At 42.0% G+C, this 69,523-nt stretch overlaps 2 protein-coding genes and 2 long non-coding RNA genes across 4 annotated transcripts in view; all 4 read right to left on the bottom strand.

Moving 5' to 3' along the window:
- Positions 1-21,336: 21,336 nt before the first annotated feature.
- LOC101732794 (traf2 and NCK-interacting protein kinase-like) lies at positions 21,337-32,840 on the bottom strand. The gene is made up of 20 exons (XM_031902264.1): positions 32,817-32,840; positions 32,615-32,713; positions 32,043-32,078; positions 31,641-31,739; positions 31,068-31,103; positions 30,708-30,761; positions 30,468-30,557; positions 29,916-29,984; positions 29,727-29,762; positions 29,499-29,564; positions 29,022-29,078; positions 28,243-28,371; positions 27,908-28,012; positions 27,714-27,804; positions 27,482-27,600; positions 26,687-26,741; positions 25,704-25,785; positions 24,601-24,752; positions 22,793-22,954; positions 21,337-22,058 (listed from the first exon to the last, which is right to left on the bottom strand). Exons 1-19 carry the CDS (start codon positions 32,838-32,840, stop codon positions 22,941-22,943), a joined length of 1,413 nt encoding a protein of 470 aa, XP_031758124.1. The 3' UTR covers positions 21,337-22,058; positions 22,793-22,940.
- A 107-nt stretch (positions 32,841-32,947) lies between these two features.
- On the bottom strand, positions 32,948-33,961 carry LOC116410928. The gene is made up of 3 exons (XR_004222760.1): positions 33,924-33,961; positions 33,521-33,619; positions 32,948-32,984 (listed from the first exon to the last, which is right to left on the bottom strand). It is a non-coding gene; the product is annotated as an uncharacterized LOC116410928 (long non-coding RNA).
- Positions 33,962-39,682: 5,721 nt separating this feature from the next.
- LOC116410855 lies at positions 39,683-40,806 on the bottom strand. Its single transcript, XR_004222694.1, has 3 exons — positions 40,722-40,806; positions 40,150-40,185; positions 39,683-39,845 (listed from the first exon to the last, which is right to left on the bottom strand). It is a non-coding gene; the product is annotated as an uncharacterized LOC116410855 (long non-coding RNA).
- A 27,269-nt stretch (positions 40,807-68,075) lies between these two features.
- LOC116410878 (serine/threonine-protein kinase mig-15-like) overlaps positions 68,076-69,523 on the bottom strand; it is a 3,111-nt gene continuing 1,663 nt past the window's right edge. Inside the window, exon 6 of the mRNA XM_031902263.1 lies at positions 68,076-68,215. Within this exon, the coding sequence (XP_031758123.1) occupies positions 68,130-68,215 (86 nt within the window). The 3' untranslated portion in view covers positions 68,076-68,129. The remainder of the gene's footprint in view (positions 68,216-69,523) is intronic.

Below are 69,523 nucleotides of genomic sequence, written 5' to 3'. Positions count from 1 at the left end.
GTCAACCCTTATTATTTATATCAGCAAACACAAACACAAGCACAAATAAAGTAGGGCTAGCCAGGCCAAATGTTTATGCAGGGACAATTCTCACCCCAGAGCCATTCTGAGGTGGCCCTTCGATGCTGCCTCCCAGCGCTCAGCTTTAATGTGCCAGAAGGGAAGCGCAACTCTAGTGCAGAGAGGGCAATTGCACTCCCTGCCTTAGCATATCTGAATTTCAGGTTTAAAAAACTGAAATTTGGCTCTAAAAGTTACCAGGAGCACTATTTTGCCACCAATGGTAACTATGGGCCCTTATAGCAGCAGCACCCCTGTGTTCATGCATATTATAAAGCTATCTTTTTGGATAAAATGGTACTAACCAAACTACCAAAGCATCACTGCTGGTCTGGTTTTCTGTTCAATCAGATCTAAATTTCACCAAAACCCCAGTTGCTCTCACCCCACTTCATAATTTGGAGACCCAAACACAGGACTTATCTTTATCCTCCTGGACCCTAGTAGGCCTCTCAAAAGAAGGGGATATACTGTATATGAATTAAGAAGCAAACGGTCTAAAATTTTAACTGTGCCTACAAAACATATTTGGCCCCCCCCAATAACCAATTCTACAACTACTTACATACTTCCTACAAGCTAAACAAAAACAACACACCCTCCAACATAATTTGACCTTTAAATTATTTCACAAAGGATCCATGGTTCAACCAAATCCCAAAATAATGGATTCTGGGCATCCCTACTATAAAATGAAAACTATGGGAATATATTGTATGTCAAATGCCCAACTCCCTTAACCGCCTAGAAATGGGCATCAAACTAATCTACAGATCATAATGAACTCTGGGCAAAATACATGCAGTATACCTAAGCTCGTCAAACCTGGAGATGCTATGAAAGGTGGGATTGCTCTTTCATATTTGGTTGTCATGCCATACAGCACAAGCAGAAAATTCAAGCAGACTGCCCTGTATTTAATATATGCTAGTAAATATCTTCTTGTCAAAAACTGGAAGAAACCCACCTTAACAACCAAAGAAGACGTACATGGAGAAACCTCATGTATTACACTGTACGAACAAGTATATATTAATGTGCCTTAACAAGGGGGAAATACAAAGCTCCCCAGGCCTATTATGAACCTTACAGTCAATTAGAATCTTATATCTGCACAATATCGCCCTAGGTTGTTATATACAAATGTGATATCTTGACAGTACTTGAAAAAACATGCTTATTTTGCTCGATCTTTTCTCTCTTTTCTTATTTTATTTTGCATACACATGAAGAGACCCTTTTTAGCCAATCCAAGATGGCTTTTAATAGAAGTTGATGGAACAAATGCTGATTGATTTCTTGATTTACCACAGAGTAATATACAAAATAACATATACTGCAGATCTAGTTTATTAACTGCACAATTGGAAGGAGGGAACATAAGGCATCTCCTTTGTTTGGCACCATGTCATGCTGCACACACTGAGCACCACAAAAGCCACAGGATAGTGAGACAAACCAAAGTGGTTGATTCCCAGTAGGTTAAAAGGAAAGGCCTTGAAACCAGCCCAGTCTTGTTTATTTTTCTTTTTTGGCTTTACTCTGAAATATTATTTTCTGAATACCCAGAACTGAGCTTGCCTGTAGGTTTCTGGGAACCCTGCCTTGAGATGATCCTATGTGAGCTGTAAGGTGATATTACATTGTAAAAAAACATTATACTGCATTATTTGGGAACCGCATGCACTTGTACAACGGGATTGCCATTACAGAGAATATTCCAGAAACCACTTTTGGCAGCTAATACTGCAGTTCTACCAATCGCCAGGAATCTAGGCCAGTATTTAAGAACTTGATTGTCATGAAATGAACTGCAAACTAATAATCCCATACAACAAAATAACCCACCAATATCCAGTGCTTAATGTGGAGTGGGATAATGAGATTTACAGACATGATATTAGCTCTCTGGTTTTAATGTTGCTTTATTTTTATTGACACAGACGCCACATTACAACAGAAATAATACTGAAAAAGTTAGAAATAGCATAGTGGTGGAAGGATGGGGAGGGATGTAGGAATTTAAGGAAACACAGGGCCAGGACTGTGTTTTCTATGTAGGCACCCAAGACACACGCCTAGGGTAGCAGCCTGGCTTTTTGAAGTCTATATAGAAAATACATTTCCAGAGTTTCTTTTACCCCAAACCCCCATCCTTCTCTAAATCCAGCAGTGGAGTTAAGGGTGAAGTTTTCCTACCTGATCAGAACCTGCACACTAGGGGGCCCATTTATCAATGTACGATTGTGTCCAAATCCTAAAAAATCATATTTTTTCTAAGTTTTAGAACTGTGCATATTTTCTGTGATTTTTTTTGTTAATTTATGAGACTTTTTGGTACTTTGCAACAATTTGTGGGAGAAAATCGTATTTGTCGCAACGAGTACGAAAGTTTTGGAATTCATTCAAGCTTCAGTATCGTAACTTTCCTTTGGCCGGGTTGGAGCTGCAGAGTGCCATTGAGCCCTATGGGAGACTTTCCTTGGGCCGGGTTGGAGCTGCAGAGTGCCATTGAGCCCTATGGGAGACTTTCCTTGGGCCAGGTTGGAGCTGCAGAGTGCCATTGAGCCCTATGGGAGGCTTTCCTTGGGCCAGGTTGGAGCTGCAGAGTGCCATTGAGCCCTATGGGAGACTTTCCTTGGGCCGGGTTGGAGCTGCAGAGTGCCATTGAGCCCTATGGGAGACTTTCCTTGGGCCAGGTTGGAGCTGCAGAGTGCCATTGAGCCCTATGGGAGACTTTCCTTGGGCCGGGTTGGAGCTGCAGAGTGCCATTGAGTCCTATGGGAGACTTTCCTTGGGCCGGGTTGGAGCTGCAGAGTGCCATTGAGCCCTATGGGAGACTTTCCTTGGGCCGGGTTGGAGCTGCAGAGTGCCATTGAGCCCTATGGGAGACTTTCCTTGGGCCAGGTTGGAGCTGCAGAGTGCCATTGAGCCCTATGGGAGACTTTCCTTGGGCCGGGTTGGAGCTGCAGAGTGCCATTGAGCCCTATGGGAGACTTTCCTTGGGCCGGGTTGGAGCTGCAGAGTGCCATTGAGCCCTATGGGAGACTTTCCTTGGGCCGGGTTGGAGCTGCAGAGTGCCATTGAGCCCTATGGGAGGCTTTCCTTGGGCCAGGTTGGAGCTGCAGAGTGCCATTGAGCCCTATGGGAGACTTTCCTTGGGCCGGGTTGGAGCTGCAGAGTGCCATTGAGCCCTATGGGAGACTTTCCTTGGGCCGGGTTGGAGCTGCAGAGTGCCATTGAGCCCTATGGGAGACTTTCCTTGGGTCGGGTTGGAGCTGCAGAGTGCCATTGAGCCCTATGGGAGACTTTCCTTGGGCCGGGTTGGAGCTGCAGAGTGCCATTGAGCCCTATGGGAGACTTTCCTTGGGCCGGGTTGGAGCTGCAGAGTGCCATTGAGCCCTATGGGAGACTTTCCTTGGGCCAGGTTGGAGCTGCAGAGTGCCATTGAGCCCTATGGGAGGCTTTCCTTGGGCCGGGTTGGAGCTGCAGAGTGCCATTGAGCCCTATGGGAGACTTTCCTTGGGCCGGGTTGGAGCTGCAGAGTGCCATTGAGCCCTATGGGAGACTTTCCTTGGGCCAGGTTGGAGCTGCAGAGTACCATTGAGCCCTATGGGAGACTTTCCTTGGGCCGGGTTGGAGCTGCAGAGTGCCATTGAGCCCTATGGGAGACTTTCCTTGGGCCAGGTGGGAGCTGCAGAGTACCATTGAGCCCTATGGGAGACTTTCCTTGGGCCAGGTTGGAGCTGCAGAGTACCATTGAGCCCTATGGGAGACTTTCCTTGGGCCGGGTTGGAGCTGCAGAGTGCCATTGAGCCCTATGGGAGACTTTCCTTGGGCCAGGTTGGAGCTGCAGAGTGCCATTGAGCCCTATGGGAGACTTTCCTTGGGCCAGGTGGGAGCTGCAGAGTGCCATTGAGCCCTATGGGAGACTTTCCTTGGGCCGGGTTGGAGCTGCAGAGTGCCATTGAGCCCTATGGGAGACTTTCCTTGGGCCGGGTTGGAGCTGCAGAGTGCCATGGCCATATTTGGCGCAAAAACCTTTCGGACTTTGAACCTTCAGTGCATGATTTTGCAAGCCTCCCCTTTGGAAGCTTCCAAAATCATGCACTAAAGGTTTAAAGTCCGAAAGGTTTTCGTGCCGATTACGATAATTTGGATACGAAAATTTTGTAACTTTCGGATCATACCACAATATTTTTGAAAAGCACGACGCGACTAAGGGTGGTATTTATTAACGTTAGAGACAAACATCTTTGCTTTTTTTAACTTGTAGGTGACTATTTACATCTAATTGCTGATTGGTTGCGATGGGCAAAATCACCATTGATGTTTGCCTCCAATGTTAATAAATACTCCCAGGGGCGGGCCAAGCCCTAGGCAACCCGGTCGGCCTAGGCAACCCAGTCGGCCACCTCGCCCCTGCACCTTTTCCCCCCCTTGCGTTTCAGCGCGCATGTGCACTTACGGGGGGAGGGGGGGGACGGCGGCTACGTGATACTTCGTTGCCCCCACCGCGTAATGACAAGCGGCGGGGGCAATGAAAAAGGAGCTAGGGGTAGGCAGGAGAGGCTGCCTGGTGCCCCCCAATCGTTGCGCCCTAGGCAGCTGCCTCTTCTGCCTACCCCTAGTTCTGGCCCTGAATACTCCACTAACTATATTACATATTCCTTAATCAGGTAGGAAAGCAGAAGGCTGAGGGGATCAATGCCTAGGGCAGCTCTGGATATTAATCCAGCACATTATAGAGGCTGGACCAGTGACAAAACAGACACAAGCACTGCTTTGTTATTTTTGGGTTTTATACAGCCATGCATAAACACACACTAAAGCTGGGCTCATTTATCAAGGCCCAGATGCAAGAGGGGCAGAGATTCCTTAAACCCCTATACACAAAGCACTTGCACCCAGCCCGTGTACAGTGGGCTCTGCACTCTTCATCTGGATTTTCTGGCACACGGGAATCCAGGGAACCCTGGTGTTGCTTAATGATATCAATTGTTTATAGTTTATCAATCATTTTTGCCTCAGTAACTGCACTACAGGCTGAGAAATCCCGTTCCTAGGGATAAGTGATGCATGCTGTGGATAGTGCTGGTACTGGGTTTCCTTTTCCCAATGCATTCCTCCTTCAAGGAAATACCAGACGTACTTCATAACCTGATTCTATTTGGCATCTTCCGCTAGATAAAAGAAAGGAAGGAGTTTATATTCTCCTGGGGGCAGATAGTTTAGTTTACATAGCCAAATAATATAAACGCTGTATAAACTGTATGAGAAACATATGCTCTTTTAAACACTGAGCACTAAATTGAATGGGAATAGAGCACTGAATTCTGGCATATTTGTTTTATTAAACATTCTAATCACTAGCTTGTTTGAGGTTAAATAGCCATGGGTGTGTATACACCATTGATTGGGTGAAAGAAAGCTGTCAACCAATGGATAGTACTTTTACTGTCACATAATAATCAATCATGTGCCCTCTGTGTCAGCAGTTAACGCAGTAAACTAGGGATGTCCAACTTGAGGTCTATGGGGTGGATGTACCCATTCAAGAGATTTATAGGCCCCCAGGCCTGCCCAAGGGTCATTTTCATAGACCTTCAGATGTGACTATCTTATTTATCATTATCAGAGCATGTGCAGTTGAAAGCAGGTCCAAATCAGCTTCAATGGTGTATGATCCATGTAGGGGATTGCTAGGGTTGCCACCTTCTTTGCAGTCTAATACTGGGCTGTGGGATGGGATTCACAGGGTATTACAAATTCATAGAAATTAAATTTGTAATATTAGCCCTAGCTGGTAATTTATCGGCTAGGCCAGTCAGATACTGTCAGGGTGGTAACCCTAGTGATCTTAAAGAAGAGGACCTGAAGCGGTGTTATTCATGTGGCACTAGCTATATCAGTTTGATATTGAATGCTGGGGGAAGGCATGGGAGGCGAGCCTAGGGTTGCCACCTTTATTTTCTATATAATACAGGCCTTCGGGTGAGGGAGATAATGGCACTTGAGGATTGTGTTATGGGAGGGAAATGTGTGGGCAGGGTGGGGAAATGGGCAGAGCATAGGCGGTACGGTGCTCACAAGGGGTACTCAGACAGCAGAGGAGCTCAGGGAAGGTTTATAGGGTATTACAAATTTTACCAGCAAGTCCATTACATAGTAACATAGTAAGTTAGGTTGGAAAGAAGACGTACATCACGTTCAACCATAATGCCTATATATAACCTGCCTAACTGCTATCTGATCCAGAGGAAGGCAAAAAACTCATCTGAACCCTCTCTAATTTGCCTCTGAGGGGAAAAAATTCCTTCCTTACTCCAAGATGGCAACCAGACCAGTCCCTGGATCAACTTGTACTAAGAGCTATCCCCCCTACCCCTGTATTCCCTCACTTGTACTAAGAGCTATCTCCCATACCCCTGTATTCCCTCACTTGTACTGAGAGCTATCTCCCCTACCCCTGTATTCCCTCACTTGTACTGAGAGCTATCCCCCCTACCCCTGTATTCCCTCACTTGTACTGAGAGCTATCTCCCATAACCCTGTATTCCCTCACTTGTACTGAGAGCTATCTCCCCTACCCCTGTATTCCCTCACTTGTACTGAGAGCTATCTCCCCTACCCCTGTATTCCCTCACTTGTACTGAGAGCTATCCCCCCTACCCCTGTATTCCCTCACTTGTACTGAGAGCTATCCCCCCTACCCCTGTATTCCCTCACTTGTACTGAGAGCTATCCCCCCTACCCCTGTATTCCCTCACTTGTACTGAGAGCTATCTCCCATACCCCTGTATTCCCTCACTTGTACAGAGAGCTATCTCCCATACCCCTGTATTCCCTTACTTGTACTGAGAGCTATCTCCCCTACCCCTGTATTCCCTCACTTGTACTGAGAACTATCCCCCCTACCACTGTATTCCCTCACTTGTACTGAGAGCTATCTCCCATAACCCTGTATTCCCTCACTTGTACTGAGAGCTATCTCCCATACCCCTGTTTTCCCTCACTTGTACTGAGAGCTATCTCCCATAACCCTGTATTCCCTCACTTGTACTGAGAGCTATCTCCCATAACCCTGTATTCCCTCACTTGTACTGAGAGCTATCTCCCATACCCCTGTATTCCCTCACTTGTACTGAGAGCTATCCCCCATACCCCTGTATTCCCTCACTTGTACTGAGAGCTATCTCCCATAACCCTGTATTCCCTCACTTGTACTGAGAGCTATCTCCCATAACCCTGTATTCCCTCACTTGTACTGAGAGCTATCTCCCATACCCCTGTATTCCCTCACTTGTACTGAGAGCTATCCCCCATACCCCTGTATTCCCTCACTTGTACTGAGAGCTATCTCCCATACCCCTGTATTCCCTCACTTGTACTGAGAGCTATCCCCCATACCCCTGTATTCCCTCACTTGTACTGAGAGCTATCTCCCATACCCCTGTATTCCCTCACTTGTACTGAGAGCTATCTCCCCTACCCCTGTATTCCCTCACTTGTACCGAGATCTATCTCCCATACCCCTGTATTCCCTTACTTGTACTAAGAGATATCTCCCCTACCCCTGTATTCCCTCACTTGTACTGATAACTATCCCCCCTACCACTGTATTCCCTCACTTGTACTGAGAGCTATCTCCCCTACCCCTGTATTCCCTCACTTGTACTGAGAGCTATCTCCCATAACCCTGTATTCCCTCACTTGTACTGAGAGCTATCTCCCATAACCCTGTATTCCCTCACTTGTACTGAGAGCTATCTCCCATAACCCTGTATTCCCTCACTTGTACTGAGAGCTATCTCCCATACACCTGTATTCCCTCACTTGTACTGAGAGCTATCCCCCATACCCCTGTATTCCCTCACTTGTACTGAGAGCTATCTCCCATACCCCTGTATTCCCTCACTTGTACTGAGAGCTATCCCCCATACCCCTGTATTCCCTCACTTGTACTGAGAGCTTTCTCCCCTACCCCTGTATTCCCTCACTTGTACTGAGAGCTATCCCCCATACCCCTGTATTCCCTCACTTGTACTGAGAGCTATCTCCCATACCCCTGTATTCCCTCACTTGTACTGAGAGCTATCTCCCCTACCCCTGTATTCCCTCACTTGTACTGAGAGCTATCCCCCCTACCCCTGTATTCCCTCACTTGTACTGAGAGCTATCTCCCATACCCCTGTATTCCCTCACTTGTACCAAGAGCTATCTCCCCTACCCCTGTATTCCCTCACTTGTACTGAGAGCTATCTCCCCTATCCCTGTATTCCCTCACTTGTACTGAGAGCTATCTCCCCTACCCCTGTATTCCCTCACTTGTACTGAGAGCTATCTCCCATACCCCTGTATTCCCTCACTTGTACTGAGAGCTATCTCCCCTACCCCTGTATTCCCTCACTTGTACTGAGAGCTATCCCCCCTACCCCTGTATTCCCTCACTTGTACCGAGAGCTATCTCCCCTACCCCTGTATTCCCTCACTTGTACTGAGAGCTATCTCCCCTACCCCTGTATTCCCTCACTTGTACTGAGAGCTATCCCCCCTACCCCTGTATTCCCTCACTTGTACTGAGAGCTATCCCCCCTACCCCTGTATTCCCTCACTTGTACTGAGAGCTATCTCCCCTACCCCTGTATTCCCTCACTTGTACTGAGAGCTATCTCCCCATACCCCTGTATTCCCTCACTTGTACTGAGAGCTATCTCCCATAACCCTGTATTCCCTCACTTGTACTGAGAGCTATCTCCCCTACCCCTGTATTCCCTCACTTGTAGTGAGAGCTATCTCCCCTACCCCTGTATTCCCTCACTTGTACTGAGAGCTATCTCCCCTACCCCTGTATTCCCTCACTTGTACTGAGAGCTATCCCCCCTACCCCTGTATTCCCTCACTTGTACTGAGAGCTATCTCCCATACGCCTGTATTCCCTCACTTGTACTGAGAGCTATCTCCCCTACCCCTGTATTCCCTCACTTGTACTGAGAGCTATCTCCCCTACCCCTGTATTCCCTCACTTGTACCGAGAGCTATCTCCCATACCCCTGTATTCCCTTACTTGTACTGAGAGCTATCTCCCCTACCCCTGTATTCCCTCACTTGTACTGAGAGCTATCTCCCCTACCCCTGTATTCCCTCACTTGTACTGAGAACTATCCCCCCTACCCCTGTATTCCCTCACTTGTACTGAGAGCTATCTCCCATACCCCTGTATTCCCTCACTTGTACTGAGAGCTATCCCCCATACCCCTGTATTCCCTCACTTGTACTGAGAACTATCCCCCCTACCCCTGTATTCCCTCACTTGTACTGAGAGCTATCTCCCCTACCCCTGTATTCCCTCACTTGTACTGAGAGCTATCTCCCATACCCCTGTATTCCCTCACTTGTACTGAGAGCTATCTCCCATAACCCTGTATTCCCTCACTTGTACTGAGAGCTATCTCCCATAACCCTGTATTCCCTCACTTGTACTGAGAGCTATCTCCCATACCCCTGTATTCCCTCACTTGTACTGAGAGCTATCTCCCATACCCCTGTATTCCCTCACTTGTACTGAGAGCTATCCCCCATACCCCTGTATTCCCTCACTTGTACTGAGAGCTATCTCCCATAACCCTGTATTCCCTCACTTGTACTGAGAGCTATCTCCCATAACCCTGTATTCCCTCACTTGTACTGAGAGCTATCTCCCATACCCCTGTATTCCCTCACTTGTACTGAGAGCTATCTCCCATAACCCTGTATTCCCTCACTTGTACTGAGAGCTATCTCCCATAACCCTGTATTCCCTCACTTGTACTGAGAGCTATCTCCCATACCCCTGTATTCCCTCACTTGTACTGAGAGCTATCCCCCATACCCCTGTATTCCCTCACTTGTACTGAGAGCTATCTCCCATACCCCTGTATTCCCTCACTTGTACTGAGAGCTATCCCCTCTACCCCTGTATTCCCTCACTTGTACTGAGAGCTATCCCCCCTACCCCTGTATTCCCTCACTTGTACTGAGAGCTATCCCCCCTACCCCTGTATTCCCTCACTTGTACTGAGAGCTATCCCCCCTACCCCTGTATTCCCTCACTTGTACTGAGAGCTATCTCCCCTACCCCTGTATTCCCTCACTTGTACTGAGAGCTATCTCCCCTACCCCTGTATTCCCTCACTTGTACTGAGAGCTATCCCCCCTACCCCTGTATTCCCTCACTTGTACTGAGAGCTATCCCCCCTACCCCTGTATTCCCTCACTTGTACTGAGAGCTATCTCCCCTACCCCTGTATTCCCTCACTTGTACTGAGAGCTATCTCCCCATACCCCTGTATTCCCTCACTTGTACTGAGAGCTATCTCCCATAACCCTGTATTCCCTCACTTGTACTGAGAGCTATCTCCCCTACCCCTGTATTCCCTCACTTGTACTGAGAGCTATCTCCCCTACCCCTGTATTCCCTCACTTGTACTGAGAGCTATCTCCCCTACCCCTGTATTCCCTCTCTTGTACTGAGAGCTATCTCCCCTACCCCTGTATTCCCTCACTTGTACTGAGAGCTATCTCCCCTACCCCTGTATTCCCTCACTTGTACTGAGAGCTATCTCCCCTACCCCTGTATTCCCTCTCTTGTACTGAGAGCTATCTCCCCATACCCCTGTATTCCCTCACTTGTACTAAGAGCTATCTCCCATAACCCTGTATTCCCTCACTTGTACTGAGAGCTATCTCCCATACCCCTGTATTCCCTCACTTGTACTGAGAGCTATCCCCCCTACCCCTGTATTCCCTCACTTGTACTGAGAGCTATCTCCCCTACCCCTGTATTCCCTCACTTGTACTGAGAGCTATCTCCCCTACCCCTGTATTCCCTCACTTGTACTGAGAGCTATCCCCCCTACCCCTGTATTCCCTCACTTGTACTGAGAGCTATCTCCCCTACCCCTGTATTCCCTCACTTGTACTGAGAGCTATCTCCCATAACCCTGTATTCCCTCACTTGTACTGAGAGCTATCCCCCATACCCCTGTATTCCCTCACTTGTACTGAGAGCTATCTCCCATACCCCTGTATTCCCTCACTTGTACTGAGAGCTATCTCCCCTAACCCTGTATTCCCTCACTTGTACTGAGAGCTATCTCCCCTACCCCTGTATTCCCTCACTTGTACTGAGAGCTATCTCCCCTAACCCTGTATTCCCATTATTATTTGGCCAGCCAGCAAATCACCAGCTAGGGATGGGGCCGGTATTACAAATTTACCGATAAGTCTGTAACACTAGTCGGGTCCTAACTAGTGATCTAACGGCTAGGCCAGTCAAATAACAAACGGCTCACAACAATCTGCCCGTCTATGGAAAATAAGGTGACATTATAAGTAGTATTTATTATACTAATATCACAAAAATCAGAACATTGCAAAGACAGCGGGAAAAATGTACCAAAAAAACTCAATTCAGAGAGTAAGGGAGGGAGGTAGAATTCTTTTATACGTTCTGTATCTGAATGGCGCTGACACTGGCACAATGCATAAAGGGCACAGCTGTGGCAGAACATGCACAAAGGGTGTCTCGTCCTGTCTCGCCCCACACAATACCAGCTGTTCAAATATTAGCCTGAAAAACTCCCAGAACATTTTTAGCAGGGAGCTAAAACCCAAATGCTACAGAATAAAAAAGTGAATGTGTGTGTAATGAATCAGTTATTGACATTTTTTTCCTCAAAAACCTTTGAAGTATTCTTCCGCCCCCCCATCCCCGATTCCTGGTGCTTTGCTATAAATGGAAGCGAGGAGTTGCTAGGCAACCCACCACCAACATTAGCTTCTCAAGACCAAGTAGCATCACCCAAGGTATAAAGAGGCAGACAGCTCTATCTGTGACTTAATATCTCTCTCACTTTCACTGTTATTACTAAGAGATGATACGAACAAAAACATCTGGATATACTGTATACTGTATATACATGCAGTTCTGGGGTTTTACTACTAAATCAAGTTTATTTACTTTCTCATCTTATCTGAATAGCGTTTCCAAGTCTCAAAACAGATGCGCCTGAAGATTCTGCCCCCCCAAACTGGGACCAACTGATATTAGCACAGGAAGTTAGCTGGCATTGTTGCTATCACTTCTACTTCCTGTCTGTCTGCAATGCCCTGAGCACTTTCCTTACTGTAGTAGGGAACATACATTTTAAAGTCATTTAAGAGATAAGCTTTAAATATGTTTTGCATGTAACTATAAAAACTTTAACCCCACCATGCAAAAGGATGTGAATATATCAATCTATGTAACAGTTGTGTTACTTTTAATCTATGTGAATAACCTTATAGTAACAACAGGTGGAACAGTGTAGTAAAATAATAGGTGCAGTTTGCTCCAGGAACCGAATGAAAATAGATGATAGCACTTTACTGGTCTGCTGCTTAAAATGGTTGCTATGGGTTACAAGACCTGGTGCAAACTTTGCTCCTGTTATTACACCACCCAACATAATGTTCTGTGTTACTAGCTTCTGTGTACTGAGCTAATAGACTACAATACTCTTAGAAAGTCATAAAATTAAGTTATACGTTCTCATCTGATGTGCAAATTAGGGTAAGGGTAGGGGGTAGGAGTTCTGGCATTATGGGAGAAAGGTGAATTATGGGTAAAAACATGGTAATTGAGTCCAGAATTACACTTTTTAACACTGCAGATCCACGAGTCAATGAGTAAATAAGTAAATGTTTCAAAGTACAATCTTATGGGAGATTTAACATTGGGAAAGCAAATTTCACATAAAACACTGGCCACACACAAAGGACTTCATTGAATCTGATTCATTAAAAATTTAATTATGCCTATTTACCGGGACTACCTACAGTATGTACGATACAAAAAGGCTTGCTACATTAAAACATTGGGCAAATGAAGATTTTTTTTTTTAACAAATTTGAACATTAAGATTAGGACTCATTTTGATTTGACATTTGGCTGAATCTTTAGAGTAGAGTAGTGATGTACAATTTAGCATTGGGTCCAATCCAAAAAGCACATGGATATTGAAGCGCCAGTCAGTTGTATTCATTTTTAATACTTTGTATAAATGATGGTGGGGTGTGGGCAGTCAAGTGCAAATACAGGCAAGAAAGCCCAATGGAAAACACTTTGAGTGTTCAAAATACCTATCATATGATTAAAATGAAATGAATACCCTACGGCTTTGGAATACCAACAGACAGCTGTGTCATCTACAGTCTATGGGGGGAACTTAAACAAATCTGTAACAGTCCAACGCTCTCAATGCCTTTCATGACCTCATGTAATGTGCTTGACAAAGGCCCCATTGTGCTGAGTACATGCACCCTCACAGACACATATATATAGCCATTCCCTAAAGCAAATACTGTTGTCATAACAGAGAAAGCATAAAGCAAAAACTTGCAGCATTGCATAACATTATGTTGATATATAGTTAGCCCAAATAAAATGTCCATAGAGTGCCCTTTAATAGAGCTTGGCATCAGTGGCACAGGCTTCAGCCAATTAAGATTTAAAGATTAGCTGTTTCTATTAATCAAACCCAAATAAACATTCTTTCCCCTTCACTAATGCCTGGAACACTTCTAGCCAAGCCATTTTCAGCAGTAGCAGCCATGATAAATAAATAAGGAATCTTCTGGAAAGGTGGCAAGTGCCGAAAGTATCCACAGTTACTGTGATTCCATACAACACCCAGGGCTAAAGAAAGTCTATGATCATCAGGCATTGCAGCATCCAGTAATACAGTGTTTAACTCTGCCCAAGGTAGGAATCATCAGAGAACATACTGATCATATCCACTTAGGCCAGGGATAGAGAGCCTTGAGTGTACCAGTTGTCACAGAGCTACAGCTGCCAGTCTAGGGTGCAACTTGTACAGTAGTCAGGCATTAATTTGTGCATTGAAATAGTCAGATCTGATTCTAGGGTGAAAGAATTTGAGTTGAGTGGGTAGGCTGCCCCTTTTATTCTGCTTATGTCTTTAAACTTACAAATAGTGTCCCACAAGTGCTTTGGTTGAATATTGATAAGTTGCTTGTGACCAGTTACCGGCCACTGCTTAATCTAAGTGACGTTGCTATAATTGAAAAGTGACATTATTTTGGCAAGTGGACCAGCCTTTTTTTTAGCTTTAGCTAAAGGATGAACCCACAACCCACCCGATGCTCCACCTTAGGTATCCCTGGGCGGCCAGCAATTTGTGGATTTTGTGGATATTCCATGTATTTAGGACTCCCTGCCTCCATGTACAAACCTGTGTATTGACATATGGGCCCAAATGGTACCCCCTTCTATGTGTATCAGTAAACATTGCCAGGTAACTGGTCTGTAAGAAAAAAATACAGCCAAGCAGGGTCTGAGTTGGGTTATGGATCAACAGGGCACATTCTCTTTAGTCTGGGGGTGGGAGTAATATTAATGTACTGTGACTGAAAATCCCTGCAATGACCCAGCAATCCATGTTATATATCAGATGCTCAAATCCTTACTCTTTGGCAATACATTTTTTCCTGCTTATTTAAATAGAATGCATAAACATAGATTCTGTGTTGCTGTCAGGCAAAGGCTTTAGAGAAAAATGAAATTACAATGATCCATATTCAGTAGCTATCTTTAGAGAAAAATCATTATATTTGTTCATGGTTCCAGGAAAGCCAGGCGGCACTGCTTGGGCAACAGCATTTTAGTAGTCATTTACTAACATGATTACATATTTTTAGATAGGATTTGTTTACACCTCAGCCATGAAGTCAGGTATTACTTACATTCAATTTACAGACTATGACAGCCAGTTAGCTTTTAACCTATATATTTCTTTGGAGTTTTGTGCTGTGTTGTTCTGCCACTGGTAATATATACACTAGGAACTTTCTGCATATACAGTAAGTAGTGCCATTAAACAGTAGTGTAAATGGTAGATAAAGACTACTTGGAAATAGGGTATATTCTACCTAAGGGGTAAATGATACATAAGCACCAAAGTTAGAAAGATTGGGCGTTTAGGTTTCAGGCAAGACCAGTTGTCAGCAGCTGAGATACTGTACCTCAGGGGAATTCTCCTTGGTGAGCTGGTGTGGAAGAAGATTCCAACCTCTCCCCAGTGCAATAGAGGAATTAAATCAATTAGAAGGAAAGCAGATGAGAACAGCATAAGATGACCCTGGCTTAATGCACAGCTAGGAAAAAAAATCCAGCCATCCCCAGTGAAAGTAAATTGATACAGGTCCATTTTCCTCCAAGGACACATATTAATGGGCTTCATATCCAAGACTTTTACAAGACCTCGGCAGTAAATGCAGCACAGCTATAGGGCAGGTCTGCAGGAAGAATGAAGGGCAAGGGACCCCTCCCACAAACAAAGAGTAGAATCATATTATTCAACAACCTTTATGTGGCTGTTATGTAGCTAAGGGCACTGGGTACCATATGCATCTTATTTGCTAAATACAAGATTTAAATCATCTATACATTATTTTGTAGTAAGACTGGGTACCAGGGCCAATTGCTATGGCTGCATTACCATGATTGCAGATAGCCAGTATTTAGCCACCTTCTGCCACTACCATTCTCTTCCTAACTAATTTCCTTTATGTTGTAAACAACTTTAATATAATTTCATCCTCAAGCACGCAGGCCTGGATATTTTTGGAAGACTGCAAGGGCCCCGCCTAAGGTGGCCACTCTGGGAACAGAATATTTAGACAGTCATCAAATCTCCTAACTGCTTAGCAACCAGTGCATCTCCCTCCCTTCTTTCGATCCCTCATGTTACAAATGAGCTGGGGGGAATACAAAGCAGGGTGGTGGCTAGGGGCGCATTAAATTGGTATCCACCCCTGCATGCATGTATATATTACAGAAAAAGTTAGTGTTGTACTTTCTATGCATATGCTCATGCGGTGTAGGCAGAGCTAGAGTTTAGAACATTATCCTCATGGACCAGATGCCATAATATAACCGCTCAAGCAGTGCAGGCAGTGCTCATGCCCATGTACAACAGTGCACAATATGCCCATGCAGCTCTACAACAAGCAGTGCACAATATGGCTGCACAAGAAGGGACTCTTATTTATAGTTAAATTACCCAGTGGGGGCATAACATGTGCATTTTTATTGGCCTCACCCATTTTTATTGGCCTCAGCCATGAGAGGGCAGGAAGCCAAGTGCAGGGAAGGAATGCACTGCAGTTAGAGATCTGCCTAGTGCTCTGGCAAGAATGCATTAAACAGATAATCTGATGCAGTTTGTAGATCTGCAGCATGGCCCTGGCAGGCTTCATAATGACTCACAGGTTAATGCTTGGTTAATTGCAGGCAATTTCTTGCTGCATTTGGTGTTTAGCATTCCCCATGGCTATATCACACACACTGACAGCTGCCACACATAAAGACACTCCAAGGCGAAGTGCTCTCCCTCCTCATCCCCTTACCTAATGTGATTGTGCAGAGAAAGAGACGTCACAGTACTGGGAAAAGATTCAACCTTCTAGCCCAGAAACCACAAATTACATTAGCAGCCAGTGCTTAGTCACTCACACACACATACTTAGAGCAACACCAGGCCCAGGCTCAGTTAGGCCAAGCAGCAAGCAACCAGGGAATCTGAGATGCTCTTTGACAATCCTAGGATGATACTTCAAGAGAAAAATACCCTCATTATTATGCTCTGCTTGCTTCCCTTGTCAGTTTATAGTATTTGTACTTATATCTATGGATGGGTGTTGCTTTATTTTCTCCTGTAGATGTTACAATTTGCAAATACTAGTGCTTATTTACTACAGGGGCAGGCAGAAATTAAGGAGCACTTGGGAGTGCAAAATTACACCCCTTAGGGAATATACAGTGCATGGAACATTTTGCCTGTACCTGTGCCATGTGCAAGTGAGTAAGCTCAGCTCTCACGGGGGTAAGAAAGGGACACACTTAATGCCTGCCTTTGGCACTTGTTTAGTTCACTCTATATATGGCTACACACTATGCTATATATCCTTTTCACCCTCTGCAGGAAGTTGTCTCTGCTATGAAGAGTTCTATTACCAGCCCTGTTCAACTGACCATACCCCCAGTAACATCGGGTAACACCTTTTATCAGCTAGGTTTCCCCTTCCGGCTTTTTGTTAGGGGCTTATAACACAATAGGTTAAATAGCCTGGAAAACAATGGCATGTTATGCAAGGCTGAATGAGCAATAGACACATTTCCATCAGACAAATACATTCACATGCCATTCAAAGCTCCTATAATGATTCTGTTTCATGGGGCCATGCTACAGAGAGTTATTTGTCAGTGTGTTTTCCAGCTGTACACCAAGTATGCCAAGTACTTTGGTACCAACACGAAAGATACTAAAAGTTCCAATACAACTACAGGCCTGGAGTATTAAAGCAGTACTAGGGTCCATTTATGATTGCAAGTGGAATTCTGAGCGTGGAAATGTTCCTGCAGTCAGTTGTGCATAAAAAGCTAAGGTACTTCTTTATATTTGCACTCACCACCACCACTGCCACCTTCCTCCTGCCTCCAGTCCTGAATGAAGTGCTGCTGCACCTACTGACACAGGGGAATCCTGGAGATAATGACTAGGTCAGGGATCCTCAAACTTCGCCCCCCCCAAGGTAATTTACCAGGGTCCCGCTGTGTCCTCCCCCTTGGCTACTACCTGTCTGTCTCATCGCGGTGACGTGAAGATGCAGCAGGGAGCGGGGGAGCAGGTTGCGGGAGGACTCAGCAGGGAGCGGGAGAACACAGCGAGAAGCGGCCACAGTGGGAAGAGGGCAGCAGGAGAGGGTTGTAGAAACAGCAGAGAGGGGTGAGCAGGCAGCAGGAGCAGGCTGTAGTTTGAGGATGCAGCAGAGAGGGCAGCAGGAGCAGGCTGTAGTTTCAGGACACAGCAGAGAAGCATGAGCAGGCAGCGGGAGCAGGCCGTAGTTTGAGGATGCAGCAGAGAGGGGCGAACAGGCAGCAGGAGCAGGCCGTAGTTTGAGAACGCAGCAGAGAGGAGAGAGCAGGCAGCGGGAGCTGGCCGTAGTTTGAGGACGCAGCAGAGAGGAGAGAGCAGGCAGCGGGAGCCGGCCGTAGTTTGAGGACGCAGCAGAGAGGAGAGAGCAGGCAGCGGGAGCAGGCCGTAGTTTGAGAACAAAGCAGAGAGGAGAGAGCAGGCAGCGGGAGCAGGCCGTAGTTTGAGGACGTAGCAGAGAGGAGAGAGCAAGCAGCGGGAGCCGGCCGTAGTTTGAGGACGCAGCAGAGAGGAGAGAGCAGGCAGCGGGAGCAGGCCGTAATTTGAGAACGCAGCAGAGAAGGGTGAGCAGGCAGCGGGAGCAGGCCGTAGTTTGAGAACGCAGCAGAGAAGGGTGAGCAGGCAGCGGGAGCCAGCCGTAGTTTGAGGATGCAGCAGGGAGGGGGGAACAGGCAGAAGGAGCAGGCCGTAGTTTGAGAATGCAGCAGAGAGGAGAGAGCAGGCAGCGGGAGCAGGCCGTAGTTTGAGAATGCAGCAGAGAGGAGAGAGCAGGCAGCGGGAGCAGGCCGTAGTTTGAGAATGCAGCAGAGAGGGGTGAGCAGGCAGCGGGAGCGGGCCGTAGTTTAAGGACGCAGCAGAGAGGGGTGAGCAGGCAGCGGGCCGTAGTTTAAGGACGCAGCAGAGAGGAGAGAGCAGGCAGCGGGAGCAGGCCGTAGTTTAAGGACGCAGCAGAGAGGGGTGAGCAGGCAGCGGGAGCCGGACGTAGTTTTTGAACACAGCAGAGAACTGGAGTGGGCTGTAGTGAGGATGCAGTGGGGAGCAGGGTGCATAGTTTGAGGACTATAGTCCTGCCCCTCAACAGTCTGAGGGACCAACTGGCCCCCTGTTTAAAAAGTTTGAGGACCCATGGACTAGGTAGTAGACCATCTCCACAGCACCCTGTGTCAATAGGTGCAGCACACTTGTGTATAAAAAAACAAAAGAGCATGCATCACTCCCACACCAAACACCAGAACTGCAACCGCTATAAAGCTGGATTTGTGTTGGAGTGCAAGTGCAATTGTGTTCATTTAACTTCCCCTGACAAATACAAATAAATGGAATTCTGGGAAAATAATGCAGTATTTTCACTTGCTGTTGTAAATGACCCCAACTGTCATCTCCAGTGTCATCACTAAAACCTGATGTTCTTTGACTTTGGTCAAAATTGCTGTATTTTCAAGCTGGTGTAGCTCCCTAGATCTTTCTGGACCACTGGAGGCTGACTTGCTGCTTGTTATTCCCTATGGGAGCAACTCAATTCCCAATCCTCCATGAGGAGTTGGGGCTGCTGTTATTTTTGGGCTGCTCTGAATATAGACACTGGGACCAGTTGGGCACAGTGTCTCTATGTCACAATGGGTTATTTCACTAGCCGATGTCTTGCTGTGCCTCGACAGCTAGCGTTACTTGGGCAGGTTATCAGCCATTTTCTTGCACCTTGTTGAAACAATTCAGTAAAAATGTCAGACATCCACTTAATGTTATTGGCCTGTTCCCCAACTCGGAATTCAATATAAACTTGCAAAAATCCAAAAAGTAGGAAAAAAGCTTCAGCAGATTTACTGCAAACCATTTATTGTGGGTAGTGGTAACTACCCACAATAAATGGTTTGCAGTAAATCTGCTGAAGCTTTTTTCCTACTTTTTGGATTATAAGGAACTCCTCTGTGACTTATAATATCCTTATATGTTACAATAGGGAGTACTTTATTCACTATATATTATAAGGAACTCCTCGGGGACTAATAATATCCCTATATTTTACAATAGGGGGTACTTTATTCACTATATATTATAAGGAACTCCTCGTGACTTAAATTATCCCTATATGTTACAATAGGGGTACTTTATTCACTATATATTATAAGGAACTCCTCGGGGACTTATAATATCCCTATATGTTACAATAGGGGGCACTTTATTCACTATATATTATAAGGAACTCCTCAGGGACTTATAATATCCCTATATTTTACAATAGGGGGCACTTTATTTGCTAATATATATATATACTCATTATTATCAGTATCAACCTCCATATGTTGATAATAATCTCCCTGCATTGATCCCCAAAGGAAACACAAAGCTGTAATACAGTCCCTGAATGTCCCAGTAAAGATAAAATGAATTCATACAACGCAGTCAATGCAACTTTACACAAATAAGGACAAAAATGTTTACACCCTATCAGCCAGTTGGCAGCAATGGACACCTGCAGTGATTCTGTTGTAAATAGTGACTGTTGTGCCAGAGGGCCTCGTTGCCTGTTACTCTGTGCCAGAGGGCCTCGTTGCCTGTTACTCTGTGCCAGGGGGCCTCGTTACCCGTTTCTCTGTGCCAGAGGGCCTCGTTACCCGTGTCTCTGTGCCAGAGGGCCTCGTTACCTGTGTCTCTGTGCCAGAGGGCCTCGTTACCCGTGCCAGAGAGCCTCGTTACCCGTTTCTCTGTGCCAGAGGGCCTCGTTACCCGTTTCTCTGTGCCAGAGGGCCTCCTTACCCATTTCTCTGAGCCAGAGGGCCTCGTTAGCCGTTTCTCTGTGCCAGAGGGCCTCGTTAGCCGTTTCTCTGTGCCAGAGGGCCTCGTTACCTGTTTCTCTGTGCCAGAGAGCCTCGCTGCCCATTTCTCTGTGCCAGAGGGCCTCGTTGCTCGTTTCTCTGTGCCAGAGAGCCTCGTTGCCCGTTTCTCTGTGCCAGAGGGCCTCATTGCCCATTTCTCTGTGCTAGAGGGCCTCGTTGCCCGTTTCTCTGTGCCAGAGAGCCTTGTTGCCTGTTTCTCTGTGCCAGAGAGCCTTGTTGCCTGTTTCTCTGTGCCCTGTGCCTTTAGCAGGGACAGAAAAGCCTTAAGAGTAAAGAGTGTTTGTGCTCTTAGTGCTCACTATCCTACCAGGGAGGTGCCCCCCATCCAGCAACAGGCCCAGAAGAGCCCCCATTGCTCAGATATTTATTTAAAAATGGGGCAATTACAAGGGCAAGAGAAAGAGAATTTTTTTAAAATATCTATCGCTTTCTTTTTTACATTTTTCTTTTTGTTTTTTTTTGCTCCTTTTTTTTTTTCTTTTTCTTTTTTTTTCAGTTTTAACTTTTTTATTGGAGATAACAAAGTACATGACATATTCAGTGACATTTCCAGTTGTAAATCATTGTGTCAATAAAGAGTACCACTGTTGATCGAAATTGGTTTTTACATGTCGTTCCTTAAGGGGGAAAAGAAGAGGAAAGAAAAAGGAGAAGGAAAAGGGATGGGACGGGGGGGGGGGGGGTTTGCTCCTTTTTTAAATAAATATCAAGTGCAAGTTACAATTTTATTTATTCAAGGTCTTCTATTTAGGATGTACCTTTCCTATAATTGACCAATAAACCAATTATTCAATGGCCTGGCCATTCTATGGGTGTCAGTTAAGCACCTTTCTTGTTTCCTTACTGGTTGCTATGGTCAGTGATCATGGCAACTCCAAAAGAAAAAAAACAGACTGCAGTTTAAACGCAATAGCTGGGAAAAAATAAATAAATAAATAAACATGTTTTAGAATGCCACTATATGACTGGCAATCTTAAATTGCCTTACCCTTTGAGTAGGCATTTTCTAAATGAAAATACAGTATTTTGTATATTTTTTTTATTTTTTTGTCCAGTTGTGGGCTATGCCTTCTTCTCTTACTCATCATTAGAATTTATATTAAAAGGATGATGGATATGAGCCAATAGTGGGCTTGGAGGTTATTATGGCCATCTCCCCAATAAGAAAATCTAGCATGGATTGATATAATCTAAAGATGGAATATTTATTATATAAATCAGTACACAATAAAGATTTCTCAGATGCAGTTGTTAGAAGATGCTGTTGTCCACGAAGAAGAGAACATAGAGGGCTGCCATCGGGACCACGATGTTATGTGGGGGGCCCAAGGATGTTAAATAGGCCCCCTATGCCCCAAACCCTCCCCCGATGGCTGCCTTCTTCTGTTCTTTTGGGGCTTCATTCCTAAGGAGAGATTGTTCAGCGTTATTCATGGAGTCGGTGAGTATATAATAATTCTGTCATTTGTTTGTTTTTACTATTTGCATTTATAGTTTTGTCATTGCGTGTTTTATATATAACGTTCCCTTTGCTGCTAATGTAAATATCAACTACAACTATCTAATAATAACGTGTTCTCCCATCCCAGCTTGTTTATCTTTCCCGTAGATTTAAGGTCCCCATACACGAGATCGCAAAGCGATCTTCACCCGATATCCCCACCTACAGGTGGGCGATATCGGGGAGCGTGTAGGTAAAAAAAAATAATTTGATCGTTTGGCCCAGGGGCCAAATGATCGAATTATATTGGTGGCAATGGGGCAGTCGGTTCGGGGACCGCATCAATGAGCCGATGCGGTCTCCGATCTGACTGAATCTTCTAACCTGGCCGATCGATATCTGGCCAATTTTAGGTCAGATTTCGGTCGGGAAGGCCCCTTGTTGCTGCCCCTACATGGGCCGATAAGCTGCCGAATCGGTTCAAGGGATCGATATTGGCAGCTACTATCGGCCGTGTATGGGGACCTTTAGCCCAGTTTAGTGACCTCTGCCCTAATACAAGTCTTTATTATTGGTGGCTTTAGTATCGAATGAATTTGTATGTAGGAAAGCAACAGAATATTGTATGAACGGGAGCAGTAGATAGTTATAGTCAATGCATCGTATGAACTATAATGAGAATGAGCAGTTCCCCTTACCTCTGTGCAGCTGTTGGGCTTCTAGATGGGAAGAAGAGAACATAGAGGGCTGCCATCGGAACCACGATGTTATGTGGGGGGCCCAAGGATGTTAAATAGGCCCCCTATGCCCCAAACCCTCCCCCGATGGCTGCCTTCTTTTGTTCTTTTAGTGCTTCATTCCTAAGGAGAGATTGTTCAGCGTTATTCATGGAGTAGGTGAGTTTATAATAATTCTGTCATTTGTTTGTTTTTACTATTTGCATTTATAGTTTTTGTCATTGCGTGTTTTATATATAACGTTCCCTTTGCTGCTAATGTAAAGTTCCACTACAACTATCTAATAATAACGTGTTCTCCCATCTTAGCTTGTTTGTCTTTCCCGTAGATTTAAGGTCCCCATACACGAGATCGCCAAGCGAGCGGATCTTCACCTGATATCCCCACCTACGGGTGGCCGAATCAGGGAGCGTGTAGGTAAAAAAAAATAATTTGATCATTTAGCCCAGGGGCCAAATGATCGAATTATATTAGTGGCAATGGGGCAGTCGGTTCGGGGACCGCATCAATGAGCCGAAGCGGTCTCCGATCCAACTGAATTTTCTAACCTGCCCGATCGATATCTGGACAATTTTAGGCCAGATATCGGTCGGGCAGGCCCCCCGTTGCTGCCCCTACACGGGCCGATAAGCTGCCGAATCGGTTCAAGGGACCGATATTGGCAGCTACTATCGGGCTGTGTGTAGGGACCTTTAGCCCAGTTTAGTGACCTCTGCCCTAATACAAGTCTTTATTATTGGTGGCTTTAGTATCGAATGAATTTGTATGTAGGAAAGCAACAGAATATTTGAATAAACAGGAGCAGTAGATAGTTAAAGTCAATGCATCGTATGAACTATAATGAGAATGAACAGTTCCCCTTACCTCTGTGCAGCTGTTGGGCTTCTAGATGGGAAGAAGAGAACATAGAGGGCTGCCATCGGGACCACGATGTTATGTGGGGGGCCCAAGGATGTTAAATAGGCCCCCTATGCCCCAAACCCTCCCCCGATGGCTGCCTTCTTTTGTTCTTTTAGGGCTTCATTCCTAAGGAGAGATTGTTCAGCGTTATTCATGGAGTAGGTGAGTATATAATAATTCTGCCATTTGTTTGTTTTTACTATTTGCATTTATAGTTTTTGTCATTGCGTGTTTTATATATAACGTTCCCTTTGCTGCTAATGTAAAGTTCTACTACAACTATCTAATAATAACGTGTTCTCCCATCTCAGCTTGTTTGTCTTTCCCGTAGATTTAAGGTCCCCATACACGAGATCGCCAAGCCAGCGGATCTTCACCCGATATCCCCACCTACGGGTGGCCGATATCGGGGAGCGTGTAGGTAAAAAAAAAATAATTTGATCGTTTGGCCCAGGGGCCAAATGATCGAATTATATTGGCGCCAATGGGGCAGTCGGTTCAGGGACCGCATCAATTAGCCGATGCGGTCTCCGATCCGACTGAATTTTCTAACCTGCCCGATTGATATCTGGCCAATTTTAGGCCAGATATCGGTCGGGCAGGCCCCTTGTTGGCTGCCCCTACATGGGCCGATAAGCTGCCGAATCGGTTCAAGGGATCGATATTGGCAGCTACTATCGGGCCGTGTATGGGGACCTTTAGCCCAGTTTAGTGACCTCTGCCCTAATGCAAGTCTTTATTATTGGTGGCTTTTGTATCGAATGAATTTGTATTTAGGAAAGCAACAGAATATTGTATGAACGGGAGCAGTAGATAGTTATAGTCAATGCATCGTATGAACTATAATGAGAATGAGCAGTTCCCCTTACCTCTGTGCAGCTGTTGGGCAATGTTCTTCTGCACACCCCTTTCACCCCTGATCTCTCCAATGAAGGGGTGTGTCAGAAGGTGCCTTGCAGATGGTCTTTTAGATGGATCTCTCTGCAGGCACTCAGAAATGAAGAAATGGAACTCGTCGCTCCTGAAAAAAAGAAACAGTGGCAAAATTATATCATATATCATAATTGTTCATGTTACATAATATCTCATTTCCCAGAGTTCACACGTTTAACAGTCTGTTAATAGAATCAGCACAGCCAAGTGCCCTGTATACCCCATTATCCTCTCTTTAAAGTGCCTCGCTGCCTTGTTAATCATTGTGATGGCGTCTCCCTGATCCTGCCACTCTGTACCCAATCACAACACAGGCAGCAATAGAGGGTGAGCCCATTCCCTTCTAAAGGTTCAACTGCTCTGCCTGAAATGGGGTTCTATTGTGCTTACTTACGAACCCTGAAATATTAGGGTACATGACCAAATTTCTGTCTCTCTGGTTTTGCCAACATCTTAGCCTGGCTTGTATTGGCTGCCAGATAACAGAAACCAGAGTTCTCAAGCTTAGCACGAGAGTCTGCATTTGTGCATTCAAGAGCTATACATGTTACACATCACCTTCACCCTTATTTCAGCCTGGACTGGGACACTTAATAGGCCCTGGCATTTCATATACACAGAGGCCAAAACAGCCCCAACTAGCCCAATAAAAAGTGATTGGCTATGGCATCTTACAGCATTTACCTGCCCTCATTTACCCATTTATCCCTTTCCCCATCCTTACTTTACCTCATATCCCAATGTCCCCCTCACCATAACTTCTACCTTGCCTAATTCCCTACCTTTCCTGACTCTCTTTCTCATTCACACACCTTATTACACCCTTTCCATGTTCCAGTTCTCCCCCTAACTTCCTATTCCATTTCCCCCTAACTGTTTATTCCATTTCCCCACCCTCTGCCTCTAACTACCTATTCCATTTCCCCACCCTCTCCACCTCTTTTCTGTTTCCATTTCCCCACCCTCTCCACCTCTTTTCTGTTTCCGTTTCCCGACCACCCCCTCACTGTCTTTTCCAATTCTAGTGAAAGAGACTCACCATTTTCCCCATGGTGTTAAACCTGGCGTGGGACCGCGTGTTATCTTCTCAATCAGCTTCTGTTGTGGAAGTTTGCTGAATGCTAGGATGTAAAGATACAACACAAAAATATGACGACCGATGAATACAACATTTCGGGTGATTCACTTGAATTCAAATTTTTAAGCTTTGTCGAATCCTGTAAATTCTGTAACTTAAAGTGTTTTTTTCTCAACCGACATACAAAAAATGAATTGGGAATCAGGAAATCAATTATTACAATTGTTTTAAAATGGAAGATACACCTCTTATTGGCCTATGCAGGAGCTTGCCAGGTTTTAGCGGCCAGTTCATTACATTTGTGTTTTCAAATTTTCTTAAATGGGTACATTTACAAGTTTGAAAAGTCAAATTCTAAAAAAATTAAAATTCCTGTTCTTTGCCTCAAAAAATGGTGTATTATGGAAACGAAGCAAATTCAAATTTTAGTAAACCAGCCCCTTTGTTTTTAATATTTAATAATATTCTATGTTACAGTGTGACACATAAATGCCCCCTGACCATTCTACTAACAGTGCTACATGCAGTATAGTACAGGTATAGGACCCGTTATCCAGAATGCTCAGGACCAAGGGATAAGGGGCCTTTCCGTAATTTGGATCTTCATACCTTAAGTCTACTAAAATATCAATATAAGATTAATTAAACCCAATTGGATTGTTTTGCCTCCAATAAGGGGTAATTATATCTTAGTTGGGATCAAGTACAGGTACTGTTTTATTATTACAGAGAAAAGGGAATCATTTAACCATTAAATAAACCCAATAGGATTATTCTGCCCCCAATAAGGATTAATTATATCTTAGTTGGGATCAAGTACAGGTACAGTTTTATTACCACAGAAAAAAGAAAACCAGTTTTGTAATCGGAACTTTCTGGATAATGGGTTTCCGGATAAGGGATCCCATACCTGTATACACACGCACACACTAGGGTTTACTTACAGAGATCTCCCTCCGCCATTTCAATGGCTGCAATGCCGAGTGACCAGATGTCAGCCTGGATATTAAAATATGGGGAAAAGACAGTTATTAGAGAAGAATATACACAGAGTACATGGACATATTTCCAGCTGCAGATAATTCAGATACTTCTGATCCCTATCCTCCCACACCCTGATAGTGATTCTATTTAGGATGCACAATAACAAATCCATTAGAAGGCTATAATCAAGTAGTGAAGTGTGTGACTTTTATGTCTAGAAAATGACCCCAAACTAAGAGTCGTGTGTGTTACACGGAGTGCAACCTCCCCATAAAGCATAAGCAGTCAGATGAAGTTGGTTTCTAATATTCTTGTGTCCTCAGGGTCGGACTGGGCCGCCGGGACACCGAAAAAAAAATCCCGGTGGGCCCCGGCGGCCCAGATCCGACCCTTGCCGGCGCTCCCCCTGCCCGACCGTTCCTCCCCCGATATGTTAACGTCGGGTGGGGGGACCTGTGAGAGGGGTTAGGGGGCCCCTGCGGGGGAGTTAGGGGACACGGCCGGCAGGGGTACCTGCAGGGCCCCTGGGGCCTTCACCCCCAAGTCCGACCCTGTGTGTCCTGCACCTAAAATGCATTTCACTCTCTCATTTCAGATTCTTGAATCACAGAAACCACATTACAGCTCTGCATTCTCTGTTATGAGAGGGGTAAGTAAAGTGAATGCAGTTAACTGCTTGTAAGCGACATACATTTTATATAACAGAGACATTAACTCTACAGTAAACTAAAAAGAGAGGGAAGACATCACAATACCTTATGGTCATACTCGAGCTTGTTGTTGCCAAAATTAGCTAGTACTTCTGGGGCCGAGTATGTTATAGTCCCAGAAGTACTGCTGCTCTTCCGTCCAAATGTGGCGAATCCAAATTCGCCTGAAATTGTATGAGAAAAGCAGGGATGTTAATGTTCATTTAGACATGCTAGCCACCAATAAACACCATGGAGAAAAAAATATCCTTGTTTTCAGATTCCAAGCGTCACTTACCGATCTTCACCTCTCCCAATGAGGTGATCAGGATGTTTCCGGGCTTAATGTCATGGTGGATGACATTCTTCTTTTGTAGGTGGAAAAGGCCCTGAGAAATCAAGAAAGCAAAAGTAAGTATATAAATATTTTTGTACTCATTGATTAATTAGAAATATGCAGAGTAGCACCAAGGAGTTCAACGTGTGACCTACCGTGGTGATTTGTTTACAGATATAGGAGATCCACCTTTCTCCTAAGGTCTTTCTGGTGCCAATGAGATCTTGTAGAGTGGCACCAGTGATGAACTCAGTAGCAATCTAGAAAACAAATAAAGAATATTTGGTCAACTATTTTATTTCCCTAAAAATGTATTGGGAACCCGAGGAAAAGGCTTTGTGGCTTTAAATCTTGGTGTGACTGCAATATCAGCTGCAATTGTTTCTTACCAAACTGGATCATGTTTGCATCCAAAATGCGTATTAGATCAGTTAGGATTGGCATGTTTGCTACATAAATGTGTAACCTCTCAAAATAAACACTTTCTTACCCATAGTCCTTCAGGGAGTGATGGTGTCCGTGGGGCCTGATGGTAATAAGCCCCATAGAAATCCACGATGTTTTCATGGCCTGACACCATTTCAAGGACTTGAACTTCTTTTTGAATTCCCTTTTGCTTCTAGTTTAAAAAAAAAAAAGAAACAAGGTAAATAAAATGGATACAATAACAATTTTAAATACCCCAACCTAACTTGTCGTTATGAAAAATGACAGTAATATTGAAATATCCCTACATGAGTATTGTATAATATGACGGAGACCCCTTTAGTTCTTTATTATAAAACTGTACAGGTATAGGACCCATTATCCAGAATGCTCGGGGCCAAGGGTATTCCGGATAAGGGGTCTTTCTGTAATTTGGATCTCCACACCTTAGGTCTACTAAAAAATGTATAAAACATTAATTAAACCCAATAGGATTATTTTGCATCCAATAAGGATTATTTATATCTTAGTTGGGATCAATTACAAGGTACTGTTTTATTAATACAGAGAAAAAGCAAATCAGTTTTAAAATTCTGAATTATTTGATTAAAATGGAGTCTATGGGAGACAGGCTTTCAGAGCTTTCTGGATAACAGGTTTCCGGATAAGGGATCCCATACCTGTATTTGTTATTTTACAGTAACATAGTTATTAGTGACCAGGGTATTTCACTGACTGTATTTGGTTAACAAGTTCTCTTTCTACCGATAACCATAATGTAGGTATAACAAAAGGCTAATTAGTATCTAATTACAGTAATCAGTAATCATGAAGACACATTACCTCTTGATCTTGTATGATTACAATGGCCACCTCCATTCGTCTGCTTCGGTGCCATCCCTGTAACAAAAGTAGGAAAAGAAACTCAGCGATCATTGCTAACAAAACAGTATAGGAAAGCAAATAGATATACAGAAGCATGTAAATATTATTATTATTATTATTAACATTTATTTATAAAGCGCCAACATATTCCGCAGCGCTGTACAATAAATGGGTTTCATACATTGGACATACAGAGTAACATATAAAGCAATCAATAACCGATACAAGAGGTGAAGAGAGCCCTGCCCAAAAGAGCTTACAATCTAAAAATATAAATATGGAAAGCTTTATTGGCTGAAGCACAAGAAAAACACAGAAAGGACAATACTCTAAAGGGCACAACCAATGGACAGAATTACATAATAATAATAATAATTACATAATAATAACCCAAAAGCACACACACACATTTTAACACAGAATAAAATATCTTACATTGTAAATCACTCCGTTGGGGTCCTCTCCAATTTGTTCCCCCAATTTGAAATATCTCCCGGGCTCCTGAAAAACAACATTGAAAATGTGATAAACTAACATTATGCAGTCGGACAAATAACCTAACCTTCTAACATGTGAGAAGCACAGAAGGTGTAAGAGGAAACAGAGGGTAGAAGACTGGGGGCTGGAACATTTAACTCAAAATACAGTTTTACAGCTACTTACTGGATATTTCTCAGCGAGTGAGATGGTGTTATTCCCCTGAGGAAGAAAAAGGGGATTTAATCAGAGCAACTCATTTTGTGGAACTGCTAACATTATATTTTGTAGAGCAAGGAAAGGATTCATTCACTATATATAAATCAATGAAAAGGTTGAATTAGCTCTTTTTGTTTAAACCTCATTGAGACCCACCTCGTTGGTCGGAGGTTCCACTCGCTTTCTTCGGGAGATCTTGGGCTGGCAGGTGGTAGTGCCAGATTCCTGGGAAAGAAAATGTGTTGTTATATAAACTGATCTTAAAGTAGAACTGCAACACCCAAATGTATATGTTTGTGCCCATAAATAAGGGGAGATAGAGCTTTGGAGCGGGCTTGATGGTTGTTATGTTTTGCAGTGTCCTTTCTTTTATACCCCTCATTGCTCTGATTGCAGGAGTTTGTATAGTGAAGCCAGCCTGGATCTTGGCTTTAGTGTGTATGTTCTAGAAGGGCAATGGGAGATGTAGAAGGTCTGAGAGGATGTAACGGAGGCAAAAAGTGGTGCCCAACCCATTCCACTGAGCCCTTGTGCATTTGACCTGCAGGTAAGAGTGGGATGGGGCCTACATAAGAGTTTGCACAATATGGTTGGATGGGGGCCTGCTCAGAGCCCAAATAGGTTTAAAATGATTTAATGCTATTTTGAGAGAAAAAATATTAAATTAAGCTCAAACCTAAACTATAGAAAAAAAAATGAAGCTCAAACCTCCTTAAGGTCTTTTGCATCCTCTTCGCTCAGTTCCTTTACTGAGCCAACATCCTGGCTGGTGTTGGGGCCAGTTTCTTTAGCTGACGCCTGGGAAATATAAATACAGTTTCTCAAACATCTAAGTGAGAGCTTAAAAGTGTCATTAAAACATGTTCCTAGAGAAATGGTCACAATGGATTTTATGTAGCCGATATTTTAATATAATTGTGTTTCTCTTTTACATCATTTTCTGCTTACCTGGCAGTGGCAGGGGCTGGTGTCGGCGCTCTCCTGCACCATCAGGTCTTCCTCCTGGTTAAGTCAGAAAAAAAAAGATTTTTAAAATAATTTCATGGCTCCAATAAAAACTGAGCCCTTTTAAACACATTGCCTGACGCAATGGTTCTGGGTTCAGACAAGGAAGAAGGCTGATGCCAGTGTAGGGGCTGATTCTTGGCCTGTGTTTTTCTGAGGGCCAAGATCAGCCCCCTGTGTGGAATTAGTCTAAATTTCTGGCCAAGTAGGCGGTGCCTAACAAATTGCGACACCAAAGTGACTCGAGATTGGATATTCTCCTAAAATATCTTTTTCTATTCTGACCGTATTATTTTTTCTTACCTGACAGATGTTGTCATCAGGGATTATGGGTGTCTCCTGATTGAAAAAAAGGTAAGAAAATGTTATTGCACATTGTAATATTTCTGTTTTATAGAAGCTGATATACGGTCTTGCATAAAATAGAGGGTGATTTTTATTTGCCCAACACAGTGGTAATTATTTACTTATATAGGGTAAATGCCGGATGTGGTGGCACATCAACAAGAATTTAGGAAAATAGGGTCGGATTGTCAGCCTGTGTTCATCCAAAGGCCGAGTATCTAGCACGTGTGAAAGGAGCCTATGAGTTAAATTGTATGAGTGTATGTAATCATAGCAACCAATCATATTTTTTTTATTTTCTAATTTATACACGCTAGAAGACCGGTAAGAAACAGATGCTGACTGGTTAACTGAGGCTAACTTGCTCAAATGCAGTTGCCCACACCAAACTATGTTATTAAATAATTTTCACTGTTGGGTAAATATTATTATTAATATTCTTTACAGATGTTATTCATGACCCCTGTAGCTCCAGTACAAACTGAGCCCTTTTAAACACATTGGGACTCCTATAAAATATTTGGCCCATACCTCGCTGGTGTTAAGCTGAGTGACTCCACTCTCATCCACAGATGCCTGGTAGTGGCAGGGGCTGATGTCTGCGCTCTCCTGCACTATCAGGTCTTCCTCCTGGTTAAGTCAGAAAAAAAGATTTTCAACTTAATTTCATGGCTCAAATAAAAACTGAGCCCTTTTAAACACATTGCCTGATGCAATGGTTCTGGGTTCAGACCAGGAAGAAGGCTGATGCCAGTGTAGGGGCTGATTGTTGGCCTGTGTTTTCTAAAGGCCAAGATCAGCCCCCTATGTGGCATTAGTCTTAATTTCTAGCCAAGTAGGCGGTGCCTAACAAATTGCCACCCCAAAGTGACTCGAGATTGGATATTCTCCTAAAATATCTTTTTCTTTTCTGACCCTATTATTTATTCTTACCTGACAGATGTTGTCATCAGGGATTTCGGGAGTCTCCTGATTGAAAAAAAGGTGAGAAAATGTTATTGCACATTGTAATATTTCTGTTTTATAGAAGCTGATATACAGTCTTGCATAAAATAGAGGGTGATTTTTATTTGCCCGACACAGTGGTACTTATTTACTTATATAGGGTAAATGCCGGATGCGGTGGCACATCAACAAACATTTAGGACCATAGGGTCGGATTGTCTGCCTGTGTTTATCCAAAGGCCAAGTATCCAGCACTTGTGGCAGGAGCCTATGAGTTAAATTGTATGAGTGTATGTAATCATAGCAACCAATCATATTTTTTAATGTTTTAATTTATACACGCTAGAAGACCAGTAAGAAATAGATGCTGACTGGTTAACTGAGGTTACTTTGCTCTAATGCAGTTGCCCACACCAAACTATGTTAGTAAATAATTTTCACTGTTTGGTAAATCTTATTATTATTATTCTTTACAGATATTATTCATGACCCCTGTTGCTCCAATAAAAACTGAGCCCTTTTAAACACATTAGGACCCCTGCAAAATGTTTGGCCCATACCTCACAGGTGTTAAGCTGAGTGACTCCACTCTCAATCAGAGATTCCTGGTAGTGGCAGGGGCTGGTGTCTGCGCTCTCCTGCACTATCAGGTCTTCCTCCTGGTTAAGTCAGAAAAAAAGATTTTAAAAATAATTTCATGGCTCTGATAAAAACTGAGCCCTTTAAAACACATTGCCTGATGCAATGGTTCTGGGTGCAGACCAGGAAGAAGGCTGATGCCTTCATTTCTGGCAAAGTAGGCGGTGCCTAACAAATTGCTACCCCAAAGTGAAACTCTAATTTGATATTCTCTTAAAATATTTTTTCTATTCTGACCCTATTATTTTTTCTTACCTGACAGATGGTGTCACCAGGGTATGCTGGAGTCTCCTGATTGAAAAAAATGTAAGAAAATGTTATTGCACATTGTAATAATTCTGTTCTACAGAAGCTGATATACAGTCTTGCATAAAAAAGAGGGTGATTTTTATTTGCCCGGCACAGTGGTACTTATTTACTTATATAGGGTAAATGCCGGATGCAGTGGCACATCAACAAGCATTTAGGAACATAGGGTCGGATTGTCAGCCTGTGTTTATCCAAAGGCAGAGTATCTAGCACGTGTGGCAGGAGCCTATGGGTCAAATTGCATGAGTGTATGTAATCATAGCAACCAATCATATTTTTTTATTTTCTAATTTATACATGCTAGAAGACCGGTAAGAAACAGATGCTGACTGGTTAACTGAGGCTAACTTGCTCAAATGCAGTTGCCCACACCAAACTATGTTATTAATTAATTTTCACTGTTGGGTAAATATTATTATTATTATTCTTTACAGTAGTTATTCATGACCCCTGTAGCTCCAGTACAAACTGAGCCCTTTTAAACACATTGGGACCCCTATCAAATATTTGGCCCATACCTCGCTGATGTTAAGCTGAGTGACTCCACTCTCATCCACAGATTCCCGATAGTGGCAGGGGCTGATGTCTGTGCTCTCCTGCACTATCAGGTCTTCCTCCTGGTTAAGTCAGAAAAAAAGATTTTAAAAATAATTTCATGGCTCCAATAAAAACTGAGCCCTTTTAAACACATTGCCTGATGCAATGGTTCTGGGTTCAGACCAGGAAGAAGGCTGATGCCAATGTAGGAGCTGATTCTTGATCTGTGTTTTACTGAAGGCCAAGATCAGTCCCCTATGTGGCATTAATTTTAATTTCTGGCCAAGTAGGCGGTGCCTAACAAATTGCCACCCCCAAAGTGAATCTAGATTGGATATTCTCTTAATATATCTTTTTATATTGTGACCCTATTATTTTTCTTACCTGACAGATGTTGTCATCAGGGTAGGCTGGAGTCTCCTGATTGAAAAAAGGTAAGAAAAAGTTATTGCACATAGTAATATTTCTATTTTATAGAAGCTGATATACAGTCTTGCATAAAATAGAAGGTGATTTTTATTTGCCCAACACAGTGGTACTTATTTACTTATATAAGGTAAATGCCGGATGCAATGGCACATCAACAAGCTTTTAGGAACATAGGGTCGGATTGTCAGCCTGTGTTTATCCAAAGGCCGAGTATCTGGCACGTGTGGCAGGATCCTATGAGTTAAATTGTATGAGTCTATGTAATTATAGCAACCAATCATATTTTTTTTATTTTGTAATTTATACACGCTAGAAGACCGGCAAGAAACAGATGCTGACTGGTTAACTGAGGCTAACTTGCTCAAATACAGTTGCCCACACCAAACTATGTTATTAAATAATTTTCACTGTTGGGTAAATATTATTATTCTTTACAGTAGTTATTCATGACCCCTGTAGCTCCAATACAAACTGAGCCCTTTTAAACACACTAGGACCCCTGCAAAATGTTTGCCCCATACCTCACTGGTGTAAAGCTGAGGGACTCCACTCTCATCTGAAGATTCCTGGTAGTGGCAGGGGCTGGTGTCTGCGCTCTCCTGCACTATCAGGTCTTCCTCCTGGTTAAGTCAGAAAAAAAGATTTTAAAAATATTTTCATGGCTCCAATAAAAACTGAGCCCTTTTAAACACATTGCCTGATGCAATGGTTCTGGGTTCAGACCAGGAAGAAGGCTGATGCCAGTGTAGGGGCTGATTCTTGGCCTGTGTTTTTCTGAAGGCCAAGATCAGCCCCCTATGTGGCATTAGTCTTAAGTTAAGGTAAAGTGAAACTCTAATTTGATATTCTCTTAAAATATTTTTTCTATTCTGACCCTATTATTGTTTCTTACCTGACAGATGTTGTCATCAGGGTATGCTGGAGTCTCCTGATTGAAAAAAATATAAGAAAATGTTATTGCACATTGTAATATTTGTTTTATAGGAGCTGATATACAGTCTTGCATAAAATAGAAGGTGATTTTCATTTGCCCGACAGAGTGGTACTTATTTACTTATATAGGGTAAATGCCGAATGCAATGGCACATCAACAAGCATTTAGGAACATAGGGTTGCATTCTCAGCCTGTGTTTATCCAAAGGCCGAGTATCTAGAACGTGTGGCAGGAGCCTATGAGTTAAATTGTATGAGTGTATGTAATCATAGCAACCAATCATATTTTTTTTATTTTCTAATTTATACACGCTAGAAGACCGGTAAGAAACAGATGCTGACTGGTTAACTGAGGCTAACTTGCTCAAATGCAGTTGCCCACACCAAGCTATGTTATGAAATAATTTTAACTGTTGGGTAAATATTATTATTCTTTACAGATATTATTCATGACCCCTGTAGCTCCAATAAAAACGGAGCCCTTTTTAACACATTTGGATCCCTGCAAAATATTTGGCAAATACCTCACAGATGTTAAGGTGAGGGACTCCGCTCTCATCTGAAAAGTCCTTGTAGTGGCAGGGGCTGGTGTCGGCGCTCTCCTGCACTATCTGGTCTTCCTCCTGGTTAAGACAGAAAAAAAGATTTTAAAAATATTTTCACGACTCCAATTAAAACTGAGCCCTTTTAAACACATTGCCTGATGCAATGGTTCTGGGTTCAGATCAGGAAGAAGGCTGATGCCAGTGCAGGGGCTGATTCTTGGCCTGTATGTAATCATAGCAACCAATCATATTTTTTTATTTTCTAATTTATACACGCTAGAAGACCAGTAAGAAACAGATGCTGACTGGTTAACTGAGGCTAACTTGCTCAAATGCAGTTGCTCACACCAAACTATGTTATTAATTAATTTTCAATGTTGGGTAAATATTATTATTATTATTCTTTACAGATATTATTCAAGACCCCTGTAGCTCCAGTACAAACTGAGCCCTTTTAAACACATTGGGACCCCTATAAAATATTTGGCCCATACCTCGCTGATGTTAAGCTGAGTGACTCCACTCTCATCCACAGATTCCTGGCAGTGGCAGGGGCTGATGGCTGCGCTCTCCTGCACTATCAGGTCTTCCTCCTGGTTAAGTCAGAAAAAAAGATTTTAAAAATATTTTCATGGCTCCAATAAAAACTGAGCCCTTTTAAACACATTGCCTGACGCAATGGTTCTGGGTTCAGATCAGGAAGAAGGCTGATGCCAGTGTAGGGGCTGATTCTTGACCTGTGTTTTACTGAAGGCCAAGATCAGTCCCCTATGTGGCATTAATTTTCATTTCTAGCCAAGTAGGCGGTGCCTAACAAATTGCCACCCCCAAAGTGAATCTAGATTGGATATTCTCTTAATAAATCTTTTTAAATTGTGACCCTATTATTTTTCTTACCTGACAGATGTTGTCATCAGGATGTGCTGGAGTCTCCTGATTGAAAAAAGGTAAGAAAATGTTATTGCACATTGTAATGTTTCTGTTTTATAGAAGCTGATATACAGTCTTGCATAAAATAGAAGGTGATTTTTATTTGCCCAACACAGTGGTACTTATTACTTATTTAGGGTAAATGCCGGATGCGGTGGCACATCAACAAGCATTTAGGAAGATAGGGTCGGATTGTCAGCCTGTGTTTATCCAAAGGCCGAGTATCTGGCACATGTGGCAGGATCATATGAGTTAAATTGTATGAGTGTATGTAATCATAGCAACCAATCATTTTTTTTTATTTTCTAATTTATACACGCTAGAAGACCAGTAAGAAAAAGATGCTGACTGGTTAACTGAGGCTAACTTGCTCAAATGCAGTTGCCCACACCAAACTATGTTATTAAATAATTTTCACTGTTGGGTAAATATTATTATTATTATTCTTTACAGATATTATTTATGACCCCGTAGCTCCAACAAAAACTGAGCCCTTTTTAACACATTTGGATCCCTGCAAAATATTTGGCCCATACCTCACAGATATTAAGGTGAGGGACTCCACTCTCATCCACAGATTCCTGGTAGTGGCAGGGGCTGATGTCAGCGCTCTCCTGCACTATCAGGTCTTCCTCCTGGTTAAGTCAGAAAAAAAGATTTTAAAAATATTTTCATGGCTCCAAAAACTGAGCCCTTTTTAACATATTGCCTGATGCAATGGTTCTGGGTTCAGACCAGGAAGAAGGCTGATGCCAGTGTAGGGGCTGATTCTTGACCTGTCTTTTTCTGAAGGCCAAGATCAGTCCCCTATGTGGCTTTAGTCTTAAGTTAAGGTAAAGTGAAACTCTAATTTGATATTCTCTTAAAATATTTTTTCTATTCTGACCCTATTATTTTTTCTTACCTGACAGATGTTGTCATCAGGGTATGCTGGAGTCTCCTGATTGAAAAAAATGTAAGAAAATGTTATCGCACATTGTAATATTTGTTTTATAGGAGCTGATATACAGTCTTGCATAAAATAGAAGGTGATTTTCATTTGCCCAACACAGTGGTACTTATTTACTTATATAGGGTAAATGCCGGATGCAGTGGCACATCAACAAGCATTTAGAAACATAGGGTCGGATTGTCAGCCTGTGTTTATCCAAAGGCCGAGTATCTAGCACGTGTGGCAGGAGCCTATGAGTTAAATTGTATGAGTTTATGTAATCATAGCAACCAATCATATTTTTTTTATTTTCTAATTTATACACGCTAGAAGATCGGTAAGAAACAGATGCTGACTGGTTAACTGAGGCTAACTTGCTCAAATGCAGTTGCCCACACCAAGCTATGTTATGAAATAATTTTAACAGTTGGGTAAATATTATTATTATTATTCTTTACAGATATTATTCATGACCCCTTTAGCTCCAATAAAAACTGAGCCCTTTTTAACACATTTGGACCCCTGCAAAATATTTGGCAAATACCTCACAGATGTTAAGGTGAGGGACTCCGCTCTCATCTGAAAAGTCCTTGTAGTGGCAGGGGCTGGTGTCGGCGCTCTCCTGCACTATCTGGTCTTCCTCCTGGTTAAGACAGAAAAAAAGATTTTAAAAATATTTTCATGGCTCCAATTAAAACTGAGCCCTTTTACACACATTGCCTGATGCAATGGTTCTGGGTTCAGATCAGGAAGAAGGCTGATGCCAGTGTAGGGGCTGATTCTTGGCCTGTCTTTTTCTGAAGGCCAAGATCAGCCCCCTGTGTGGCATTAGTCTTAAGTTAAGGTAAAGTGAAACTCTAATTTGATATTCTCTTAAAATATTTTTTCTATTCTGACCCTATTATTTTTTCTTACCTGACAGATGTTGTCATCAGGGTATGCTGGAGTCTCCTGATTGAAAGAAATGTAAGAAAATGTTATTGCACATTGTAATATTTCTGTTTTATAGAAGCTGATATACAGTCTTGCATAAAATAGAGGGTGATTTTTATTTGCCCGACACAGTGGTACTTATTTAGTTATATCAACAAGAATTTAGGAACATAGGGTCGGATTGCCAGCCTGTGTTTATCCAAAGGCCGAGTATCTAGCACGTGTGGCAGGAGCCTATGAGTTAAATTGTATGAGTGTATGTAATCATAGCAACCAATCATATTTTTTTTATTTTCTAATTTATACACGCTTGAAGACCGGTAAGAAACAGATGCTGACTGGTTAACTGAGGCTAACTTGCTCAAATGCAGTTGCCCACACCAAACTATGTTATTAAATAATTTTCACTGTTGGGTAAATATTATTATTATTATTATTATTCTTAACAGATGTTATTCATGACCCCTGTAGCTCCAGTACAAACTGAGTACCTTTAAACACATTGGGACCCCTATAAAGTATTTGTCCCATACCTCGCTGATGTTAAGCTGAGTGACTCCACTCTCATCCACAGATTCCTGGCAGTGGCAGGGGCTGATGTCTGCGCTCTCCTGCACTATCAGGTCTTCCTCCTGGTTAAGTCAGAAAAAAAGATTTTAAAAATAATTTCATGGCTCCAATAAAAACTGAGCCCTTTTAAACACATTGCCTAATGCAATGGTTCTGGGTTCAGATCAGGAAGAAGGCTGATGCCAGTGTAGGGGCTGATTCTTGACCTGTGTTTTTCTGAAGGCCAAGATCAGTCCCCTATGTGGCATTAATTTTCATTTCTGGCCAAGTAGGCGGTGCCTAACAAATTGCCACCCCCAAAGTGAATCTAGATTGGATATTCTCTTAATAAATCTTTTTATATTGTGACCCTATTATTTTTCTTACCTGACAGATGTTGTCATCAGGATGTGCTGGAGTCTCCTGATTGAAAAAAGGTAAGAAAAAGTTATTGCACATTGTAATATTTCTGTTTTATAGAAGCTGATATACAGTCTTGCATAAAATAGAAGGTGATTTTTATTTGCCCAACACAGTGGTACTTATTTAATTATATAGGGTAAATGCCGGATGTAGTGGCACATCAAGAAGCATTTAGGAACATAGGGTCGGATTGTCAGCCTGTGTTCATCCAAAGGCCGAGTATCTGGCACGTGTGGCAGGATCCTATGAGTTAAATTGTATGAGTGTATGTAATCATAGAAACCAATCATTTTTTTTTATTTTCTAATTTATAAACGCTAGAAGACTGGTAAGAAACAGATGCTGACTGGTTAACTGAGGCTAACTTGCTCAAATGCAGTTGCCCACACCAAACTATATTAGTAAATAATTTTAACTGTTGGGTAAATATTATTATTATTCTTTACAGATGTTATTCATGACCCCGTAGCTCCAATAAAAACTGAGCCCTTTTTAACACATTTGGATCCCTGTAAAATATTTGGCCCATACCTCACAGATGTTAAGGTGAGTGACTCCACTCTCATCTGAAGAGTCCTGGTAGCAGCAGGGGCTGATGTCTGCGCTCTCCTGCACTATCAGGTCTTCCTCCTCCTGGTTAAGACAGAAAAAAAGATTTTAAAAATATTTTCATGGCTCCAATAAAAACTGAGCCCTTTTAAACACATTGCCTGATGCAATGGTTCTGGCTTCAGACCAGGAAGAAGGCTGATGCCAGTGTAGGGGCTGATTCTTGGCCTGTGTTTTTATGAAGGCCAAGATCAGCCCCCTGTGTGGCATTAGTCTTCATTTCTGGCCAAGTAGGCGGTGCCTAACAAATTGCTACCCCAAAGTGAAACTCTAATTTGATATTCTCTTAAAATATTTTTTCTATTCTGACCCTATTATTTTTTCTTACCTGACAGATGTTGTCATCAGGGTAGGCTGGAGTCTCCTGATTGAAAAAAAGGTGAGAAAATGTTATTGCACATTGTAATATTTCTGTTTTATAGAAGCTGATATACAGTTTTGCATAATAAAGAGGGTGATTTTTATTTGCCCAACACAGTGGTACTTATTTACTTATATAGGGTAAATGCTGGATGCGGTGGCACATCAAAAAGCATTTAGGAAGATAGGGTCGGATTGTCAGGCTGTGTTTATCCAAAGGCCGATTATCTGGCACGTGTGGCAGGATCATATGAGTTAAATTGTATGAGTGTATGTAATCATAGCAACCAATCATATTTTTTTTATTTTCTAATTTATACACGCTAGAAGACCGGTAAGGAACAGATGCTGACTGGTTAACTGAGGCTAACTTGCTCAAATGCAGTTGCCCACACCAAACTATGTTATTAAATAATTTTCACTGTTGGGTAAATATTATTATTATTATTCTTTACAGATATTATTTATGACCCCGTAGCTCCAACAAAAACTGAGCCCTTTTTAACACATTTGGATCCCTGCAAAATATTTGGCCCATACCTCACAGATATTAAGGTGAGGGACTCCGCTCTCATCCACAGATTCCTGGTAGTGGCAGGGGCTGATGTTGGCGCTCTCCTGCACTATCAGGTCTTCCTCCTGGTTAAGACAGAAAAAAAGATTTTAAAAATATTTTCATGGCTCCAAAAACTGAGCCCTTTTTAACATATTGCCTGATGCAATGGTTCTGGGTTCAGACCAGGAAGAAGGCTGATGCCAGTGTAGGGGCTGATTCTTGGCCTGTCTTTTTCTGAAGGCCAAGATCAGCCCCCTGTGTGGCATTAGTCTTAAATTCTGGCCAAGTAGGCGGTGCGTAACAAATTGCCACCCCAAGGTGAAACTCTAATTTGATATTCTCTTAAATATTTTATCAATTCTGACCCTATTATTTTTTCTTACCTGACAGATGTTGTTATCAGGGTATGCTGGAGTCTCCTGATTGAAAAAAAAAATGTAAGAAAATGTTATTGCACATTGTAATTTTTCTGTTTTATAGAAGCTGATATACAGTCTTGCATAAAATATAAGCTGATAAATAAAATATAGGTTGGTTATTATTTGCCCCTCTCATCCATCTCTTATGCTTACATGGCAGATGTTAATAGCCGGCTCCATTTTCTGCTCTGGCTCCTCCTCCTAAGAGAAATAAAGTTAGTTATCTAATCAACTTACTATAACTCTGTAGTTAATGTCTAAAATGTACCTTGTACAATACAAATTCCTTAAACTTCTGAAAACCAAACCTACTTGCCTGGCAGTTATTGTTGCCAGGGGTTTCTGTTGGTTCCTGGTTAAGAGATAAAAGTCAAATCAAGTCAGCATTTTAGAAAGGGAAAATAGATCATATGTTATATTAAGGGACTGGTCTTTTATTATTGAATTATTTGAAACTCACTTGGCAAACAAAGTTGCCAGATCCAACAGATGGTTCCTGGTTAAGAGAGAAAAATTGATCAGAGCCATGGATATCTCCTAAATTGGGGGCTGGGGGGCAGTGCTATAACTATTGTATGCACAGATCCATATGTGGATGGAAATAACCTTTATATCACAAGTTATATAGGTATGGGTTCATTGGCTATAGTTAGCTGTTTGCAAACATATTAAAATTGTATTAAATATTAAATGGTAAATTCTGTTAAAGTGAACACATTTAGGAAGAAGCTAATAACATAAGGAATCTATGATACCATTTCCTTTACTGCTTACCAGGCAGAACCGTGGGTTGGGCTCTTCCGTGGGCTCCTCCTGGTTGAGTGAAAAAAGTTGTTGTTACTTTATGGAATAGAAGGTTTTTTATCCAATGCAAGTTATCACTAAAGGTAAATGTTTAGTCTCACAAAAAGATGCTTTTGATGAGATATAATTAATATATATAAATAAATAAATGTAGGGTCGATATAGGGATTCATTGTGATAATAATGCAAAGGCTAAAGGCCTCCTTTGCAAGGAGTATATTTCATTCATCAACAATATTTTTTTATACCTGTAGGGCACATTCCTCCAGCCATCAGGTGCTTATGCAATAGGACAATGTTTTGGAACAGTCAGTAGACTATACCTAGTAGCCAATCAGATATGTTTCTACTTAGTTTTGAATATTAATTCACTGCTTAGTTTATAATTTTGTCAAGGGGTCTGCCAGTGAAGTGTCCATTATCCTTAAAGACACAATTATACCTAAGTATCTAAACTCGGTGACCCTAAAGGTCCCCATACACTGGCCAATTCTAGCTGCCGATATGAGTCCCTTAGACCGATTCGGCAGCTAATCGGCCCGTGTATGGGCACTACCGAGGGGCCTGCCCGACCGATATCTGGCCTGAAATTGGGCAGACCTCAATCGGGCAGGTTAGAAAATCTAGTCGGATCGGGGACCGCATCAATGAGCCGATGTGGTCCCCGATCCGACTAGATTTTCTAACGTGCCCGATCGATACCGACTTTTGCCTATGCCCATCATTATAATTCCATCGTTTGGCCCCAGGGCCAAACGATCAAATTAGTCTAAATTCCCCCCATATCGCCTCCGTAGGTGGGGATTTTGGGAGAAAGCTGTATGGGTACCTTTACTAGGTACTAAACATCAACAACAGTTTGTAACAATAAAATCAATAAATCACTGTATTATATGGGTCATTAAATGGTTTTAAAAGTGAGGAAAGTGACCATCAATCAGTGGATAAATGTTTACAATTGTTTTATTCAAAGGAGAAACAATAGGGGAATGTGGCCAACTGGGAATACATTGACTAAATCCAGTTTGTTTAGTTTGGATTAATATGAATTTAGTTTGTATATAGTGTAACCTCATCCAGGTTATTATGCGTAGAAATCTATAGGCAAGGAAATAACATGGATTTGAAAATGCAAATAGGTAGGAAAATGGTGTTTAGGAAATGAAGTTGCTCAGTTCTCTGCTTACCACGACAGATTCAAAGATGGTAGAATCTGCTCGATCTCGTTTCCTCTGTAGTGAAGAAAAAAAAAAGGTTTATCACATAAAATAAATGCATAAATATGAAAACTATAATTTAAAGGAGAATGAAAGCCAAAATGTTAGGTACCCCCAAGTGACTTTAATCGCTTACTTTTTACCCCAGGCTGGTGCCCCTGTTATGAGAAAACCGCACCAGCCCGGGGTACCTGTAGCGAGCTACCCAAGAAATACCCAAAAGATATTATTGGAACTGTAATCTGTAGTGGGGGAGTCAGAGACATAATGAAGGATTTGGTAGAAAAACAAGTAATTTTTGTTATGTCTAATATGTTATGTCTAACAGGTATGGGACCTGTTATCCAGCATTCTCGGGACCTAGGGTTTTCCGGATAAGGGATCTTTCTGTAATCTGGATCTCCACACCTTAAGTCTGCTAAAATTCATTTACATATTGATTAAACCCAATAGGAATGTTTTGCCTCCAGTAAGGGGTAATTATATCTTAGTTGGGATCAAGTACAGGTACTGTTTTATTATTACAGAGAAAAGGGAATCATTTAACCATTAAATAAACCCAATAGGGCTGTTCTGCCCCCAATAAGGGGTAATTATATCTTAGTTGGGATCAAGTACAGGTACTGTTTTATTATTACAGAGAAAAGGGAATCATTTAACCATTACATAAACCCAATAGGGCTGTTCTGCCCCTAATAAGGGGTAATTATATCTTATTTGGGATCAAGTACAGGTACTGTTTTATTATTACAGAGAAAAGGGAATCATTTAACCATTAAATAAACCCAATAGGGCTGTTCTACCCCAATAAGGGGTAATTATAACTTAGTTGGGATCAAGTACAGGTACTGTTTTATTATTACAGAGAAAAAGGAAATCAGTTTTAAAATTCTGAATTATTTGATTAAAATGGAGTCTATGGGAGACAGGCTTTCCGTAATTTGGAGCTTTCTAGATAATGGGTTTCCGGATAAGGGATCCCATACCTGTACATTGCCAGTACATTTGCAAGATCATGTGGAAGTCATTGGGAGCTGTCATAGTGAAAATTTTCTACTATTTAGTCAATTAAAGCTTTTCGAGTCTTTTTAAATTTTTTGAGCTTTGCGACCCGTTAAAAAAAAAAAAGGTTGTCTCTCCGTGAACTTTTCCACAGAATGAAATACAGGTATAGGACCCGTTATCCAGAATGCTCGGGACAAAGGGTATTCCGGATAAAGGGTCTTTCTGTAATTTGGATCTCCATACCTTAAGTCTACTAAAAAAAACAATAAAACATGAATTAAACCCAATAGGATTGTTTTACATCCAATAAGGATTATTTATATCTTAGTTAGGATCAGTTACAAGGTACTGTTTTATTATTACAGAGAAAAAGGAAATCAGTTTTAAAATTCTGAATTATTTGATTAAAATGGAGTCTATGGGAGATGGGCTTTCCGTAATTCGGAGCTTTCTGGATACTGGGTTTCCAGTAAATAAGGGATCCCATACCTGTATATCACGTTACAGTAGAAAGAATGAAATCCTTACCTTGCCGAAGCAAGAGAAACACGATCTAAATCGTTTGAACAATTTCCTCACTTTGCTCATCGCTCCGAATTCTCTCTATGGAGGCAAAAAGAAAAACGTCATTTTAGTCATTCCCAGTACTGTGCTCTATGTACAATTCCTGCTTATAATATATGTAAGAACATGGGGGAGCCCTACAATAATGTGGTACCTTGCCCCAGTGCTGGGAAACAAGTTGAGTAGAAAAATCATCAACCACAACATTTTATTTTTGGCGGCAGTTTTATTTTAAAAAAAATTGCCCCATAGGCTGTCAAGAGACCTAAAAAGAAAAAAAAAAAAAAAAAGGGGGTGGAAAGGTGAATACTTACCTAGAAACATAACAAGCAGTAGGTAGAAACTTGAAAAAGAAATAAAACATGACACTACATAGACGCTACACAAAGGTTTAACCCTTTAAGTGCCAGCTGAATTCGTCATTTCGGTTCCCCCCAGTGCCAGACGTTTTTTAAGCATTTTGTACTCATTCACTTTAACAATGTTTTTTGGTAGGAAAACCTCCACGAAACTAGGGAAATTATATATCGTTTTTTTCGTCACTAATTGGGCTTCGACATACATACCAAATTTTATAACTTTTCTGGAGATATGATGTGTATTTTGGGTGAAATATGTAAAAAAAAAATAAAATTATGAAAAATTTCTGTATATTTTGAGGTTTTTTTCCATAGAAAAGTTAATTTTACTCACTTTTTTTTATTGTTTGTAAAAGCCCTGATACTCCCAATTCCAACGATACCAAATATGTGGTGGTACCCCACAGTTCCTGTCCAGAAGTAACCCCCAAACTAAGGCAATACTTAGTACAATATCACACCAGAACAAAGCAGATAAGCGCTTGTAACAGTTAATGCAGCATAACTTATATGTAAATCTAAAATATCCCCTCATGTTTGGTATCTTTAGAAACTACAGACCTTCAGGTTTCTAGGTGCAATGTAGTTTTCACTCAAAAGCCAAATACCTTTTGTCAGTGCATTGTGAAATTTGGAACTTTTTATGACATTTTTTTTTTTTTTCTAAAACGTAAACTTGGACGCATGATCAAATGTGGATTTGACAAAAAAAAATCTCATAAAAATTTTCTAACAAAGGCATATTTGAAAGACAAACTTCTCCTGAATAAAATGATGCCCCATATGTATGGGTGCACATAAAGACATGGGCACCAAACACTCCAAAGCAGGGGCAATGCACAAGGGCAATTACAGCTAAAAATGTGGGGGCTGCGCTCTATGTGCACTTCCTGCAGTTTTTCAGTGTTAACCCCCCCTACCTGTGAAATAACCCCCACAAACTATATATTTCTGAAAAGTGCACACCTTCAGCTATTCAGAGACACCACTCTTCTCTTTCTACATGGAAAATTGTGGCCGCAGTGCCTTGCAGAAGTAAGCGCTTTGGTCAGAAATCAAGGAAAAACCAGATAAAAAACCTAGATTTCTCCCCAAAATCTCCATGGCAACTACCAAAAACTTACTAACCATCAATCTGCAAGTTCCCCTGAATAAAACGATACCCCATATGTATGGGTGCACATAAAGACGTGGCCACCAAATGCCCCAAAACAGGGGCAATGCATAAGGGCAATTTCAGTTGAAATTTTGGGGGCTGCGCTCTATGTGCACTACCTGCAGTTTTTCAGTGTTAACCCCCCCTACCTGTGAGATAACCCCCACAATCTATATATTTACGAAAAGTGCACACCTTCAGCTATTCAGAGACACCACTCTTCTCTTTCTACATGGAAAATTGTGGCCGCAGTCCCTTGCAGAAGTTAGCGCTTTGGTCAGAAATCAAGGAAAAACTAGATACAAACCTAGATTTCTCCCCAAAATCTCCATGGCAACTACCAAAAACTTACTAACCATCAATCTGCAAGTTCCCCTGAATAAAACGATACCCCATATGTATGGGTGCACATAAAGACGTGGCCACCAAATGCCCCAAAACAGGGGCAATGCATAAGGGCAATTTCAGTTGAAATTTTGGGGGCTGCGCTCTATGTGCACTACCTGCAGTTTTTCAGTGTTAACCCCCCCTACCTGTGAGATAACCCCCACAATCTATATATTTACGAAAAGTGCACACCTTCAGCTATTCAGAGACACCACTCTTCTCTTTCTACATGGAAAATTGTGGCCGCAGTCCCTTGCAGAAGTTAGCGCTTTGGTCAGAAATCAAGGAAAAACTAGATACAAACCTAGATTTCTCCCCAAAATCTCCATGGCAACTACCAAAAACTTACTAACCATCAATCTGCAAGTTCCCCTGAATAAAATGATACCCCATATGTATGGGTGCACATAAAGACGTGGCCACCAAATGCCCCAAAACAGGGGCAATGCATAAGGGGAATTTCAGTTGAAATTTTGGGGGCTGCGCTCTATGTGCACTACCTGCAGTTGTTCAGTGATAACCCCCCCTACCTGTGAGATACCCCCACAATCTATATATTTACGAAAAGTGCACACCTTCAGCTATTCAGAGACACCACTCTTCTCTTTCTACATGGAAAATTGTGGCCGCAGTCCCTTGCAGAAGTCAGCGCTTTGGTCAGAAATCAAGGAAAAACCAGATACAACCCTAGATTTTGGTCAGAAATCAAGGAAAGACCAGATAAAAACCTAGATTTCTCCCCAAAATCTCCATGGCAACTACCAAAAACTTACTAAACCTCAATTTGCAAGTTCCCCTGAATAAAACGATACCCCATAAGTATGGGTGCACATAAAGACGTGGCCACCAAATGCCCCCAAACAGGGGCAATGCATAAGGGGGGGCTGTGCTCTATCTGCAGTTATTTAGTCTAAACACACCCATAACCTGTGAAATAACCCCCGCAAACTATATATTTCTGAAAAGTGCACACCTTCAGCTATTCAGAGACGCCACTCTCCTCTTTCTACATGGAAAATTGTGGCCGCAGTCCCTTGCAGAAGTTAGCGCTTTGGTGAGAAATCAAGGAAAAACCAGATACAAACCTAGATTTCTCCCCAAAATCTCCATGGCAACTACCAAAAACTTACTAACCATCAATCTGCAAGTTCCCCTGAATAAAACGATACCCCATATGTATGGGTGCACATAAAGACGTGGCCACCAAATGCCCCAAAACAGGGGCAATGCATAAGGGCAATTTCAGTTGAAATTTTGTGCACTACCTGCAGTTTTTCAGTGTTAACCCCCCCTACCTGTGGAATAACCCCCACAATCTATATATTTACGAAAAGTGCACACCTTCAGCTATTCAGAGACACCACTCTTCTCTTTCTACATGGAAAATTGTGGCTGCAGTCCCTTGCAGAAGTCAGCGCTTTGGTCAGAAATCAAGGAAAAACCAGATACAACCCTAGATTTTGGTCAGAAATCAAGGAAAAACCAGATAAAAAACCTAGATTTCTCCCCAAAATCTCCATGGCAACTACCAAAAACTTACTAAACCTCAATTTGCAAGTTCCCCTGAATAAAACGATACCCCATATGTATGGGTGCACATAAAGACGTGGCCACCAAATGCCCCCAAACAGGGGCAATGCATAAGGGGGGGCTGTGCTCTATGTGCTCTACCTGCAGTTATTTAGTCTAAACACCCCCATACCTGTGAAATAACCCCGCAAACTATATATTTCCAAAAAGTGCACACCTTCAGCTATTCAGAGACACCACTCTTCTCTTTCTACATGAAAAATTGTGGCCCCAGTCCCTTGCAGAAGTTAGCGCTTTGGTCAGAAATCAAGGAAAAACCAGATAAAAACCTAGATTTCTCCCCAAAATCTCCATGGCAACTACCAAAAGCTTACTAAACCTCAATTTGCAAGTTCCCCTGAATAAAACGATACCCCATATGTATGGGTGCACATAAAGACGTGGCCACCAAATGCCCCAAAACAGGGGCAATGCATAAGGGCAATTTCAGTTGAAATTTTGGGGGCTGCGCTCTATGTGCACTACCTGCAGTTTTTCAGTGTTAACCCCCCCTACCTGTGAGATAACCCCCACAATCTATATATTTACGAAAAGTGCACACCTTCAGCTATTCAGAGACGCCACTCTTCTCTTTCTACATGGAAAATTGCGGCTGTAGTCCCTTGCAGAAGTCAGCGCTTTGGTCAGAAATCAAGGAAAAACCAGATACAAACCTAGATTTTGGTCAGAAATCAAGGAAAAACCAGATAAAAAACCTAGATTTCTCCCCAAAATCTCCATGGCAACTACCAAAAACTTACTAACCATCAATCTGCAAGTTCCCCTGAATAAAACGATACCTATGTCTGGTTGCACATAAGTACATGGCCGCCAAACCTGAAAATGCATAATATTGGGGCTGCACTCTATGCACCCCTTTTTTTTTGCCTGCACCCGAATGAATGGGATACGCTCGGGTGCAGGCACATGTAGCCGATATACGCATGAAAACGCGTGAGAATGCAAAGTCTCGCGTTTTCATGTGTATATCGGCTACACGTGCCTGCACCCGAGCGTATCCCATTCATTCGGGTGCAGGAACAAGTAGCAGGCGTAGGGCTGAATTTTCGGCAAGCGTTTTTCCACTTGCTGAAAAAATCAGCCCTACGCCTCGTGTGGCATCAGCCTAACCCTTGGCAATAGAAACTACCAGAACAATCTTAGCACCTCTGGACCTTTCTAGAACAACTGAAATCAAATGGAATAAAACCACTAAAAGCAATCAAAGAACAATAGTTGCAATGAAATCGGTAAGAGCCCTGGATCCACCAATGTCACTGCAAAAGCAACCTTTTTGGGGGCACTAAACACACAATAAAGAACAATGCAAAGATAAAACACCATAAAATCTGTAAAATCCAATAAAACCACCTAAACCAACAGAAGAACAATAATTGCAATGAAATCGGTGGTCAGAGCCCTGGATCCACCAACGTCACTGCAAATTCAGCACCAAATAGCAATAAAAAAAGTTACAGTGCAATAGAATAATTCAAAAACAGAAATCAATTATGAAAATGCCAAAAAAACACTAAAATGCAACCAAATAAATCAGATAATTATAGAGCAAGATCAGAAATAAAGTTTTAGTAAAAAAAAAGACTGCCAAAGAAAGCAAAGAAAGAAAGAAAAGGAAAGAAAGAAAGAAAAAAAAAAAAGTGTAAGTGTAAGTGTGTGTGTAAGTGTCTGTGTGTGCTTGGGAAAGTTGTAAATAAGTGTGTATGTGTACAAAAGTGTAATAATGACAAAGATAGAAGAAAAAATGCAAAAAAAAAAAAAAAAAATTTTTTTAGACAGTTGAGATAGAAATAAGCAAAATAAACAGTGGTAGAGAGTTGTAGTTCAGCTTACCCAAGGCAGGCAGACGATCAGGGGCGATCAGGGGCGATCAATCCAGCAGGAAGGCAGCAGGGGAGCTCCATCTTGTCCAACGTGCGCAGCAGGAGTGAGGGAGCCGACAGTAGGCGGCGCTATTTAAAGGGACAGCAGTGGACACGTCATCAACGCGTGTCCACTGCTGTCATTGGCTGGCGACGCGATCGGTGCGGCTCGGGGACCCGGATCGGTGAGTATGTCTATGTTTGCTCGTTGCCTAGGGGGATCTGAGGGGTTTACAAGCGCTGCGCTGCTTTAAAAGCGAGCGCAGCGCTTGTAAACCCGACAGTGCCATTGGACGTAGATTCTACGTCCCATGGCACTTTGGTCCTTTAGTGCCTTGGACGTAGAATCTACGTCCCATGGCACTTAAAGGGTTAAACCAAATGAAAAAGGGCAATACTTTGTTTTTGTTTGTATTTTATTCTTTTCTTTCTTCTTTCCTTCCTTTATATACTATGTTTAATACTTTAGTATTTCAGTGTGTATAATGATGTGACACAAATGACCAACTGTAAATGCAAATGCTTTATTTGTAAAGAAATTGTATACACTTTGTACCACGAAATAAAAAACCTTGAATACAAAAAAAAAAAAAAAAATTGGTGGAATTTCACAGCAACTCCATGCTTGGTGAAAAATTTTACTCGAGTAAACAAATCATCAGAATTTATTATTATTAAAGCAAAAACCCACAAAAGTTGCCAAAAAAAACCTCAGGAAATGAAAGTTTGTGAGATTCAATAGAAGTCAATGGGAATTATCTCTAAAAGCTTCTTTTCCCAGTTCTTTAAAACAATTAAGATTTTTTTTTGTGACTCTTGCTGGTGTGTGGATTTTGTCTGCGAAAAAAATGCACGCTGAAACATTTTGGAATTTTCTTAAATAATCCACTATTTGAAAAAAAAATATATATATGTTGCATAGGTTTTGTCACATTTATTTGTTGCACTTTTTCCCCTAGACCTCAAAAATCAGTAAATATGTAATTGAATAATTAAATGTATTTTAGTATTATCATTATTATTATTAACATTTATTTATAAAGCGCCAACATATTCCGCAGCGCTGTACAATAAGTGGGTTTCATACATTGGACATACAGAGTAACATATAAAGCAATCAATAACCGGTACAAGAGGTGAAGTGGGCCCTGCCCAAAAGAGCTTACAATCTACAAGGAGAAAGGGTTGAGACACAAGGTGTGGGAACTACATGTATCCATATAAAATAAGCATAGGGAATGTGCTGTTATTCTAGGTACATCATATGAGCATAGGAAATGCTGCCATTACAGTATTCGTATCAAATCAGCATAGAGAAAGCCCCACGAAATAAAATATAAGCGTAGGAAATGCTGCCATTACAGTATTCGTATCAAATCAGCATAGAGAATGTCCCACGAAATAAAATATAAGCATAGGAAATGCTGCCATTACAGTATTCGTATCAAATCAGCATAGAGAATGTCCCACAAAATAAAATATAAGCATAGGAAATGCTGCCATTACAGTATTTGTATCAAATCAACATAGACAAAGCCCCACGATCAAATAAATAAAATATAAGCATAGGAAATGGCACAATTTTTGTAGGAAAGAACAAGAACAACATTATAAATCTCTTTTATTATAATCATTCCAACATATTCACAGCATCACTGCAGTCTCTAAGGCCACACAGTACCTATTATGAAATTATGATTTTTACCAAAAGAGCTGCACTCACCTCAGTCGCCTGATAAAGACTGAGTCAGTTGGGGCTGCTCACAGACACACTGACTCTGCCCATTGTGACATCAATGGGATTTAACGGTCACTGTGAGATTCATATTGTGACATCAATGGGATGTAACGGTCACTGTGAGATTCATATTGTGACATCAATGGGATTTAACGGTCACTGTGAGATTCATATTGTGACATCAATGGGATGTAACGGTCACTGTGAGATTCATATTGTGACATCAAGGGGATGTAACGGTCACTATGAGATTCATATTGTGACCACGTGTGCAGCCAGAGGCCAGGTTGAGACAATGTTTGCTGGGGAGAGTTGATCCCATGGTTTTGTTGCCATGACGAGTATGTCAGTTATCCATTCTCAGTATAGGGAATGGAGCATGTATCATATATTTGCCCAAGGAACACTGACAGTATGGAGCATGTATCATATATTTGCCCAAGGAACACTGACAGTATTGTACAAATGATATATTAATAAAGAGATTACTGGAATGCGACATTTTAAGCTCAATGTGTTTGCCCATTGCAGTATCCCTTTAGCCAAAGCCTGACAAACTGGGAAGCAGACTAGCAATACGTTACATACATAGAGAACTAAGTAAAAAACATATTTGTTTTTCCAAGTGAACTTAGGAGCTGAGATGTCGGGTGTAAAATTGTAATTATGCCTTTGCAAAAATAATGTGCCAAAATGATGATATAGCAAATACTCCGAGTAATTAAACCAGTGTGTTTCCTCCATATAGTAATAGTGGGGAAATGACACTGGTGGAATTAATGACATCTAGCAGGATATTAGTATAGATTATATCATGCAGCTAATAAGATGCTAAACTGGCCGCTGCATCATTATACTGTACTTATGTACGCAGCGCTGTACAGTGGAATACATTAATACAAACAGGGGGTTATTAAGATAATAATAGATAAATACAAAGTATAACAATAAATACAAATAAATACAAGATACAGTTACAATAAGTTAAGAGTCAAAAGGGCTTATTCATTAAAGTGCAATAAATTTTATCGCACGCTTTTTTGCATTAAAATAGATGCGAAAATTAGCGCACGATTCACCATAGTATTATTGCGTGCGTTAAGTCGCCATATCGCATGCGTTAATTTTCGCGCGACCGCATGCGTTAGTTTTAATGCATGCGTTAATTTTCGCGCTGAAAAGAATACGATCGCATGATTCACAAACACTTAGGCGCGCTAAATATCACATTGGTCTATGCGAAAATTAACACCTACTACAGGCAGGCGATAAATTATAGAAAAGTACAGTAAATGAGTTTTTGGCAATAAAATATGGACTTACAGTGTTATTTATTAAAGTCTGTGTTTTTGTACGAAATTTTACCAATGTCTTGGCATGTATGGAATTTTGCTACTATAGCAGTAAATATTTAGTCACCATAATATGCAGTACTATAGCGGTAACTATTTAGTCACCATAATATGCAGTACTATAGCGGTAAATATTTAGTCACCATAATATGCAGTACTATAGCGGTAAATATTTAGTCACCATAATATGCAGTACTATAGCGGTAAATATTTAGTCGCCATAATATGCAGTACTGTAGCGGTAAATATTTAGTCGCCGTAATATGCAGTACTATAACGGTAAATATTTAGTCACCATAATATACAGTACTATAGCAGTAAATATTTAGTCACCATAATATGCAGTACTGTAGCGGTAAATATTTAGTCACCATAATATGCAGTACTATAGCGGTAAATATTTAGTCGCCATAATATGCAGTACTGTAGCGGTAAATATTTAGTCACCATTATATGCAGTACTATAGCGGTAACTATTTAGTCACCATAATATGCAGTACTATAGCGGTAAATATTTAGTCGCCATAATATGCAGTACTGTAGCGGTAAATATTTAGTCACCATTATATGCAGTACTATAGCGGTAACTATTTAGTCACCATAATATGCAGTACTATAGCGGTAAATATTTAGTCACCATAATATGCAGTACTATAGCGGTAAATATTTAGTCACCATAATATGCAGTACTGTAGCGGTAAATATTTAGTCGCCATAATATGCAGTACTGTAGCGGTAAATATTTAGTCGCCGTAATATGCAGTACTATAACGGTAAATATTTAGTCACCATAATATACAGTACTATAGCAGTAAATATTTAGTCACCATAATATGCAGTACTGTAGCGGTAAATATTTAGTCACCATAATATGCAGTACTATAGCGGTAAATATTTAGTCGCCATAATATGCAGTACTGTAGCGGTAAATATTTAGTCACCATTATATGCAGTACTATAGCGGTAACTATTTAGTCACCATAATATGCAGTACTATAGCGGTAAATATTTAGTCACCATAATATGCAGTACTGTAGCGGTAAATATTTAGTCGCTATAATATGCAGTACTATAGCGGTAAATATTTAGTCGCCATAATATGCAGTACTGTAGCGGTAAATATTTAGTCACCATAATATGCAGTACTGTAGCAGTAAATATTTAGTCGCTATAATATGCAGTAATATAGCGGTAAATATTTAGTCACCATAATATGCAGTACTGTAGCGGTAAATATTTAGTCACCATAATATGCAGTACTATAGCGGTACATATTTAGTCACCATAATATGCAGTACTATAGCGGTAAATATTTAGTCGCCATAATATGCAGTACTGTAGTGGTAAATATTTAGTCACCATAATATGCAGTACTGTAGCGGTAAATATTTAGTCACCATAATATGCAGTACTGTAGCGGTAAATATTTAGTCACCATAATATGCAGTACTATAGCGGTAAATATTTAGTCACCGTAATATGCAGTACTGTAGCGGTAAATATTTAGTCACCATAATATGCAGTACTATAACGGTAAATATTTAGTCACCATAATATACAGTACTATAGCAGTAAATATTTAGTCACCATAATATGCAGTACTGTAGCGGTAAATATTTAGTCACCATAATATGCAGTACTATAGCGGTAAATATTTAGTCGCCATAATATGCAGTACTGTAGCGGTAAATATTTAGTCACCATTATATGCAGTACTATAGCGGTAACTATTTAGTCACCATAATATGCAGTACTATAGCGGTAAATATTTAGTCACCATAATATGCAGTACTATAGCGGTAAATATTTAGTCACCATAATATGCAGTACTGTAGCGGTAAATATTTAGTCGCCATAATATGCAGTACTGTAGCGGTAAATATTTAGTCACCATAATATGCAGTACTATAGCGGTAAATATTTAGTCACCGTAATATGCAGTACTGTAGCGGTAAATATTTAGTCACCATAATATGCAGTACTATAACGGTAAATATTTAGTCACCATAATATACAGTACTATAGCAGTAAATATTTAGTCACCATAATATGCAGTACTGTAGCGGTAAATATTTAGTCACCATAATATGCAGTACTATAGCGGTAAATATTTAGTCGCCATAATATGCAGTACTGTAGCGGTAAATATTTAGTCGCCGTAATATGCAGTACTATAACGGTAAATATTTAGTCACCATAATATGCAGTACTATAGCGGTAAATATTTAGTCGCCATAATATGCAGTACTATAGCGGTAAATATTTAGTCGCCATAATATACAGTACTGTAGCGGTAAATATTTAGTCGCACAAAATACTAGGTATATTTTGGCTATTTCTTTGTTGCGACTTTGTAATCTCGCGACTTTGTAATCTCGCGACTTGCGGACATTTTGTAGCGATTTTGTAATCTCGTGACATGTGCGACTTGCAGCCATTTTGTGTCATTGAGCCTGCAGTCACACTACATCATGCCTGGGGTTTCTGATCTGCTACCAAGGGAGAGGTGCTATAATGTCAGGATATGACAGCCTCCCACTGGGGCCCTTAGGGGTCCACGAGAGGAAGAGGGCGATCCTGCGCAAGCTCAAAGATGGGTTGCTCGCCAGGTTTGCCCTTGATGTGGACCTCCGCCTACTCCAGCGCATATGGTCGGACCTGAAGTGCAGGAATTAAGATCTGGTGGCTGAAATTGCGGAAGGTAATTATTGAACTTTATTATGCTTTTACAGTATACGTTCAGTAAAAGATTTAGCAAGTAATTTGAACTAAAAGTACAAATGTAAAAAATGTCAGGGATGACGAAAGTAACATAGTAAGTTGGGTTGAAAAAAGACATACGTCCATCACGTTCAACCATAATGCCAGTGAGGAACTGAAACGTTGGTCACAATAAACCTCTGAATATTATTTCACATCTTCGTGACTCCTTGTGAAAATCCTGTGTGTGCCGTCACCCCATGCCTGTCTAGATTTTGTTTTGCCACAGGCACCCAGGTATTATTGTTCCTTATGGTGTGCAGCTTCCCAGCACTTCCTATTGTATATATATATATATATATATATATACACATCTATTTTCAAATACATATGCATAAATGAGTTTAAAGCAGGGGGGAAGCAGCAGGGAGCGGCCCATGGTATGAGTCATTTGGGGAAGGGCCACGAATGTTTTAGGGGGCCCTGGCTAACAATGTCTGTATGTCCTTTGTATTGATGTGAGGGTTCACAGGGGGAGGGGCCATTGGGGGCATGGGAGGAGGGGGGCCCAAAAAATGTTGTTGTGAGGGGCCCCGTTATTTATGATGGTGTATGAATGTATATATATATATATATATATGTATAATATATTGCACAAAATAACATCTTGCAATACTATCTCACAGAACTTCAGCTGGCACCTCATCCTCAGGCCCAACCCCAGGCACACCAGGCTCCTGTGGCCCCCAAGGCCCACCACGCTCCAGAGGCCCCAGCACCCGGCCAGGCCCCAGAGGTGGAAGAGACCCCAGCACTCGGCCAGGCCCCAGAGGTGGAAGAGGCCCCAGCACTCGGCCAGGCCCCAGCACCCGCCCAGGCCCCAGAGGCGGAAGAGGCCCCAGAGGCGGAAGAGGCCCCCGAGGCCAAAGAGGCCCCGGACCCTCCCCCCTCATTCCTCCCCCAGTTTCCCCCCAGGCCCTTGAGTTCTCCCCCCAGGCCCCGGACTCACCCCAGGCCAAGCGCTGGGCACCAGGTTCTCCTGCCGATGAGGGACCTGGATAACATCAAGGCCGAGCTGGCCCAGCTTTGGGGGGAAATGGCCGAGCTGTGGAGGGACATCAGAGAACTCAAGGGCAGCAAGCCCTAAGTTTTATCTTTCCTAGTTTTTTCTCTTTTAAAATTTTTTATTGTTAAAATAAAAGTTTTTATTTTTCTACTTTTGAACTGAGTAATGTCTAATTATTTTTCCTTCCTTGATATGGTATTCTATACTTTCATTTAGTTTCTCCTACACTCTTACATTTATCAGTAACAGCATCAATATGCTATATGGGTTAAATTTTTGCAAATATTCTGCCAACAATTTCGTCTTTAGCCCATTTTGCTGAATAGTAAAACTTACGTTAATTAGTACGTAGCGTATTTTCTGGCGAGTGTGATAACTGGCAATCCAATGTTTTGTTGCCAGAATAATTGCAATATTATATTTGTCCCCGTTTAATAAAGTGCCCATAACATATTTGCCATTTATTCTGTGTCTAAAATCTCCCACTTAATTTAAGCCACTTTAGCAAACGGACCCCTAAGTATTTGGCTAAATATTCTTAAATGCCCCCCCCCCATTTTATTATCTCTAGCACTTTTTTTTTTCTTACTTATATTTTTATTGTTTTTTGGTTTTTTTTTTGCAAATAAACATTTATACAGCACCTCTCTAGCACTCTGTGCTCTCCCAGGGCAAAATGTCGCCAGTTTTATGCTGCCGATTGTCACGTGCATAATGCCGCGACAATTAGCGCTTGCGCTAATTAGCGTGCATGCGAAAAATACCGTGCAGGTTATTTATTGCTACAAAAATATTGCATGAAGTTTCGCGCGTAAAATAGCGCAAGTGTGCTAATAGTGAATCCTGCGAAAAGTCGCGAAAATTAAGACGCAATAAAAATTTTTACACATGCTATAAATAGCGCACTTTTTATCGCACTTTAGTGAATCAGGCCCAGTGTCACAATGGGTTATTTCACTAGCCGATGTCTTGCTGTGCTTCGACAGCTAGCGTTACTTGGGCAGGTTATCAGCCATTTTCTTGCACCTTGTTGAAACAATTCAGTAAAAATGTCAGACATCCACTTAATGTTATTGGCCTGTTCCCCAACTCGGAATTCAATATAAACTTGTAAAAATCCAAAAAGTAGGAAAAAAGCTTCAGCAGATTTGCAGTAAATCTGCTGAAGCTTTTTTCCTACTTTTTGGATTATAAGGAACTCCTCTGTGACTAATGATAATATCCCTATATGTTACAATAGGGGGTACTTTATTCACTATATATTATAAGGAACTCCTCGTGACTTATAATATCCCTATATGTTTCAATAGGGGGTACTTTATTCACTATATATTATAAGGAACTCCTCGGGGACTTATAATATCCCTATATATTACAATAGGGGGTACTTTATTTACTATATATTATAAGGAACTCCTCTGGGACTTATAATATCCCTATAGTTTACAATAGGGGGTACTTTATTCACTATATATTATAAGGAACTCCTCGTGACTTATAATATCCCTATATATGTCAATAGGGGGTACTTTATTCACTATATATTATAAGGAACTCCTCGGGGACTTATAATATCCCTATAGTTTACAATAGGGGGTACTTTATTCACTATATATTATACCCCCTACTTTCAGGTTTCCTTCTTTCGAGGTGCATACGGTTCAGCTGTTCCACCCTCTCTGTGTGCGGGTGGCAGTTGTTTACAGACCTCCTTCTTCAAAATCCTTGGCTACTATTCTCTCTGACTTTGAATCCTGGCTCTCATTTTTTCTATGCTCTGACACCCCTGCAATCATTTTAGGCGACTTCAATTGCCATATAGATGACCCCTCTCAGCCCTGGCCCTCTCAATTTCTCCATCTTACCTCCTCCTTTGATCTCCGGCAATGGACTAATACAGCTACCCATAAGGATGGTCATTTTCTAGATCTGGTCTTTTCTAAAAATCTAGATCTATCTACATTTAACATCTTATCTCCTTTTCTATCTCGCACGTGTCTCATTCTCCCTCTAACTCTCAGCCTAAAACCCTGATTCGCAACACGCGAATGGTTGATATAACTGCTCTCTCTAACTCTCTTAGTTCTAGCCTCTCTTCCTCCTGTGCTTCCTCTGATCCTGAGTTACTGGTAAATACCTACAACTCAATTTTATCATCTGCAATTAACACCCATGCCCCCCTGCAGCCCCAACACAGTCGTGCCCGCAATCCCTGTCCCTGGCTTAACCCTCAGACGCAATTTCTGCGCTCCTGTGCACGATCTGCTGAGCGCATTTGGAGGAAATCACGCGTTAAAGCTGACTTCCTCCACTATAAATTTCTTATGGTGTGCCTCAATACTGCCCTATCCCAGGCCAAGCAAGCATACTATAACACACTTATAAATAATAATAAATCAAACCCACGGCGCTTATTCTCCATATTTAACGCGCTACTTCATCCCTCACCTAATGAATCAATCGTATCTGAACACACCCCCCAGGACTTTGCTGACTTCTTTAAAAGCAAAGTCGATTCTATCCGCAATCAATTTTCCCAACCCTCAGATACCGGTAATCTCAACCTTCCTAAATCTCCTCTCTCCGTATTCAGCTCCTTCAGTCTCGTAACAGAGTCTGAAGTTTCTCAGCTTCTCCGATCCTCTCCGCCTACTACCTGCTCGCTGGATCCTATGCCCTCATCCCTACTAAAACAGTGTGCCCCTGCCCTTACTCTAGCTCTTACCCACATATTCAATTCCTCTCTGGCTTCTGGTACTTTTCCCTCTCTCTTCAAACAAGCATGTGTCAAACCCATTCTTAAAAAGGCTACACTGGACCCGTCCTGCCTTTCTAACTACCGTCCTGTCTCTCTCCTGCCCCTAGCCTCTAAACTCCTGGAACGTCTTGTCTTTTCTCGTGTAACTAACTTCCTCTGCACCCATAATCTGCTGGACCCTATGCAGTCTGGTTTCGGCCTGCGCACTCCACTGAGACGGCCTTATGTAGAGTGGCAAATGATCTCCAGACTGCCAAGGCCAAAGGACGCTACTCGGTTCTCATTCTCCTAGACCAGTGCTGTCCAACTTCTGTTGTACCGAGGGCCGGAATTTTTCCGACCTACGTGGTGGAGGGCCGATAATGGAAGCCAGTTTTGACCACTCCCCTTTTTGAAACTGCACCCACTTGAAACCACACCCATGTTATCACATGACCATACCCATATTAATGGTTGTAGTACAGCAAAAACCTGCCATACTCTGCCTGCCCTACCCTGCCTGTGTGCCATACTCTGCCTGCCCTACCCTGCCTTTGTGTGTGCCATACTCTGCCTTCCCTACCCTGCCTGTGTGTGCCATACTCTGCCTGCGTGCCATACTTTCACTGTGTGTGCCATTCTTGGCTGATTTGTGCCATACTTGGCCTGTGTGTGCCATACTCTGCCTGCCCTACCCTGCCTGTGTGTGCCATACTCTGCCTTCCCTACCCTGCCTGTGTGTGCCATACTCTGCCTTTCCTACCCTGCCTGTGTGTGCCATACCTTCACTGTGTGTGCCATTCTTGGCTGGTTTGTGCCAAACTTGGCCTGTGTGTGCCATACTCTGCCTGTGTGTGCCATACTCTGCCTTCCCTACCCTGCCTGCGTGTGCCATACTTTCACTGTGTGTGCCATTCTTGGCTGGTTTGTGCCAAACTTGGCCTGTGTGTGCAATACTCTGCCTGTGTGTGTGCCATACTCTGCCTTCCCTACCCTGCCTGAGTGTGCCATACTCTGCTTGCCCTATGCTGCCTGTGGATATGGCACACACAGGCAGCCAACAGTGACACAATGCTGGCACTGCTCCTACAGTCTGCACAATAACTATATATTAAAAACCTTTTTAATTGCAGTACCACCTCAGTATATGTTCTTTTTGTAGTATGCAGGGATTATTTGTGGGTTTCTACTGCTCCTGAGGTGTGAACAGGGGAACAATGGGGGTGATTACAGCCTGAGCCTGAGGTGTGAACACTGCAGGGGGGGAACAATGCAGAGATTAAAAGGTGTGAACAGTACAGGGGATTACATATTTAAACAATACAGCCTGATTACAGCCTGAATCTGAGGTGAGAACCATGCAGGGGGGGCAGTTAATCTCAGTACTGATACCATTTAAATCTTACACAAGGGTAAGCCATCAAAGCAGCCAGACAGGTGGGGGGCCACACAGAGGGGGGTCACGGGCCGCATGCGGCCTGCGGGCCGCCAGTTGGACAGCACTGTCCTAGACCTTTTCTCTGCTTTTGATACTGTCGACCATTCTATTCTTATGCAAATTCTCCATTCTCTGGGTATCCGGGATCAAGCAGCCTCCTGGTTTTCTTCCTATCTCTCTAACCGCTCCTTCTCTGTCGCTCTTACTAACAAATCCTCTACCCCGGTTCCGCTTAGTGTGGGGGTGCCTCAGGGCTCTGTGCTTGGTCCCCTGCTGTTCTCCCTGTACACTCTCTCTTTGGGAGACCTTATTTCTTCTTTTGGTCTTAAATACCACCTATATGCAGATGACATCCAGATATATTTAGACACCCCTGCACTAACTGCTGATGTCCAAACCCAGATTGGTAACTGCCTCCTGGCTATCTCCTCCTGGTTGAACCGACGCCAGCTCAAACTTAACCTAGCTAAAACAGAGCTCATGGTCTTCCCGCCCAAACCTGGCCCTCCTCCTCCTTTCACCATTACTATTGATGGCATGACCATCAACCCTATAAATTCTGCACGCTGCCTTGGGGTTATCTTTGACCAGTCTCTCTCCTTCTCTAACCATATTAATAACACTGCCAAAACCTGCCGCTTTTTCCTCCGCAATATTGCCAAGATACGCCCCTTTCTTTCACAAGCAACAGCTAAAACACTAATCCATGCCCTTATCCTTTCCCGCTTAGATTACTGCAATCTCCTACTAACTGGCCTCCCAGACTCCCACCTCTCTCCCCTGCAATCAATCTTAAACTCTGCTGCCAGGATCCTCCTGCTCTCTCCTAAGAGGGATCCTGCTCAGCCTAAATTAAGCTCACTAGCATGGCTGCCTGTCAAGCAAAGGATAGCTTACAAAATCCTTCTGCTGACATTCAAAGCCCTTCACTCCTCTGCTCCTTACTACATTTCTTCACTGGTCTCCCTACATGTTCCTGGTCGTCTCCTCCGCTCCTCTCAGAGCCTCCATCTCTTTACACCATCCACACCCACTGCGCTCTCTCGTCTTAAACCTTTCTATCTCGCTGCTCCTTACCTCTGGAACTCTATCCCTGAATCCCTCCGTAGGGAAAACTCACCCACTCTCTTTAAGAAAAAACTCAGCTGTTACCTTCTGGAGCACTAAAACATTATTTTGCCCAGTCCTGCGCTTAAGGGCAAATGCCCATACCTGGTGCACTCTTACCTTCCAGTTTGTGCCTGTATGTTACCCAACCACTCAGATTGTAAGCTCTATGGGGCAGGGACCTCCTTCCTACTGTGTCTCATACCACATGGCACTTATATATATATATATATATATAAACATATATGTATTTATTGTATTTATTTATTATATCACTTGTCCTCCCTGTGTGTAATTTTGTATTCTGTAAGCGCTGCGTACCCTTGTGGCGCTTTATAAATAAAGTTATACATACATACATACAAGGAACTCCTCGGGGACTTATAATATCCCTATATGTTACAATAGGGGGCACTTTATTCACTATATATTATAAGGAACTCCTCGGGGACTTATAATATCCCTATATGTTACAATAGGGGGTACTTTATTTACTATATATTATACGGAACTCCTCGGGGACTTATAATATCCCTATATGTTACAATAGGGGTACTTTATTCCCTATATATTATAAGGAACTCCTTGGTGACTTATAATATTCCTATATTTTACAATAGGGGGTACTTTATTCACTATATATTATAAGGAACTCCTCGGGGACTTATAATATCCCTATATGTTACAATAGGGGGTACTTTATTCACTATATATTATAAGGAACTCCTCGGGGACTTATAATATCCCTATATGTTACAATAGGGGGTACTTTATTCACTATATATTATAAGGAACTCCTCGGGGACTTATAATATCCCTATATGTTACAATAGGGGGTACTTTATTCACTATATATTATAAGGAACTCCTCGGGGACTTATAATATCCCTATATGTTACAATAGGGGGTACTTTATTCCCTATAAATTATAAGGAACTCCTTGGTGACTTATAATATTCCTATATTTTACAATAGGGGATACTTTATTCACTATATATTATAAGGAACTCCTCGGGGACTTATAATATCCCTATGTTACAATAGGGGGGACTTTATTCACTATATATTATAAGGAACTCCTCGGGGGCTTATAATATCCCTATATGTTACAATAGGGGGTACTTAATTCACTATATATTATAAGGAAATCCTCAGGGACTTATAATATCCCTATATTTTACAATAGGGGGCACTTTATTTGCTAATATATATATATACTCATTATTATCAGTATCAACCTCCATATGTTGATAATAATCTCCCTGCATTGATCCCCAAAGGAAACACAAAGCTGTAATACAGTCCCTGAATGTCCCAGGAAAGATAAAATGAATTCATACAATGCAGTCAATGCAACTTTACACAAATAAGGACAAGAGGGCCTCGTTACCCGTCTCTCTATGCCAGAGGGCCTCGTTACCCGTTTTCTGTGCCAGAGGGCCTCGTTGCCCGTTTCTCTGTGCCAGAGAGCCTCGTTACCTGTTTCTCTGTGCCAGAGAGCCTCGTTACCTGTTTCTCTGTGCCAGAGGGCCTTATTACCCATTTCTCTGTGCCAGAGAGCCTCGTTGCCTGTTTCTCTGTGCCCTGTGCCTTTAGCAGGGACAGAAAAGCCTTAAGAGTAAAGAGTGTTTGTGCTCTTAGTGCTCACTATCCTACCAGGGAGGTGCCCCCCATCCAGCAACAGGCCCAGAAGAGCCCCCATTGCTCAGATATTTATTTAAAAATGGGGCAATGAAAAGGGCAAGAGAAAGAGATTTTTTTTTAAATATCTATTGCTTTCTTTTTTACATTTTTCTTTTTGGGTTTTTTTTGCTCCTTTTTTAAATAAATATCAAGTGCAAGTTCTAATTTTATTTATTCAAGGTTATTTAGGATGCACCTTTCCTATAATTGACCGATAAACCAATTATTCAATGGGCTGGCCATTCTATGGGTGTCAGTTAAGCACCTTTCTTGTTTCCTTACTGGTTGCTATGGTCAGTGATCATGGCAACTCCAAAGGAAAAAACCAGACTGCAGTTTTAAACGCAATAGCTGGGGAAAAAAAATAAATAATATATAGAAAATCTAGCATGGATTGATATAATCTAAAGATGGAATATTTATTATATAAATCAGTACACAATAAAGATTTCTCAGATGCAGTTGTTAGAAGATGCTGTTGTCCATGAAGAAGAGAACATAGAGGGCTGCCATCGGGACCACGATGTTATGTGGGGGGCCCAAGAATGTTAAATAGGCCCCCTATGCCCCAAACCCTCCCCCGATGGCTGCCTTCTTCTGTTCTTTTGGGGCTTCATTCCTAAGGAGAGATTGTTCAGCGTTATTCATGGAGTCGGTGAGTATATAATAATTCTGCCATTTGTTTGTTTTTACTATTTGCATTTATAGTTTTTGTCATTGCGTGTTTTATATATAACGTTCCCTTTGCTGCTAATGTAAAGGTCAACTACAACTATCTAATAATAACGTGTTCTCCCATCTTAGCTTGTTTGTCTTTCCCGTAGGTGTAAGGTCCCCATACACGAGATCGCCAAGCGAGTGGATCTTCACCTGATATCCCCACCTACGGGTGGCCGAATCAGGGAGCGTGTAGGTAAAAAAAAAAAATTTGATCGTTTGGCCCAGGGGCCAAATGATCGAATTAAATTGGCTGTATGGGGCAGTCGGTTCGGGGACTGCATCAATGAGCCAAAGCGGTCTCCGATCTGACTGAATTTTCTAACCTGCCTGATCGATATCTGCCCAATTTTAGGCCAGATATTGGTCGGGCAGGCCCCTCGTTGCTGCCCCTACACGGGCCGATAAGCTGCCGAATCGGTTCAAGGGACCAATATTGGCAGCTACTATCGGGCCGTGTATGGGGACCTTTAGCCCAGTTTAGTGACCTCTGCCCTAATACAAGTCTTTATTATTGGTGGCTTTAGTATCGAATGAATTTGTATGTAGGAAAGCAACAGAATATTTGAATAAACAGGAGCAGTAGATAGTTATAGTAAATGCATCGTATGAACTATAATGAGAATGAACAGTTCCCCTTACCTCTGTGCAGCTGTTGGGCTTCTAGATGGGAAGAAGAGAACATAGAGGGCTGCCATCGGGACCACGATGTTGTGTGGGGGGCCCAAGGATGTTAAATAGGCCCCCTATGCCCCAAACCCTCCCCCGATGGCTGCCTTCTTTTGTTCTTTTAGTGCTTCATTCCTAAGGAGAGATTGTTCAGCGTTATTCATGGAGTCGGTGAGTATATAATAATTCTGCCATTTGTTTGTTTTTACTATTTGCATTTATAGTTTTTGTCATTGCGTGTTTTATATATAACGTTCCCTTTGCTGCTAATGTAAAGGTCAACTACAACTATCTAATAATAATGTGTTCTCCCATCTTAGCTTGTTTGTCTTTCCCGTAGATTTAAGGTCCCCATACACGAGATCGCCAAGCGAGCGGATCTTCACCCGATATCCCCACCTACGGGTGGCCGAATCAGGGAGCGTGTAGGTAAAAAAAATTTGATTGTTTGGCCCAGGGGCCAAATGATCGAATTATATTGGCGGCAATGGGGCAGTCGGTTCGGGGACCGCATCAATGAGCCAAAGCGTTCTCCGATCCGACTGAATTTTCTAACCTGCCTGATCAATATCTGGCCAATTTTAGGCTAGATATCGGTCGGGCAGGCCCCTCGTTGCTGCCCCTACACGGGCCGATAAGCTGCCGAATCGGTTCAAGGGACCAATATTGGCAGCTACTATCGGGCCGTGTATAGGGACCTTTAGCCCAGTTTAGTGACCTCTGCCCTAATACAAGTCTTTATTATTGGTGGCTTTAGTATCGAATGAATTTGTATGTAGGAAAGCAACAGAATATTTGAATAAACAGGAGCAGTAGATAGTTATAGTAAATGCATCGTATGAACTATAATGAGAATGAACAGTTCCCCTTACCTCTGTGCAGCTGTTGGGCTTCTAGATGGGAAGAAGAGAACATAGAGGGCTGCCATCGGGACCACGATGTTATGTGGGGGGCCCAAGGATGTTAAATAGGCCCCCTATGCCCCAAACCCTCCCCCGATGGCTGCCTTCTTTTGTTCTTTTAGTGCTTCATTCCTAAGGAGAGATTGTTCAGCGTTATTCATGGAGTAGGTGAGTATATAATAATTCTGCCATTTGTTTGTTTTTACTATTTGCATTTATAGTTTTTGTCATTGCTTTTTTTTTACTGCTAATGTAAAGGTCAACTACAACTATCTAATAATAACGTGTTCTCCCATCTTAGCTTGTTTGTCTTTCCCGTAGATTTAAGGTCCCCATACACGAGATCACCAAGCGAGTGGATCTTCACCCGATATCCCCACCTACGGGTGGCCGAATCAGGGAGCGTGTAGGTAAAAAAAAAATTTGATCGTTTGGCCCAGGGGCCAAATGATCGAATTATATTGGCGACAATGGGGCAGTTGGTTCGGGGACCGCATCAATGAGCCAAAGCGGTCTCCGATCCGACTGAATTTTCTAACCTGCCCGATCGATATCTGGCCAATTTTAGGCTAGATATCGGTCGGGCAGACCCCTTGTTGCTGCCCCTACACGGGCCGATAAGCTGCCGAATCGGTTCAAGGGACTGATATTGGCAGCTACTATCGGGCCGTGTATGGGGACCTTTAGCCCAGTTTTGTGACCTCTGCCCTAATACAGGTCTTTATTATTGGTGGCTTTTATATCGAATGAATTTGTATTTAGGAAAGCAACAGAATATTGTATGAACGGGAGCAGTAGATAGTTATAGTCAATGCATCGTATGAACTATAATGAGAATGAGCAGTTCCCCTTACCTCTGTGCAGCTGTTGGGCAATGTTCTTCTGCACACCCCTTTCACCCCTGATCTCTCCAATGAAGGGGTGTGTCAGAAGTTGCCTTGCAGATGGTCTTTTAGATGGATCTCTCTGCAGGCACTCAGAAATGAAGAAATGGAACTCGTCGCTCCTGAAAACAGTGGCAAAATTATATCATATATCATAATTGTTCATGTTACATAATATCTCATTTCCCAGAGTTCACACGTTTAACAGTCTGTTAATAGAATCAGCACAGCCAAGTGCCCTGTATACCCCATTATCCTCTCTTTAAAGTGCCTCGCTGCCTTGTTAATCATTGTGATGGCGTCTCCCTGATCCTGCCACTCTGTACCCAATCACAACACAGGCAGCAATAGAGGGTGAGCCCATTCCCTTCTAAAGGTTCAACTGCTCTGCCTGAAATGGGGTTCTATTGTGCTTACTTACGAACCCTGAAATATTAGGGTACATGACCAAATTTCTGTCTCTCTGGTTTTGCCAACATCTTAGCCTGGCTTGTATTGGCTGCCAGATAACAGAACCCAGAGTTCTCAAGCTTAGCACGAGAGTCTGCATTTGTGCATTCAAGAGCTATACATGTTACACATCACCTTCACCCTTATTTTAGCCCGGACTGGGACACTTAATAGGCCCTGGCATTTCATATACACAGAGGCCAAAACAGCCCCCCACTAGCCCAATAAAAAGTGATTGGCTATGGCATCTTACAGCATTACCTGCCCTCATTTACCCATTTATCCCTTTCCCCATCCTTACTTTACCTCATATCCCAATGTCCCCCTCACCTTAACTTCTACCTTGCCTATTTCCCTACCTTTCCTGACTCTCTTTCTCATTCACACACCTTATTACACCCTTTCCATGCTCCAGCTCTCCCCCTAACTTCCTATTCCATTTCCCCACCCTTTCCCCCTAACTGTCTATTCCATTTCCCCACCCTCTGCCTCTAACTACCTATTCCATTTCCCCACCCTCTCCACCTCTTTTCTGTTTCCATTTCCCCACCACCCCCTCACTGTCTTTTCCAATTCTAGTGAAAGAGACTCACCATTTTCCCCATGGTGTTAATGATGGCGTGGGACCGCGTGTTACCTTCTCAATCAGCTTCTGTTGTGGAAGTTTGCTGAATGCTAGGATGTAAAGATACAACACAAAAATATGACGACCGATGATTACAACATTTCATGTGATTCACTTGAATTCAAATTTTTAAGCTTTGTCGAATCCTGTAAATTCTGTAACTTAAAGTGTTTTTTTTCTCAACTGACATACAAAAAATGAATTGGGAATCAGGAAATCAATTATTACAATTGTTTCAAAATGGAAGATACACCTCTTATTGGCCTATGCAGGAGCTTGCCAGGTTTTAGCAGCCAGTTCATTACATTTGTGTTTTCAAATTTTGAAAAGTCAAATTCTAAAAAAATTTAAATTCCTGTTCTTTGCCTCAAAAAATGGTGTATTATGGAAACGAAGCAAATTCAAATTTTAGTAAACCAGCCCCTTTGTTTTTAATATTTAATAATATTCTATGTTACAGTGTGACACATAAATGCCCCCTGACCATTCTACTAACAGTGCTACATGCAGTATTGTACAGGTATAGGACCCGTTATCCAGAATGCTCAGGACCAAGGGATAAGGGGCCTTTCCGTAATTTGGATCTCCATACCTTAAGTCTACTAAAATATTTATATAAGATTAATTAAACCTATTGGATTGTTTTGCCTCCAATAAGGGGTAATTATATCTTAATTGGGATCAAGTACAGGTACTGTTTTATTATTACAGAGAAAAGGGAATCATTTAACCATTAAATAAACCCAATAGGGCTGTTCTGCCCCCAATAAGGGGTAATTATATCTTAGTTGGGATCAAGTACAGGTACTGTTTTATTATTACAGAGAAAAGGGAATCATTTAACCATTAAATAAACCCAATAGGGCTGTTCTGCCCCAATAAGGGGTAATCATATCTTAGTTGGGATCAAGTACAGGTACTGTTTTATTATTACAGAGAAAAGGGAATAATTTAACCATGAAATAAACCCAATAGGGCTGTTCTGCCCCCAATAAGGGGTAATTATATCTTAGTTGGGATCAAGTACAGGTACTGTTTTATTATTACAGAGAAAAGGGAATCATTTAACCATTAAATAAACCCAATAGGGCTGTTCTGCCCCCAATAAGGGGTAATTATATCTTAGTTGGGATCAAGTACAGGTACTGTTTTATTATTACAGAGAAAAGGGAATCATTTAACCATTAAATAAACCCAATAGGATTATTCTGCCCCCAATAAGGATTAATTATATCTTAGTTGGGATCAAGTACAGGTACAGTTTTATTACCATAAAAAGGAAACCAGTTTTGTAATCGGAGCTTTCTGGATAATGGGTTTCCGGATAAGGGATCCCATACCTGTATACACACGCACAC

The sequence above is a fragment of the Xenopus tropicalis genome, chromosome 5 (assembly GCF_000004195.4).
Source record: "Xenopus tropicalis strain Nigerian chromosome 5, UCB_Xtro_10.0, whole genome shotgun sequence".
Taxonomy (NCBI): Eukaryota; Metazoa; Chordata; class Amphibia; order Anura; family Pipidae; genus Xenopus; species Xenopus tropicalis.
This window is presented reverse-complemented; position numbering and strand designations above follow the sequence as displayed.

Coding starts and splice junctions, on each gene's coding strand:
- LOC101732794 (XM_031902264.1), bottom strand. CDS start 32,840: ATGAAGGCATCAGCCTTCTTCCTG. Junction 31,740..32,042: donor CTGATGACAACATCTGTCAG/GTAAGAATAAAT, acceptor TGACTTAACCAG/GAGGAAGACCTGATAGTGCA. Junction 24,753..25,703: donor TTAACACCATGGGGAAAATG/GTGAGTCTCTTT, acceptor TCTTTTTTTCAG/GAGCGACGAGTTCCATTTCT.